A 72,089-nucleotide genomic window follows, 5' to 3' on the forward strand; every position below is an offset into this window, starting at 1 on the left:
TAGAAATTATCAATGATAATATTACCAGGAAGCTCATGAATGGGGCATTTGAGCATTAAAGACTTCAATCTCCCCCATGCTTGGGCAATACTCTCTCCATCATGAGGCCAGAAATTATATATGCGGTTCCGGTCTTTGTGAATTTCACTTGGAGGATAGAATTTAGAATAAAATAGAGGCATAATATCATTCCAATAAAGAGAATCCCCATTCTTCAGTAATTTATACCAATGCGCCGCTTTACCAGACAGCGATATAGAGAATAGTTTCTTCCTAACTTCATCCATAGCAATACCTGCACACTTGAATAAACCGCATAATTCATGTAAGAACAGTAAATGATCTCCAGGATGGACAGTTCCATCCCCTTCATAGCGGTTATCCACAACACGTTCAATAATTTTCATAGGTATTTTGTATGGAACCTCTTTCTCACCTGGCGCCTCATCCACTACCTTTGCAGTAGTAGATTTTCCAAATAAAAATTCAAGAGAAGATCTCTCCATAATGAATTATAGCAGCAGGCAGAAATAAAATCAGCACAAACAGTTAAAGTTTCCCTTACCAATTCCACTTACCAATAGCGCTTCACTCCCCGGCAACGGCGCCAGAAAATAGTCTTGATGACCCACAAGTATAGGGGGTGTATCGTAGTATTTTCGATAAATAAGAGTGTCGAACCCAACGAGGAGCAGAAGGTGTTGACAAGCAGTTTCGATGAAGGATTCACTGTAAATTCTCACAGACAAGTATTCAGGGGGTTTTGATATAGCAGATGAATAAAGTACAAGTAAGTAAAATGCGAGAGAAATAATTGCAGCGAGTGGCCCAATCCTTTTTAGCACAAAGGACAAGCCGGTTTGTTTACTTATAATGACCAAACGTTCTTGAGGATACACGGGAATTTAGTCTAGTGCTTTCGCTTCATATAGCTGATTAATCTTCATTGTTTTGATAAGTGTTGTGTGGGTGAACCTATGCTAATGCACCGCCCTTCCTAGGACTAATACATACTTGTGATTATACCCCTTGCAAGCATCCGCAACTACAAGAAAGTAATTAAGATAAATCTAACCACAACCTTAAACTCTGAGATCCTGCTATCCCTCCTACATCGATATACCAACGGGGATTTAGGTTTCTGTCACTCCGGCAACCCCGCAATTGGCAAACGAGTACAAGATGTATTCCCCTAGGCCCATAAAGGTGAAGTATCATGTAGTCGACGTTCACATGACACCACTAGAAGAATAACACCACAACTTAAATATCAAACCATTGAATATTACCCAACATAATTCACTACTAACATTTAGACTTCACCCATGTCCTCAAGAACTAAACGAACTACTCACGAGACATCATATGGAACATGATCAGAGGTGATATGATGATGAATAACAATCTGAACATAAACCTTGGTTCAATGGTTTCACTCAATAGCATCAATAACAAGTAGAAATCAATACCAGGAGAGTTTCCCCTATCAAACAATCAAGATTCAACCCTAATTGTTACAGCGGTGACGAGGTGCAGCGGTGGAGATGGCGATGATGATGATGGAGATGATGGTGATGATGATCCCAATGATGTCCAGTTCGGTGACGGTGACGATGGTGTCGATTTCCCCCTCCGGGAGGGAATTTCCCCGGCAGATTTCAGCCTGCCGGAGAGCTCTTTTCTCTCTGGTGTTTTCCGCCCCGCAGAGGCGGCTGTGACTCTTCGCGACTATCCTCTGGAGCTTAGGTTTTCGGGACGAAGAAGTACGCGAAGGAGAGGAGGCCAGAGGGGGCTGTGGGCCCCCTCCCCACAAGGCGGCGTGGCCAGGCCTGGGCCCGCGCCGGCCTATGGGGGGGCATGGCGGCCCTCCTCGGCTCCTCCTTTTGGCTATCTCCGTCTTCTGGAAAAATAAGATTTTCCATGTAATTTCCGTCAATTGCTGATCTTCTGAAATATTGCATTCTGACGGTGCTTTTTCCAGCAGAATCCTGACTCCGGTGCGCGATTCTCCAATAATCATGAAACATGCAAAATAGATGAAATAACATAAGTATCATCTCTAAATATGGAATATATCAATGAATAACAGTAAATTATGATATAAAATAGTGATGCAAAATGGACGTATGAATCACTCACTAAATGCACTCTACAATTTGGTAATTTGGATATAAAATTTTACAACATCACATTTGGAGAGTGGGATCAACAACTGAAGCCATATGAAAGAGGAATATAAAGTTTCTAGCAAACTGAATTTAGTTTACAATCAATCAACCTCTTGTTCAGGTGGCATGCACGATCTCTTAACTGTTTTTCCATGGCTGCGGTGATGGGCTTCTTCTAGGCCTCCACTCGTATTACCAAATGGACCTCTATGATCCTTCGCCAGTTCGCCTATTGAACCTTCTCCGTTTGATCTTGATAGTTTAGGTAGATGACGAAGCGTGACATGTTCGTGAGAGCACAACACAATTAGATGATTTGAATCTTCAATCAATAATCTAGAATGTCCTCCACACGTGGCATAAGGTATACATAGAATCTAGACTATACAACTTGGATATGCCACCTTCTATAAATACATTAGATTTAGTTAAGAACATTCACATATACAAATGTCACATATGAAATAGGGAGTCCAATTATTTAGCCCGAAGACAATTAAACCACCCAATTACAATGTTCAACAAAGAAACTACAATATACATCTTAAGATTCGTTGGTGGGTTCACAATGTTTCGGGATGGACATTTAATTAAAGTTAAAAAATATGGTTCAATGTAAAACATATTAGTCCATATGACAACTAAAATATAAAATTTTATCGCTTGAGATATATCAAATATTTAAATATTCTCAAAATGATCAATTAATATTTAGAGTATAACAAAGCAATTATTTGTCTTAAAAGCAATATTAGATTATCAACGTCACATCAATGATTTATTATAATATTTAGGTAAACACTATCTATAGTATTCCGATTGGAAGCAAATCAACGGACCCCTCCAAAACCGTCCATCCCATTTCCATTGAACGGACCCAGATTTTGGTGATTTTTTTTTTCCGCCAGCGACCATCCCCACGTACTACTCCCCTAATTGAGCACCTCCCCTAATCCATCCCAACAATTATGGCTGGAATGCTTCTGCGCCTCCCCAAATCGGCACCTACCACGCTATCTGCTAGCCTCGCCGCCGCCACAATTCTTCTCGCCCGACCGCGCATCAGCTTTCCTCGCCGTGACGCAAACCTCCATCCGCCGGAGATAGTTACGCTTTCCTAGATCGATCCGTGCGCTGATACGCATGTCGTGCCGCCGGTGGTGAACCGTCTTTTGGCATCTCTGGCCACCGGCGCCCGCCGCCTTATGGTCGGCGGCTTAGACGGGTCAACCAGGCAATACTTCGGCCAGAGCAGTCGGCTGGAGTGTGCTTAAACTAGTCCCAACCATCCTTTCGATCCATTCAAGGACTACACAGTGTGGCTGTAGGTAATTTCTTTTGACTTTGATCCCAGTCTGTCTATAATTTCGACACTTTACAAGATTTATAAAATCCATATATTGTCGTAATTATTTGTGAAAGGAATTTTAGTTGCTACTTCATAGATCAGTCACTGGTGGTTGCGGCGATGTAATTTGTGTGCACATGCTGGTTCATAGAACCGGTGGATGCTTTTGTTTGAAACATGCTTCCCAATATAGATTGCTGATCAGGCTATACTACGGCCATATTAGGTGCTTCCGAAAATCGATGCTTCCAATCAGTATCATATATGTTGTAATAATACACAATTTTGCTTCCGAGAATCCATGCTTCCTAATTAAGTATCATATATGTTGTGATAGGATCCTAGTTTTGATTTAGAGTATCCATGCTTCATATGTCTCTTACACACATATATTTGTTTCTACCAGGCGATGATTGCAGGCAGTCGATGAGCCCCCATCATTCTTCATCAACACCGTCGTTGTTCACGGACGTTGATCTGATCTCGTTGACGCTCCTTCTCGAAAACATTTGTCTACACAGTGGTGCCATGTTCAAGAATACATCGTCCTAGCGGGCGGTTTCTAAGTTTTGGGGTCGAGTAGCATGACATCCCAATGTCTCAGTATTGTATATCGAAGCAAAATGTAATTTTAGTAGAAGCTAATACTATTTTCTTTAGATGCAATTCAGTTCTTTTTTCGAAGCAATGATGCTAGAAACATATATTGTTTCATTGGAAGCATACACTTTTTTGTGCAAGCAATATTGATGGAAGAAATATTTGTCAGTATTTGGAAGCAATATACATTTGTTTCATTGGAAGCAAATTGATACACACAAAAACATTCTTTTCTTTGTTCCAAGAATATTTTTTTGAAGGCTGTAAATATGTCTATATGGAAATCATGACTAGTTGTATTGGAAGCAATCTGGTTATCTAAACGAAGCAAAATGTTTCTAGTAGAAATCAAAATTTAGTTGCTCTAAAAATAAAATTCACCACAATTGGATTTTTTTAAAGCGGAAGCAATATTGAAAAACTTTGGAAATACAGTTTGATTGGTAAAGGAAAAGTAAACACTACCTATCATATTTCGATTGAAAACAACACTAACAATTATTATTTTTCCCGAAAAAAAGATGCTTCTATTAATGGAAAATAGTGCTACCATGGCAAAACAAATATGTTTCCGTGTCTGCGAAAATGTAATTATTATTTACTATCTGAAAATAACTCATAATTACCCTTAGAATGTTGAATTAGTAGTACTACCGCGTGGACGTAAATCTGGCTGGAGTAATTAGCGCCAACGGAGTAGTTATTATGGAAGCATGCAATCGCGTCAGGCCATCAGCGGAGTAGTTTCTTTTTTTTGAAATGGTCAGCGGAGTAGTTACAGGAAGCATGCAATCTAGTACTCCCACGGAACGAGTCATTGGGGACGTCCATCCAAGTTTCGATCGTACGGCCAAACGTTGGTCCGATGTAAAGCCTCCTATCGGGAGCCGATCCCTAGCGGTGCCCTAATATTTATCTCCTTATTATTATAATATTAATTATTTACCACATCCTCTCACCCAGAAGCTCCACTTTTTTACTTGATTCGTACTAAGAAATATTTGATAGTGACTCTTTGTTCGTGGGTTGGAACACGGAAGTTAAACTACACAAGACAATTGTAAATATCCAAAATTATAACATGAGAATATTATGTCTACCAAAATGTAGTCACCAATGCCCCACCAGCAAAGCTACATGCGAAACATAAGCTTTCCTAGTTACACCTAAAATAAAAAAGATCTTGCTAAGCGCACATGACAAAACACACATAATAATAGCAAGGCAATCAAAGGTGTTATTCATAGCAAATGTTATTTTGTAAATTAAATTGTTTTTCCTATTCATAACAAAATCCACAAATATGATTCCATGTTTCCATCTAGCACAAGAAGTAGAGGGGAATACGAGAAACGATGTGTCTATCTAGATTGTTCTGGTAATCTGGTCAATCGGTTTGCAAAGATACCAAAAACTCGGAAACAATAGAGGAAAAGACGGGAAACGGTCGATGTCTCTTTATGTATCTCTTTGATGATCTGGTCGATCTGTTTGCAAAGATGGCAAAAACACGCAAGCCACACGATGTAGGAATAATTCTCAAAAAGGAAAAGAGGAAAAAAAAACTTAGTACGAATTTATGCAACAAGATCCCGATGTACTGATGTTATCTGCAAGTATTTTTTTTTGCAAGTTGACGTATACAAAAGAATTGTCTTGTATCATTCCTTTTTTTTTCTGGGTATTTACAATACCATCCATCCTTACAAAATTCAAGGTTTGCTGATTTCGAATCAACACTACACACTACACATACTTGCATCAAAGAACCTCAGTTGGCCATGGCTAGTACATGCGACGCGAATCGGGGGCATCACGGAGCAGAGCCAGCTGCTCTCATGCCACACACACATCGATCGACCCATCCATCGATTTTCGCCGTCACAATTCCTAACCTCAACCCAACCCCAAGTGTAAGGGGCAAAAAAAGCTAGCTCGACTAGATCGAAACACAAACAAAAAAAAACGAATTAATACGCGGTGGACCAGCTCCGGAGGAGGGACGGCCTGGCGAACATCTGCTCGAGCGCCACCACGACGGCCATGGCGAGCGGCACGCCGACGCCAGGCTGCACGACCAGGCGGAACACGTCCGTGCCGACCACCTCCTTGGGGCTGGGCCTCACCTCCGCCACCGCGCGCCTCTCGCCGTCGTACACCACGCAGCACCGCCGCGCGTACGACCCTTCCACCTCGTACGACGGCGAAGCCACTCCGGCGCAAGCCGTGACGTTCGCCATGGTCTTCCCTCTCCCGTTCCGCCGGATGGCGTAGACAGGCCGCCTTGTCTCCTCGCCGGCGAACACGAGCCACTGCTCGCCCTGGATGCTAAACCGCTTGCGGCGGACGGTGAAGGCGGGGCGGCCGGCCGCGTCCATGAGGACGACCTCGTCGCCGTTCTCGGTCGCGTAGCTGTCGACGCGGTAGGACAGGTTGCCCTTGGCGTCGTACACAGTGAACCCCTTGCAGTCGAACAGCAGCGACTTGCGCCACACCGTCAGCGTCGTCGGCGCTTCCTCCGCCCGGTCGACGACGGCGCTGGCCGGCGCGGCGGGAACCAGGTTAGGATGAACCCTCGGCATGTTTGTATGTTTGATGGATGAAGAGAAGTTGGAGAGTGGACAGGTGGTTGCAACTTCGAAGGTAGCTAGCTGAATCAGCTAGGTTTCTTTGGTACCAAGAACGGAGTGTGCGGTAGGCTGTACTTATATGCAAAGTATCGCTCCATGATGGACCGGAGAGACCGTCCACCTTCCAGACTAAAAGGCAAAAGCATGTTGCTTCTGACGTGGGTAGGGACAGGGGTCGACATGGGCTGCTGCTTAACGACCCTGTTCATCCTTGATTAAGTAATGCTTTGTTTCTTATCAAGATTGCTGTTTGGAGCAGCATGAAAAATCAATAACAAAGGCTGCAGACAAAACAGAAGTCACTAGCAAGATGTCTGGAATCATATTTAGTTGCAACTCATGCGCAACTCATAAGCTAGCAAAATGTTGAAGCAAATTTAATGATCTAGATATTTTTCTGAAAGATTGCTACACTAGCCAATTGAACCAAAAGTTTGAACTGATGGAAAGAGACTAGACAAACGTATTTATATTCAACACTTCCCTTCACGTCTAGGCTATTTTAGTCCTTAGCGTGGGTTTGGTGAGGGCCGCAGAATCTTTTTACTTTTGTTTTTAAAACTACGCGAGCAGGGTCTTAAACTTGAGACCTCTTGGTTCTGATATCATGAAAGATTGTTCCACTAGTCAATTAAACCAAAAGTTCAAACTGATAGGCTAAACAATGTATTTATATTCAACATTTCCCCCTTTGTTAAAAAAAAATCAGCTGCGACCAAATTGCAACGAAAGTGGGTTGCGATTCAGATTTCCTAAGTTGAACCAGGGTTGTGAGAGAGAACAAATATCCAGAACGCTGAATTTGCTTCGAGCCTATGAGTTACAACTAGGTTGTAACTAACACATACACACGATATCACCAAGATCTAGTTAAATCTAAGTTGATTAAGATCTAGACACACCCTAAAAATATAGACCATGGCAGATTATTATGATCCATCACAACAACTGCATTCTAGTTTGAAGTTTGTCTACTAGCTTGCCAGCGTCAATGCGATTACACATGGAAACAATCGTATATGTGAATCACATCTGGCAGATTAATTTGGTCAATCTGTCAATAACTTTACAAAGGATAAACATGCGATTACGAATGTAACGTAGACGCATTATATTACCAGTCTGATTTGGACGCATAGTTCTTCATTAATATCCATGAACAGCACTACGAACGCAGCGAGGGCCTGATTTTTACACGCGGCAGGAGGCGAAGCTTTGGGTGGACTGGGGCTACTCCACATGAAGCACACTAGCGGCTGTTCTAGTGCGCGATCGAGTCCTACTGTGTGTTTGGGTCGGCAAAGATCTACTCCACAGTGACAACATTCCATTGGTGTAACACTAAACGACACGCGATCATGCCTGCTGTTATCGGTTAACCGAAGGAAGCAACCTGATTAACAAGAGGATGCTGCTGATGTTAACTTCATCGACGATTAATTAACTAGCTAGTCGCGATCAGTGTGCTACTTACGGTGAATGATGACGAGATAAGATAGCTGCGAGCCGGTGGCTAGTGGCCTAGTATTACCAGACGCTTTCTTCTTTTAGTAGCATTCGAGGTGTCGACGTTGGTCATTGCCGCGATTGATCGCTGCTGAAGAAAGCTAGAGAGCTTGTGGCTGGTTAAGAGCCATCTGTGTGTTGTTGATTGGCCGCATCTTCTTAAACTAGCTGCACTATGTTAGATTACTAGGGACACCTGTACTTGCGAGTTTGGGGTATAATAATTTTCATTATAGAGCCTGGGCTGGGAGTATTATATCCTCGGAAGCCAGCTTACGTACGCAGAACAATGTATATGTTGAGTACACACAGATGGAGTTGAGGAATTGGCTATGGGGTTCGGTCAATGGGCGTATATACGTATTTTAACTAACCATTAGATAATTCTCTCACTAGAACACGTAATTAATGACAGACAAAACTTGCTGAGCGCAACACATGCAGTACAAAGATTGGCTATTGGATTTTTCGGGCAACTTGTTTGACAGACAAGTAATTATATCATGTGCAGTTGAGTCAATTGTCTGTGTGGAGCACACACAAGACTAGCGTGATTTTCATCTTCAACCAACAATCTAGAGTGTCCTTCTCCACACGTGGCATATAATATATTCATACAATCTACTACTCCCTCCGTCCTAGAGTGTAAGTCACATTCTTATTTCCAGGTTGTCCGGCTAATGAGGCAAATAAGGCACAATTTTGTATTAATTAGAGTTAATTAGCACATGCAGCCGGTGGTATGGAGAGTGTGAACATGATCAAAATTCCTGCATGGCCGCATGCAGGATCCCTTTCCTCTCTCTTAACTCACATCCACTATGCATGCAATAATTATGGGGCTGTTTTTATTGGCTGTAGCAGTTACAAAACATCACAGTCCGGCCTAATTAGTCACAATTTCAGCCCCAATCACGTTAAGCCTTGGGCCAAGATATTAGAGGATTGTGACTTACACTTTAGGACGGAGGGAGTACCTCCGGTCTGAATTAATTGACGCCAACACTACCAGGTTGCTGTGTTTTTTGTGCTTGAGCCCGCGTCGATTAATACAGAACAGAGGAGTAGAATATAAGGCGCTCTTGTGCGCGTTGCATACAAAAGTATGAACTAGGAAGAACAACAATTGAGGTATGAAGCCACATAAACTGCCACATACTTGGTCAAAAGATAAACTAGGATATATGGCTGAACATTCGGGGAAAAAATGCCTCTCGCGTCGCTCCCCAGGGCGACACCAGGGGTCCCAACCCTAGCGCCGCCAGCCCCCCTCCCGTGGTCTCTCCTCCTCCACCGCTGCCGTCGGCGCCTGTACCGAATGCTAGTATGATGGCTAGCAAATCGGGATGACCTTCGTGAGGAGGAAGAAAGAGAACAGAGAGAGAGAGAGGAGAGATTTGATATCTTTTTCTCAATTCAGTCATATCTGTTTACGGTTACAGCTGTTGGCATAAGTAGCCAAACACTAACACACGACTAGCACGCAGGCCCACTCTCCTTTTGCACTTACGTCCCCCACCTTGCGCCACTATTGCGATCAAGTACAATGTGGCGCCACTCGTGTGTCTAAGGCGCCTCTGCCTGCGTGACAATACCCCCTGGAGGAACACTTGCTTGTCTCCAAGCTAGAAGCGTTGGAAACTTGTTGGTGATGACTTCCCAATCCTCCCACCTGGCTGAGTCATCTGGTAGGTGTGCCCATTTGATTAAGCCCTGAACAATCGCCGAGTTGCCCTTCTTGACCATGCGTCTGTCGAGGATCGTCTTTGGTTCAGTATCCATCAGGTCTAGCACCGGAAGCTTTGGCAAATCAGTGTACACAGGGTTATAGTCTGAGCGATACTTCTTCAGTTGAGAAACATGGAAGACAGGATGAATGAGACTTCTTGTAGGTAATTCCAATTTGTTTGCAACCTTGCCAATTCTCTTCAGAATCTTGTAGGGTCCGAAATACTTGTAAGCCAGTTTAGGGTAAGGACGGCTCACAACAGATTGCTGAACATATGGTTGAAGTTTGAGTAACACTTGGTCACCTACAGAAAAATCCTTCTCTATTCTATTTCTGTCGGCCTTAAGCTTCATACGGTTGCTGGCAACAGCGAGCTTAGTCTTCAATAGCTCCAGCTGTGCAGTGCGCTCTGTCAGTATTGTAGGAGCTTCAGGATCAGAGGACACAGATGGCATGGCACCCAGAGCTGGTTCGTGACCATAAAGAGCTTTGAAAAGAGACATGCCAATAGAAGAGTGCACTGTAGAGTAGTTGATGAGGACATCCCTACCGAACCACTACCTCTGTCATTACAACATGAAGACGATGCTGCTGTGAAGCTCAAGTCCAATGAAGTTAGGATTGGACCTATGACAAGAGCTCGTGCGAAGCTACTCAAACAACAGGTGAACTTGTTCCTAAATGATACTTTGATCGATGAGAACTTTATACTGCCTAAGTCCTTTTACTTATGTATGATCATGTACGAAGAGGGAGCTAGCATCGCACGAAGAGAAGAGGAGTAGCTGGACGTGAAGCTGGACATGAAGCTGGACATGGAGCTGGACATGGAGATGGACATGAAACTGGACATGAAGACATCCCATGGACGCGCGAAGGAGGAGAGAGAGGCATGCACGATGGAGAAAGATCAAGTCCAGGCCGGTGCACAACCCGGTCAGACCAGCCGCCACGCCGGTCTGCCCAGTCCCAGGCCCGGTCCAATCGGACCCCACGCCGGAAGCGCCCGGCGCCCGCCGGATCCAGCGCCGGTGCCATCCGGGCGGGTGTACTGAGCCACTCGTACCACGCCCGGTCACCACCCGGTCACTGGCCCGGTTCAAACCGTACCACCCGATCCCTGGCCCGGTCGACCGGCCCCCTGACCGGCCGAGTCCGAGTCAGTCTCGACCAGGTCCCGATCTTGGTCGGTTTTTAATGTATTTTCTCGACCCCTGGTCGTCCTGAACCCCTATATAAGTTCCCAGGACGCCCCCAAATTAGGGTTAGACCATGTTTAAGATAAACCCTAGTTCATAGTTGATTGCTTTGCAACTCTGTTGAATCTCTACACCAATCCGCATCGATTTGGTGTTTTGCTACTGAAAGTCTTGTGTGATCTGCTATTTTATTGGGAATTAGACGGTTGCAACTTACCGCTTCGTGGTCGGCGGCTATGTGCGCAAGTGTGTGGAGTTGCGAATATCTTGCAGGGTTGAGAGTTGTTGCATTGGCGATAGGGAACAATCGAGAGATTCGACAACATCATACAAGTTATCATCCACTTCATCATCGTGTATCTCCGTTGTCTTCATCGTGTGTTCATCACCACCACCGTCGCTTACTGAGAAGATCGGGCAACCCCATATCATCTTGGTATCAGATTTTAGTGTTTCCTCGGGAAGCCATCCACAATCCACCTCATAGTTGAGTTGTGAGTGTTTCCTATCCAGAAAAAGCCAAAAATATTAGGGTTAGGGTTTGCCATAGCCTTAGATTGCATCAATTTCGAGTTTTAGTTGCTTTTCGTAGTTGTTTTTGCGTCTCTTTTTCTTCCTACTAGTAGATTGTCTAGGGTTTGTGTTTAGATATCATCTAGTTTTCAGTTTTTGTTGCTCCGAGTACACATATCATACAGTTTGCTTGTTCCCAACCATAGACACAACCTTTCGATATAAGTGACTAGGAACTTCCCCAGAAGAGACTAGTTTTACCGCTCGACAAGCTGATCATTAGGGTTTTGGTGCTTTGCATTATCTGTTGGCCGTGTTATAAGGAGTTGAATCATAAAATAAAAAAATATAGAAAAGAAACAAAAGAGCTACAAGTGATGTGTGTGATAAAAAGAAAATCCAAAAATAAAAAGTGAAGTGCTAGTAAGAGATCAAGTGAAGGCCTAGTTTACTTTTCTGCACCTGTAGTTGAGTAATCTTGTGCCTGTTCCGTTGAGCTTTGCTAGCGTCTCTCGAGTACATTGCAACCTTTTCATCCATATAGTTGCATTGCCACATTTATCGCCTTGTGTGAGTACCTTTGGTTGCTACGGTCAGCGCTAGAGCTTTTTATTGGTTCAAATAGGTAGCCCACCTACAGCCCCACATATATCCTGCTTTGTCGTGTGATTGTTCTTATACCCTTGATATTCGATTTGCTACATCCGTGCACTGGTTGTCACTACAAGTGGTAAGCAATACTAATTCACTTTGGAACGGTAAGATTTCATTTTCTTATCAGTTTTCGAGTGAGTTATGAGAGTACCACCATATATATTTGTTTTACTGCACTAACCTATGATACGTCTCCGACGTATCGATAATTTCTTATGTTCCATGCCACATTATTGATGATATCTACATGTTTTATGCATACTTTACGTCATTATTATGCGTTTTCCGGAACTAACCTATTGACGAGATGCCGAAGGGCCAGTTGCTGTTTTCTGCTGTTTTTGGTTTCAGAAATCCTAGTAAGGAAATATTCTCGAAATTGGACGAAATCAACGCCCAGAGTCTTATAATTGGACGAAGCTTCCAGAACACCCGAGAGCCGCCAGAGGGGAGCCCTAGGGGCCCCACACAACACCCTAGCGCGGCCAGAGGGGGGGCCGCGCCCCCCTAGTGTGTGGGCCCACCAGGCCCCCTCCGAGGCTGCCCTTCCGCCTATTTAAGGTCTCCGTCGCGAAAACCCTATCACGTTGGACGAAACCAGAGAAAACCTTCCAGAGCCACCGCCATCGCGAAGCCAAGATCTGGGGGACAGGAGTCTCTATTCCGGCACGCCGCCGGGACGGGGAAGTGCCCCCGGAAGGCTTCTCCATCAACACCACCGCCATCTTCATCAACACTGCTGTCTCCCATGAGGAGGGAGTAGTTCTCCATCGAGGCTCGGGGCTGTACCGGTAGCTATGTGGTTCATCTCTCTCCTATGTACTTCAATACAATAATCTCATGAGCTGCCTTACATGATTGAGATTCATATGATGATGCTTGTAATCTAGATGCCATTATGCTAGTCAAGTGGATTTTACTTATGTGATCTCCGGAGACTCCTTGTCCCACGTGTGTAAAGGTGACAGTGTGTGCACCGTGTGGGTCTCTTAGGCTATATTTCACAGAATACTTATTCACTGTTATGAATGGCATAATGAAGTGCTTATTTATATCTCTTTATGATTGCAATGTGTTTTGTATCACAATTTATCTGTGTGCTACTCTAGTGATGTTATTAAAGTAGTTTATTCCTCCTGCACGGTGTAATGGTGACAGTGTGTGCATCGTGTAGTACTTGGCGTAGGCTATGATTGTGATCTCTTGTAGATTATGAAGTTAACTATTGCTATGATAGTATTGATGTGATCTATTCCTCCTTTCGTAGTGTGAAGGTGACAGTGTGCATGCTATGTTAGTACTTGGTTTGGTTATGTTGATCTGTTATGCACTCTAAGGTTATTTAAATATGAACATTGAATATTGTGGAGCTTGTTAACTCCGGCATTGAGGGTTCATATAATCCTACACAGTTAGTGGTGTTCATCATCCAACAAGAGGGTGTAGAGTCTAGCATCTATTTATTTATTCTTTTATGTGATCAATGTTGAGAGTGTCCACTAGTGAAAGTATGATCCCTAGGCCTTGTTCCTAAATACTGCTATCGCTGCTTGTTTACTGTTTTACTGCTTGTTTACTTCCTGCAATATTACTACCATCAACTGCACGCCAGCAAGCACTTTTCTGGCACCGTTACTACTGCTCATATTCATTCATACCACTTGTATTTCACTATCTCTTCACCGAACTAGTGCACCTATTAGGTGTGTTGGGGACACAAGAGACTTCTTGCTTTGTGGTTGCAGGGTTGCATGAGAGGGATATCTTTGACCTCTTCCTCCCTGAGTTCGATAAACCTTGGGTGATCCACTTAAGGGAAACTTGCTGCTGTTCTACAAACCTCTGCTCTTGGAGGCCCAACACTGTCTACAAGAATAGAAGCACCCGTAGACATCAAGCACTTTTAAGCGCCGTTGCTTGCGGGAGGAAAGGTAAAAGGCACTCATACTCTGGTCCCAGATAAAGTACTTTTCTGTTGCCGTTGTGTGTGTGCTCGAAGCTATTTCCTTTAGATCCTGCAATTGCATCTTTTTGTTTCTTGTTTACACTAGTTAGGCATAATGGACAACAATGAGCTTCTTATTCTATTTCCTGATTTAAGACATGGATGGTTTGATGCGAAAATTAAAAAACCTTTGGAACATATTAGTATGAACGCTTTGAACACCATTGTTGCTAATGATATGGAAAATTCTAAGCTTGGGGAAGCTGGCTTTGATGAGCATGATATTTTTAGTCCCCCAAGCATTGAGGAGAAAATTTACTTTGATGATACTTTGCCTCCTATTTATGATGATTATAATGATATTGGTCTTTTAGTACACTTTGTTATGGAGGATAAATTTGATTATGATTACAATATGCCTCCTATATTTGATGATGAGAATGATAGCTACTTTGTTGAATTTGCTCCCACTACAACTAATAAAATTGATTATGCTTATGTGGAGAGTAATGATACTTTTATGCATGTGAATAAGAATGCTGTATGTGATACTTATATTGTTGAGTTTGTTCATGATGCCTCTAAAAGTTATTATGAGAGAGGAAAATATGGTTGTAGAAATTTTCATGTTACTAAAACACCTCTCTATGTGCTGAAATTTTTGAAGCTACACTTGTTCTATTTTCCTATGCTTGTTACTTTGCTCTTCATGAACTTGTTTATTTACAAGATTCCTTTTCATAGGAAGCATGTTAGACTTAAATTTGTTTTGAATTTGCTTTTTGATGCTCTCTTTTGCTTCAACTACTATTTCTTGTGAGTGCATCATTAAAACTGCTGATCCCATCTTAATGGCTATAAAGAAAGAACTTCTTGGGAGATAACCCATGTGTTTATTTTGTTACAGTACTTTTATTTTGTATTTGTGTCTTGGAAGTTGTTACTACTGTAGCGACCTCTCCTTATCTTATTTTATTGCATTGTTGTGCCAAGTAAAGTCTTTGATAGTAGGGTTGATACTAGATTTGGATTACTGCGCAGAAACAGATTTCTGTCTGTCACGAATCTGGGCAGAATTCTCTGTAGGTAACTCAGAAAATTATGCCAATTTACGTGAGTGATCCTCAGATACGTACGCAACTTTCATTCAATTTGAGCATTTTCATCTGAGCAATTCTGGTGCCACTTTAAAATTCATCTTTACGGACTGTTCTGTTTTGATAGATTCTGCCTTTTATTTCGCATTGCCTCTTTTGCTGTGTTGGATGGATTTCTTTGTTCCATTACCTTCCAGTAGTTTTGAGCAATGTCCAGAAGTGTTAAGAATGATTGTGTCACCTCTGAACATGTGAATTTTTGATTATGCACTAACCCTCTAATGAGTTTGTTTCGAGTTTGGTGTGGAGGAAGTTTTCAAGGGTCAAGAGAGGAGGATGATATACTATGATCAAGAAGAGTGAAGAGTCTAAGCTTGGGGATGCCCCGGTGGTTCATCCCTGCATATTTCAAGAAGACTCAAGCGTCTAAGCTTGGGGATGCCCAAGGCATCCCCTTCTTCATCGACAATTTATCAGGTTTCTTCTCTTGAAACTATATTTTTATTCGGTCACATCTTATGTACTTTACTTGGAGCGTCTGTTTGTTTTTGTTTTTGTTTTTGTTTGAATAAATGCTTGTGTGGGAGAGAGACACGCTCTGCTGGTTCATATGAACACATGTGTTCTTAGCTTTTAATGTTTATGGCGAAGGTTGAAACTGCTTCGTTCATTGTTATATGGTTGGAAACGAAAAATGCTACATGTAGTAATTGGTAAAATGTCTTGGATAATTTGATACTTGGCAATTGTTGTGCTCGTATTTAAGCTCTTGCATCATATACTTTGCACCTATTAATGAAGAAATACATAGAGCTTGCTAAAATTTGGTTTGCATATTTGGTCTCTCTAAAGTCTAGATAATTTCTAGTATTGAGTTTGAACAACAAGGAAGACGGTGTAGAGTCTTATAATGTTTACAATATGTCTTTTATGTGAGTTTTGCTGCACCGGTTCATCCTTGTGTTTGTTTCAAATAACCTTGCTAGCCTAAACCTTGTATCGAGAGGGAATACTTCTCATGCATCCAAAATCCTTGAGCCAACCACTATGCCATTTGTGTCCTCCATACCTACCTACTACATGCTATTTCTCCGCCATTCCAAAGTAAATTGCTTGAGTGCTACCTTTAAATTACCATCATTCGCCTTTGCAATATATAGCTCATGGGACAAAATAGCCTTAAAAACTATTGTGGTATTGAATATGTACTTATGCACTTTATCTCTTATTAAGTTGCTTGTTGTGCGGTAACCATGTTTTCTGGGGACGCCATCAACTTTTTACCTTTGTTGAATATCATGTGAGTTGCTATGCATGTTCGTCTTGTCTGAAGTAAGGGCGGTTTTCACAATCAAATGGTTTGAGTATGCATACTGTTAGAGAAGAACATTGGGCCGCTAACTAAAGCCATGAATCATGGTGGAAGTTTCAGTTTGGACATAAAACCTCAATCTCTTATGAGAATATTATCTGTTGTTGAATGCTTAAGCATTAAAAGAGGAGTCTATTATCTGTTGTCTATGTTGTCCCGGTATGGGTGTCTAAGTTGAAGAATGATCAAAAGCGAGAAATCCAATGCGAACTTTCTCCTTAGACCCTTGTACAGGCGGCATAGAGGTACCCCTTTGTGACACTTGGTTGAAATATATGTTATGCAATGATAATCTGTGTTAATCCAAGCTAATTAGGACAAGGTGCGGGCACTACTAGTATACTATGCATGAGGCTTGCAACTTGTAAGATATAATTTACATGATACATATGCTTTATTACTACCGTTGACAAAATTGTTTCATGTTTTCAAAATAAAAGCTCTAGCACAAATATAGCAATCGATGCTTTCCTCTTTGAAGGACCTTTCTTTTACTTTTATGTTGAGTCAGTTCACCTATTTCTCTCCACCTCAAGAAGCAAACACTTGTGTGAACTGTGCATTGATTCCTACATACTTGCATATTGCACTTGTTATATTACTTTACATTGACACTATCCATGAGATATACATGTTATAAGTTGAAAGCAACCGCTGAAACTTAATCTTCCTTTGTGTTGCTTCAATACCTTTACTTTGATTTATTGCTTTATGAGTTAACTCTTATGCAAGACTTATTGATGCTTGTCTTGAAAGTACTATTCATGAAAAGTCTTTGCTTTATGATTCATTTGTTTACTCATGTCATTACCATTGTTTTGATCGCTGCATTCATTACATATGCTTACAATAGTATGATCAAGGTTATGATGGCATGTCACTCCAGAAATTATCTTTGTTATCGTTTACCTGCTCGGGACGAGCAGGAACTAAGCTTGGGGATGCTGATACGTCTCCGACGTATCGATAATTTCTTATGTTCCATGCCACATTATTGATGATATCTACATGTTTTATGCATACTTTACGTCATTATTGTGCGTTTTCCGGAACTAACCTATTGACGAGATGCCGAAGGGCCAGTTGCTGTTTTCTGCTGTTTTTTGTTTCAGAAATCCTAGTAAGGAAATATTCTCGGAATTGGACGAAATCAACGCCCGGAGTCTTATAATTGGACGAAGCTTCCAGAACACCTGAGAGCCGCCAGAGGGGAGCCCTGGGGGCCCCACACAACACCCTGGCGCGGCCAGAGGGGGGGCCGTGCCCCCCTAGTGTGTGGGCCCACCAGGCCCCCTCCGAGGCTGCCCTTCCGCCTATTTAAGGTCTCCGTCGCGAAAACCCTATCACGTTGGACGAAACCAGAGAAAACCTTCCAGAGCCGCCGCCATCGCGAAGCCAAGATCTGGGGGACAGGAGTCTCTGTTCCGGCACGCCGCCGGGACGGGGAAGTGCCCCCGGAAGGCTTCTCCATCAACACCACCGCCATCTTCATCAACGCTGCTGTCTCCCATGAGGAGGGAGTAGTTCTCCATCGAGGCTCGGGGCTGTACCGGTAGCTATGTGGTTCATCTCTCTCCTATGTACTTCAATACAATAATCTCATGAGCTGCCTTACATGATTGAGATTCATATGATGATGCTTGTAATCTAGATGCCATTATGCTAGTCAAGTGGATTTTACTTATGTGATCTCCGGAGACTCCTTGTCCCACGTGTGTAAAGGTGACAGTGTGTGCACCGTGTGGGTCTCTTAGGCTATATTTCACAGAATACTTATTCACTGTTATGAATGGCATAGTGAAGTGCTTATTTATATCTCTTTATGATTGTAATGTGTTTTGTATCACAATTTATCTGTGTGCTACTCTAGTGATGTTATTAAAGTAGTTTATTCCTCCTGCACGGTGTAATGGTGACAGTGTGTGCATCGTGTAGTACTTGGCGTAGGCTATGATTGTGATCTCTTGTAGATTATGAAGTTAACTATTGCTATGATAGTATTGATGTGATCTATTCCTCCTTTCGTAGTGTGAAGGTGACAGTGTGCATGCTATGTTAGTACTTGGTTTGGTTATGTTGATCTGTTATGCACTCTAAGGTTATTTAAATATGAACATTGAATATTGTGGAGCTTGTTAACTCCGGCATTGAGGGTTCATGTAATCCTACACAGTTAGTGGTGTTCATCATCTAACAAGAGGGTGTAGAGTCTAGCATCTATTTATTTATTCTTTTATGTGATCAATGTTGAGAGTGTCCACTAGTGAAAGTATGATCCCTAGGCCTTGTTCCTAAATACTGCTATCGCTGCTTGTTTACTGTTTTACTGCTTGTTTACTTCCTGCAATATTACTACCATCAACTGCACGCCAGCAAGCACTTTTCTGGCGCCGTTACTACTGCTCATATTCATTCATACCACTTGTATTTCACTATCTCTTCGCCGAACTAGTGCACCTATTAGGTATGTTGGGGACACAAGAGACTTCTTGCTTTGTGGTTGCAGGGTTGCATGAGAGGGATATCTTTGACATCTTCCTCCCTGAGTTCGATAAACCTTGGGTGATCCACTTAAGGGAAACTTGCTGCTGTTCTACAAACCTCTGCTCTTGGAGGCCCAACACTGTCTACAAGAATAGAAGCACCCGTAGACATCAACCTACTAATCATGTCTTCTAGTGATGCTAAAATTGTTAACCAGAAAAATAAGGATGGAGCTGATGTTATGACTTGGAGGGAGTATGAAGCTCTTCGCAATGAGATGCGACGAGAACTCAGCGACCAAGGCCAAGGACTTACTGCTGAAATTAACAAGGTCACAGAGAAGCTTGATACCACTACTAAGACCGTCAATACAATGCAAGTACAAGTGACGGATATTCAGAGATCTATTCAAGCGTTGCAGTTATCTATTGAGAACCTGACCCAACAACAACAACAACAACAACAACATGAAGATGAAGATGCTAATCTTGATGAACAATCTGCTGCTGCTGGTCGTGGTGTTGGACGTGGTAACCGTGCTCGTGGATTTGTTGAACTTGGAGCCCACCGTGTCCCTCCACAACAACAAGACGATGGTTTGGGTAAGTCAAAGTTCTCAATACCAAAATTTGAAGGAGGTCCTGATGTTGAAGAATACCTCACTTGGGAGCTGAAAAATGAGAAGTTGTGGCACCTACATGACTATACTGAAGATAGGAAGATTAAGCTTGCTTCCTCAGAATTTAATGGCTATGCATTGTGTTGGTGGGATGGGATTACACGTGCTCGTCAAGAAGATGATGAATTGCCAATTGTTACTTGGCGCGAGATGAAGGCAATTATGCAAGATCTTTTTGTTCCCACTAATTATTTGTGATTGATATATGATAAGTTGACCCTCTTGAGACAAGGTGTTATGACAGTTGATGCTTATTACATGGAGATGGAGATGCTTATGCAGCGTGGCCGTGTCCGTGAGTAACTTGAGATGACAATGCAACGTTTTCTACATGGTTTGAAGTATAATATCAAAGGCATTTTTCGTTATCAAAGTTACACTACTATGAATCAGTTGTTACATCATGCAAGAGAAGCTGAAGCACAGTTGGCTGACGAGGCGCAAGTCAAAGGACGTGCTACCGGAGCTGGGCGCTTTACATCTAGGTTGCCACCCTCTATGGCACCGACGCCATCATCGCGACCCACAACGTTCCCTACTTCCTCTAGCAAGCCGGTCTCCAATGTGTCCAACACAAAGAAGCCCGAACCTGCTGCAAGTACAAGTGGTTCTAGCATGTCTACGGCGCGCAACCGTGATATGAATTGTCATACATGTGGAGGAAAGGGTCACTTCAAGAGAGATTGTCCTAACCGAAAAGTGATGATCGTTAATGACCATGATGAGTATGAGACTGGAGATGATGCTGATCCATATGCTCCGGAAGATGATGATTATGAGAGTGATGGTGTAGATGCTTTTTCCTCTAAAACTCGCACTATTGTTGTGTCCCAGCGTGCTCTTAATGTGCAGCCGAGTGCATCTACTCAACGCTGTAATTTGTTCCAAACAAAGTCACTAGTTGGTCCTGATAAAGCTTGCAAGGTCATTATTGATGGCGGGAGTTGTCGCAATCTAGCAAGTAAGGAGTTGTGTGCCAAGCTGAAATTGAAGTATCTACCGCACCCGCATCCATACTATATTCTGTGGTTAAGTGACAATGGTGAGATGTAGGTAAACCACATGGTGCGTGTTGATTTTGAGATTTGACCGTATAAGGATTCCATTGATTTTGATGTGGTTCCTATGACGGTGTGTCACCTACTAATGGGTCGGCCATGGCTCTATGACTGTTCTGTGCAACACAATGGTTGTGCCAATACATATCACTTGGAGTTCAAGGGCAAGAAAATTAACTTGCAGCCTATGTCACCACAACAAATTGTCAATGAATCTCGTCAGAAACTGAAGTACACTTGGAGGATGCACCCATAGATAGGCGAGAGAATTGTAATACCGTGAGTGATATAACGAAAAGTGCTATTAGCCACCAAAGAAGATATGATAGAATTTAGTGAGGATCCTACAGCCATGCCTCTTGTGCTCATGTAAAAGGGTGAGGTTTTGGTTTCTAACAACATGACCCCTATTTCTCTTGGTGTTTCTAATGTTTTGCAGGAATTCATCGATGTGTTTCCGGAGGAGGTGCTCGCAGGATTGCCACCATTGCGTGGCATTGAGCATCAAATTGATTCGATCCCGGCGCTTCGCTACCCAACAGGGCCCCATATAGGACGAACCCCGAAGAGACGAAGGAAATTCAGAAACAAGTACAAGCGCTACTCGACAAAGGTTATATCCGCATAAGCCTTAGTCCTTGTGTTGTTCCTGTTATTCTAGTTCCTAAGAAAGATGGTACTTGGCGCATGTGTGTCGATTGTAGAGCGATAAACAACATTACTATTCGATATTGTCACCCTATTCCCCGCTTAGAGGATATGCTAGATGAATTGAGTGGTGCTGCTGTTTTTCTAAAATTGATTTGCGTAGTGGTTATCATCAAATTAGGATGAAAGAGGGGGATGAATGGAAAACATCCTTTAAACAAAATTTGGTCTATATGACTAGTTAGTAATGCCTTTTGGTTTGACTAATTCACCTAGCACTTTCATGAGACTGATGAACCATGTTTTGCGTGATTTTATTTGCAAGTTTGTGTTTGTGTACTTTGATGACATATCAATCTACAGCCGCAATGAATCTGATCATACTATACATATTCGACATGTTTTGCAAGTGTTGCGTGATAATAAACTCTATGGTAATCTTGAGAAGTGCACATTTTGCAAAGATAAGGTCATATTTCTGGGTTATGTTGTCTCTAAGCATGGAGTAGAAGTAGATGTGTCTAAAATTGAAGCAATTCAAAATTGGCCTACTCCCATGAAGGTGAGTCAAGTAAGAAGTTTTGATGGTCTAGCTGGGTTTTATCGACGTTTTGTGCTCAATTTTAGTACTATTGCTGCACCTTTGAATGAATTAACTAAAAAGGGTGTTGCTTTTGAGTGGGGCGTCGCTCAAGATCAAGAAATGATTGTTAACTTCTGCACCTTTGCTTGCACTTTCTGATTTCAATAAGCAATTTGAGATTGAATGTGATGCTAGTGGTATTGGAATTGGTGGTGTGTTGATGCAAGAGGGTCACCCAATTGCATATTTTTCTGAAAAACTTTCTGGTGCTAAGTTGAACTATCTTATATATGATAAAGAATTGTATGCTTTAATTGGAGTTCTTGCGGTTTGACAATATTATTTGTGGCCAAAAAATTTATCATACATTCTAATCATGAAGTTTTGAAATATCTGAAAGCTCAATCTACCTTGCATAGGCGTCTTGCTAAGTGGGTTGAGTTCATTGAGTCTTTTCCATACATTATGAAGCATAAGAAGGGAAAAGATAATATTGTTGCTGATGCTTTATAGGAAAAATATGCTATTAACTCAACTTGATGTTAAAATTCCTGGATTCGAGGTACTATGTGATTTGTATGCCACTGATCATGATTTTGCTGAACCATATTGCTTGTGTGCTATTGGTAAAGCATGGGAAAATATCACATACATGATGGGTTCTTGTTTAGAGCTAACAAACTATGTGTTCCAGAATCGTCCGTGTGTTTGCTCTTATTGCAGGAATCTCATGCTGGAGGTTTGATGAGTCACTTTGGGCGTGAGAAGATGCTGCTCATGCTTGCTGATCATTTTTATTGGACAAATATGAGGTGGGATGTGGACATGTATGTGAAGAGGTGCATTACTTGCAACAAGTCCAAGTCCAAGCTGAAGCCTCACGTTTTGTATACTCCCTTACCGGTACCTACTACACCATGGGAAGATATTCGTATGGATTTTGTGTTGGGTTTGCCACGTACTAAGAGAGGCCATGATTCTATATTTGTGGTAGTGGATAGATTCTCTAAGATGTCACACTTTATTGCCTACCACAAAAGCGATGATGCGTCGCATATTGCTAACCTGTTTTTCAGGGAAATTGTAAGTCTACATGGAGTCCCGAAGACTATTTTCTGATCGTGACGTGAAGTTTATGAGCTACTTCTGGAAGACACTTTGGGGAAAGATGGGGACGAAGCTACTTTTCAACACTACTTGTCATCCTCAAACTGATGGTCAAACTGAGGTGGTGAATAGAACATTGTCACAACTGTTGAGATCTATGATCAAGAAGAACTTGAAGGAGTGGGAAGATTGTTTGCCGCATGTGGAGTTTGCTTACAATAGGGCGGTACATTCTACCACAGAGCTGTGTCCGTTTGAGGTGGTGTATGGTTTCAAACCCATTACTCCACTTGACTTGTTTCCTCTACCCATACATGAGAGAGTCAATATGGAGGCATCAAAGAGGGGCAGATTTTGTACGAAAAATTCATGATAAGACTAAAGAGTTGATTGAGAAGAAAGGCAAGAACAATGCTGCACGGGTGAACAAGAAGCGCAAGGAGATGTTGTTCAAGCCTGGTGATATGGTCTGGGTTCATTTTTGCAAGGACAGGTTTCCAAAGCTACGAAAGTCCAAGTTGCTTTCTCGTGGTGCTGGTCCTTAATAAGTGCTTGGCAAGAACAGTGACAATGCATATTCTATAGATCTTCCAACTGATGAGTTTGGTGTCAGTAATTCTTTCAATGTTGCTGATTTGACAACATATGACGGAGAAGACCTTGGAGCGTCGAGGTCGACGCCTTTTGAAGGGGGGGGGGAGATGATGAGGACAAACCTACCGAACCACTACCTCCGTCATTACAACATGAAGACGATGCTGCTGTGAAGCTCAAGTCCAATGAAGTTATGATTGCACCTATGACAAGAGCTCGTGCGAAGCTACTCAAACAACAGGTGAACTTGTTCCTAAATGATACTTTGATCGATGAGAACTTTATACTGCCTAAGTCCTTTTACTTATGTATGATCAGGTACAAAGAGTGATCTAGCATCGCACGAGGAGAAGAGGAGCAGTTGGACGTGAAGCTGGACATGAAGCTGGACATGGAGCTGGACATGAAGCTGGACATGGAGCTGGACATGAAGACATCTCATGGACGCGCGAGGGAGGAGAGGAAGGGATGCGCGAGGGAGGAAGATCAAGTCCAGGCCATTGCACAGCCCGGTCAGACCGGCCGCCACGCCGGCCTGCCCGGTCCCAGGCCCGGTCCAACCGGACCCCACGCCGGAAGCGCCCGGCGCCCGCCGGATCCAGCGCCGGTGCCATCCGGGCGGGTGTACTGAGCCACCCGTCCCACGCCCGGTCACCACCCGGTCCCTGGTCCGGTTCTAAACGGACCACCCGGTCCCTGGCCCGGTCGACTGGCCCCCTGACCGGCCGAGTCCGAGTCAGTCTCGACCAGATCTCGATCTGGGTCGGTTTTAATGTATTTTCTCGACCCCTGGTCGTCCTGAATCCCTATATAAGTGCCCAGGACGCCCTCAAATTAGGGTTAGACCATGTTTAAGATAAACCGTAGTTCATAGTTGATTGCTTTGCAACTCTATTGAATCTCTACACCAATCCGCATCGATTTGGTGTTTTGCTACTGAAAGTCTTGTGTGATATGCTGTTCCATTGAGAATTAGACGGTTGCAACTTACCGCTTCGTTGTCGGTGGCTACGTGCGAAGTGTGTGGGGTTTCGAATATCATGCAGGGTTGGGAGCTGTTGCATTGGCGACAGGGAACAATCGAGAGACTCGACAACATCATACAAGTTATCATCCACTTCATCATCGTGTATCTCCGTTGTGTTCATCGTGTGTTCATCACCACCACCTTCGCTTACTGAGAAGATCGGACAACCACATATCATTTGTACCAGAATTCAGCAAATGAAATCCACTGCTTCCAATTCTTTGAATTTTCTTGAATACTACAACGAAGGTACATCTCCAGACTTTGATTCACACGTTCTGTCTGGCCGTCCGTTTGCGGTTGGTAAGCAGTAGTGAACTTGAGTTTCGTGCGAATTTTGCAGAATAGTTGGCACCAAAACAGACCGGTGAAGATGGCACCACGGTCAGAGACAATTTAGCGTGGCATCCCGTGTAACTTCACCACAGAATCAATGAAGACACGAGCCACTTGGGGAGCTGAAAATGGGTGTTTCATTGGAATGAAATGGGCATAGTTGGTGAAACGGTCAATGATGATGAGAATTGTGTTCGCGCCCTCCGAGAGTGGCAGCCCTTCCACGAAATCCATTGTTACGTGTTGCCAAGTGCCAGCTGGGATCAGCAATGGTTGGAGCAAACCTTGAGGGTGCTGGCTGAGGTGTTTAGCACGTTGACACACGTCACATTGTCTGACAAACTCTTGCACCGCTACTTTCATGTCTGTCCATGCAAAGAGTTGCTTGAGTCATTGGTATGTGGCTTCCACTCCAGAATGACCACCAACTGCATTAGCATGGAACATTGTTATCTACTTTATCCGCAACGCTGCATTAGCTCCCACCGAGACCCGACCTCAGAGACGGATGAGCCCTTGATGAAGTGAATAACCATGCTCATCTGGAATGTGCAACGCCAGTTCTGTTAGTCGCCTCTATGCGTCTTGTTCTGTAACATATGTATTGACCACTTCTTGGAGCCAGGCCGGCTGAACTTCAGAGCAAACTTGTATTCTCATTAGATGACCAATGCGAGACAGAGCATCTGATGCCAAATTCTCTGCTCCCTTGCGGTATTTTTTTTTAAATTGGAGACCCATGAGCTTTGCCATTGCTTTTCTTTGTAGTGGTGATTAGCTGCTGGTCATCTAAATAGCATAAACTGTGATGATCAGTACGGATCATGAATTCTCCTTTCTGCAAGTATGGCCGCCAATGCTCAACTTCCATCAGTAATGCCAGAAACTCCTTATCATAAATTTATAATTGTTGGTGAGTGACACTGAGAGGTTTGCTTAAAAATGCTAGGGGGTGTTGGTCCTGCATCAAGACTGCCCCTATTCCCAAGTCACAAGTGTCTATTTCTACAATGAATTGTTTCTAGAAATTTGGGAGCTGTAGCACTGGAGTAGATACCATAGTTTCCTTCAGTGCTTGGAATGGTGATGTAGCTGCTTCTGTCCACTGAAATGCTTTCTTCTTGAGAAAACTGGTTAGAGGACGAGCGATAATTGCATAGTTTCTCACAAATTTTCTGTAGTACCCAGTTAACCCGAGGAAACCCCTGAGCTCAGTCACAGTGTTAGGCTGAGGCCAATGTACCATTGCTTCAGTTTTCCTAGGGTCAGTGGCGACTCCATCAGCGGAAATAATATGTCCCAAATATTCCAGGCTTGTGCAGGAAAAAGAGCACTTGCTCTCTTTGACATAGAGCTCATGTTGTTTCAGTAGCTCCAAAACTATTGTCAGGTGTTGGACATGCTCAGATATAGAGGGCCTATACACCAAAATGTCATCCATGAAAACTAACATTGAGTTGCGCAAACAAGGACTGAGCACTTCATTCATGACACACTGAAAAGTAGCTGGCGCATTTGCAGGACCAAACGGCATGACTCGAAACTGATAGTGATAGTGTCCCTGGTGAGTCTTAAATGGTGTTTTATGCTCATCAGAAGGCAAAATTCTGATCTGCTGGTAGCCTGCCCTCAGATGCAACTTAGAGAATATTTGTGCTCCAGACAGTTCATCAAGTAACTCATCAATGACCAACATGGGAAAAATATTCTTCACAGTTAGCTCATTGAGTCTCCTGTAATCCACACAGAACCTCCATGATCCATCCTTCTTCTGTACCAACAACATTGGAGAAGCATAAGGTGACATGCTATGCACAATGGTCCCAGCTTTTAACATTTCTTTTACCTGCTTCTCGATCTCATCCTTGTGTGCATGTGAGTATCTATAGGGCCTATTGTTGAAAGGTTTTGCTTCCGACTTTAGTGGAATGGCATGATCATACCGTCTCTCTGGTGGCAAGTCTGTTGGAGTTGCGAACACCTCAGGAAATTGATTCAACATTGTTTGGATTTCGGCCGGTATTGGTGCTGCTTCATTTGGGTTATCAGGTTTGACTATTGCCATTGCCCATACTTCATTGCCTTTGTACCATTTGAGAAGCTGTTCCGCTGGTAGTTCTCTGAGAGTTGTACTTTGAGGTGCTAACACTCCTCTTAATTTCACAAATTTGTTGTTATATGGAAAAGCGAGACAATGATTTTCCCAATCAGTGACAATGGGAATGTGTTGTTTCAGCCAATCCATCCCAAGTATCACATCATAAGCCCCAAGCTCCTGCACTCTCATGGATGTGGTGAAAGTCTCTCCTTGACACCACCAAGACAAGGCCGGAATTATCTTGTCACACTGCATGTATTCACCGTTTGCAAGTTTGATAGGGATCGGTTTGGTGTCCTGAATAGAGCAGTCCACCCGAGCAAGCATGTTTGCATTAATGAAACTATTGCTGCAACCAGAGTCAACTTAAATGAGAAACACCTGGTTGCCTACCGATGCTCTTAACTTCATTGTTTCAGCTCCTTCTGTGCCTGCCATGGTATGAATGGATAAGCTAAGTTGCTCTGTCTGTGCTATCCCATGCAGTTCCATTAGATTTAGGACTTCTTCTGAGAGAAGCTCAGTTTGTTCATCGAGTTCTACGGCATGTACCTCTGCTCCAAGCTTCTTTGCACATTGGTGAGTGGGGTCATACTTTTCACCACACCGTAAACACATGTTGTTGGCCCTGCGATAATCCCTCAATTGACGATAACGCCACAAATCACCACCCAATTTCACAGCTTGCTTGGCTGCCTCCGGCTTCGGCGCTGCTTGCTCCAACCTCTGAAAGGCTGGTGGTTTATGTGCCCAAGGCTTTGATCGGCCAAAACCTCTTCCTGCACATGAGCCAGGAGAATCGCTCTCCCTACCGCTTCTGGCACTTGAGCCTCTACTGCTCCTCATAACTCTGGTTTCAATCCTTTAATGAACCGTGCTACAAAAAACTGCTCATCATAGTGAGGGTTCTGGATTGAGACTTGATAAGAAAGTGCTTCGAACTACAGTTGGTACTCTTCGGCTGAACCTCTCTGTTTCAGTGCTATGAATTGCTTCAGATACCGGCGATGATCATATGCCCCGAATTTCTCGATGACCGCAGACATGAGCATAGGCCAGGTAGAAATATCATGACCCAATCGATAAGCCTTCAACCACAGTGTTGCATTGCCATCCATGTGTAAAGTAGCAGAGACTAACCAGAGCGAGGGATTCACATTAAACAAGCGAAAATAATCCAGGCACTTGTCCTTCCATATGCGAGGTTGATCACCGTCAAATCTGGGAAACGTCATTTTTAGGTTGTGCTTGGAAGCAGAATCACCAGATGCTCATGGCCTGCCGCCGCCAGCGCCACCCAGATCTCCGCCGCCAGCGCCACCCAGACCTCCGCCTCCAGTGCCACCCAGACCTCCGCCACCAGCGCCACCCAGTCTATCACCGCCAACGCCACCCAGACCCCCGCCGCCAGCGCCACCAACACCACTGCCGCCAACGCCACCAAAACCACCACCGCCTGCACCACGAGATTTGTCGCCGAGGAGGCCATCCCCATCGCCATGCAGGGACGCGCCAGCCTACACCGCTGAGGACACTCCTGCGCCTACTGTATTTCCCATCCATGAGACGTTGGTAGCGGTTACCTTGCCATGGCCCGTGATGGTGACGGCGTCCGGATCACCATCATCCTCCTCTAGGAAAGGCGGGCGCGTATGGAGCCGTGCGAGGGTAGCAATTGCCTCCTCCAGGCGGTGCTCCATCACGGCGACCTGCCGCGTGTTCGCCGCTTGCGCAAGCACGCCGTCCTTGACCAATTCCACGATGATGGCCATCTGTGCGATGAGGGATTGCTGCGGGGTGTCGGTCACAGCCATACGCCCGTGTAGCAGATGGACAACCGAGCACACCTCCTTGAGCTCTCCCGCCAAGGAAGCAGCCACCTCTCCCATGGTATCTAGGACGAGCTGCGTATGGGGAGAAGGCTTCAACAGCTTGGCCCTCTCCGTGGTGGCTCCTCACCGGCGGATCCGACAGATCGCACAACAAATTGAGAGCACTCTGCCCGATCCCTTGGATCGAGATCTGAATCTGATACCAATTGTACCAAATGCTAGTGTGATGGCTATCAAATCGAGATGACCTTCGTGAGGAGGAAGAAAGAGAACACAGAGAGAGAGAGGAGAGATTCAATATCTTTTTCTCAATTCAGTCATATCTGTTTATGGTTACATCTGTTGGCATAAGTAGCCAAACACTATCACACGACTGGCACGCATGCCCACTCTCCTTTTGCACTTACGTCCCCCACCTTGCGCCACTATTGTGATCAAGTACAATGTGGTGCCTCTCGTGTGTCTAAGGCGCCTCTGCCCGCGTGACAGCGTCGCCACGACGACGGTGGGCCTCGGCGCCAAACGTGCCCGGGGGGTTGGTGGTGGTGGCGACCCGCGGTGGCGGCTGGGGCGGCGGCTGCTGGATTCGACACGCACGGCATTTAGGGTGGAGACCTTGGATGAGCGGAGGTGGCTTCTCTCTCCACGGCCGCGCCAACAATGGATGGTGGCGGTGGCTGTTGGATCTAGTGCTCCCTAGATTCATCGTCGGTTTTAGCTGGCAGCGCGAGGAGGGGGCGACGATCTTGCGGGGCGAGGATGGTGTGGTAGCGGCAGCCACCGTCCACCGAGTCCTCTTTGTTGTCGTTGGCCAGCGGATGGCGGCGTGAGGGCCTGCTCGTCTGCTTCGGAGAATAAAGGTGGTGGTACTAGGGTCCTTCTTGTGCGAAGATGGAGACCTCCATGTGGCCGGTCCGTCTTCATCTGGCCGGAGTGGTGTGTTCCGGAAGGCTCCGCCGGTGGATGTAACATTGCACTTATGCATGGAGTTCACTGGATCGGGTGGTATTCGGTTGTGCGCACCCATGTTTTTATTCCGACCGTTTTGGTCTGGAGGGAGCGGCACGAAGCTCTACTCTTTGTTACCATCAAGTGACATTTTGATCCATGGTGAAGACAAAGAGGCGAAGAATATCATGAAGGTTGGGTTGGAGGACTACCAATGGAGTTGAGTCTCTGCTCTGTTAAGGGACTTGCTTGGTGTTTTGGGTTTCGCAGCAACAATATGGAAGTGGGGGCGGCAACAAAGGTGAAGTTCCGAGTCCCACCTTTAGGGTGAAAATCCAAGGTCTGACCTTAATTGGTTGTGCCTGACAATGACCTTGTTGAAGGCATTGCTTTGAGAGCGGGGACTATCTTGAAGGTAAAAACCTAAGATCTTTGATCAGGTAACGACGGTGCTTATGCTTTGTTCCCTTCTTGAAGGTGTCTCTTTTGAAGAGTCTGGAGTTCAGGTCTTGTCTTGGTGGTGGTTATATTGTTGCTGTCAGGACCGAAATACCGTAGCGGGACTTTTTTGTTTCTTAGTTTTTTTCTTTCTTGGTTGTGTGCATCTGTACTGCCATTAGGGTGTTGCGTTGTTGCAGAGGCTGGATGTAATTGGTATCTCTTGATATTAACCCCTTATCGAAAAATATGGCTGAACATTCAGTGGTGGGTCAATAATGTATAGGGATGAGCATTTGAAGTTGCAATAATATCGTCCAATGTTAAACTTACAAATTTATAGGATAATCAAAGTACAAAATGTTCACACTAGATATAAATCAAATAATTAGAATTCCTCAAATTGATTGATAAAAGATTAAAGATTAAAATACAACATGAAAGTTATTTTTTTCTTAAAAATAATACCTTATTGTCCTATAGTCATAGCCATGATTCAATAAAGTTGTATGGTATGGTTATTCTATCATGTGAGATCATATTTTATTATTTAAACCCATATTAGTAAGGCTCGGAGCACTATAAAACATGATGTAACCTTAGATAACACATATTGTACATGGACATGAAAGTAGTAACTGTTAAGATTCATGCACTAGCCACTTGAACCAAAAGTCCGAACTGATGGAAAGGGCTAGGCAATCTATTTGTACACGTCACGGCAGGAGGCTGCGGGGAATTTAGAATAAATTGTGAAAGCCAGGACTTGAACTTAAGACCCTGGACTCTGATACCATGTTAATCTTCATGCACTAGCCACTTGAACCAAAAGTCCGAACTGATGGAAAGGGCTAGGAAATTTACTTGTACACGTCAACGGTAACAAGTCCCAACCGTATTTTTCTTACCCTTGTCATCCCTCAGAATCGTTTAGTTCAACAGGCGCCTCTCGTCCTCTTGATTCTGTCGACGCCTGCCTTCCTCGTGCTTTTCAATTTCATCGTAGACTGTTTTTTCCCTTTATTAAAACTTACAATAGAACATCAAAAGAACTTTTTAAAATAAAAATGAGATCTAATTTTGAGATGTATAACTTATTAGTAAATCCAACTAATACAAAGATTTTTTTATTAATAATCCTATGTTATAACTGTTAGCTTATTTGATCCTATGTTATAACTGTTAGGTTATTTGTCACATGATAATTAAATAAAATTTGACTCATCACACTAACATTCCGATGAAAACAAATCTTTCCGATAAAACAACACTTACTAATTTCATAAGTTAGCATCACGTTGATACAATTCATATGAGTTCACACCCGGCTTTTGCATATGTAGGATACATACAGCTGGAAGCAATAAAAACAAAAATAGAAAATGGCATAGTACAAAGGACCATGTAGGTCTCAAAGGACATATAGACCTCGGAAAATGCTTAAGGCGACGGAGGGTCAATCTGTAGATTACGCTGCTATCGATGGGGAAAAAATCCTCACCACCCACTACAATCCAATTGTGGAACCTGCTAACCCAAGCCAATTGTTTTTTATTGAAATGAGAGTACATAATATAACAAAAATGCAGAAATTAAAGTTTGTTCATTTCAGAGGAGAAAGTACAATGTAACAAGCAAGAAGAACAAACATTTTATTAACAAGAAAAATCAAAGAAAAATGATAAAAAATGGAATAAAAGATGTATCATGCTGTTTGCACACTTGACTTTTTATGTGCCTCCTCCTCTCACCTTCAAATTTGTTGCTGATAGAGGCAACATGTTCTTTTTACCTTATTTATTATCATCATAGAGGACGTGGGCATAGCCCAGTGGTTGGGGTCGCAGTGGCGCACCCCAACGACCAGAGTTCAAATCATGTCAGGAACAAATATCTGGAATTCTCAGGCCGAGGTCCCGCTTCTACTATATCATTTAGTGTCTAGTTCCTCCTAGCACTAATTCATCATTTATTATCATCATATCATTATATATATAAGGGAATTGGCTACTCTTATTTAACATGACTATCCAATCTGGGTCCGATTCTACATTGTTGGTCATGACATTCAAGGTTTAAATGCCTCGCCCTCCCCACACAAAATATCCAATTCCAAAAATTTACCAGGCAAAAAGAGAGGAACGGTGCTCAAGAGATAACTAGAGTTTATGCCCCCTTCGCCAGAGATGCCGATGATATGTACCACCTCTAGTGCACCTTTGTACGTTAGAGGTGCGTCAGGGTTCCCGCATTTTTATGGTATTCCGAGTGTCTTCTTCAGAATGGTGATGCGGGGGCTCTAGAAGTTAGAATAAGGTGTTCCCCTCCATATTCACATTTTGATGGTGCACCTAGTGCTGAAAGAGAGCATGATCTCCTAGGATTTGGTCGACGTTTTTCTTCATTTGTGTGGTTGCAGGTATGACCTTTTAGCATGACCCTTTGGGGGTTTAGCACGACGACTTTGTTTCCGCACTATCTTCTACAACAAGGTTAGCCCGGATATAGTGAGAACCGGTGACGGCGTCACACCTTTAGATCGCTCCATTTCTTGTAGACATCGCATCGCTAGGTGGTCCAGCGACTTCATTGTAATATTTGTTACTTCTACGGACCGTTGTAATGTTGTTGATTATGATTAATAGATTGGAGGATCTTTTTGCAAAAAAGGAACTTTTGGATGCAGGTTTCAATCAACATCTCAAGAAATACAAACAATAATTCGGCTATGATATCTTTAATGGACCCAATTCACATCCAATTTTGGGATGTTACCTTGCATTCGTGGTACCTTTTTCGAAAAAATGCATTCATGGTACGATTTACATGTTTTTCCAGAGTTATGGAATTGAACCGGAAATAAACATTCTGACATGCTAAAATGTATTGTATCGCTATGCTCAATCCTTTTTAGATTTATTAAACTTGTGGTTTTTACTTTTTAACCTTGGGTGCACCTAATCCACCAGAAGAACGGGCGCACCGCATCACCACCTCAACCAGAGAACGTCCTCATTATACACAAGTTCAGCTCTTCGATCGTCCGCTTGCATTATAGGGGTATCTATAGATGATCCGCCATTCCTGTATACTGTATTATTAGTTACGAACAACTCGGTCGTCATGTTTTTCGGTGGGACATCAGAGCTTGCTGCAGTACGTATGCTGTCGATGAGACATCCACTGATCCACGTATTGAACGGCCGGGGGCGAGCTACCAATATACTATCTGTGGGTGCTTCAGCTGGCCTCCTACATCGTCCGTTGGTTGAGGAGATGCTCCTCGATCAGGATTTATTGGGGAAAATATTGGACTGTTGGTGGAGACCGCTGCCCATAGCGAAATAATTTTGTCCATAATCTTCGGCCTAATTATCAATCAATTTATGAGCGACTGCCGTGTGATGAAGGGTTGTGTGTTGGGAGAAGAAGCCAATCAGCTGAACTATCTTGCATTTCACATCAAGGCTGGTGGCGCTGCAACGAATTAGGTTGGGCGTCAAACTGCAAGCAGTACTATCAATTATATTTTCTTTCACAGAATAATATTTATTCAAAAATTATTTTATTCCCGTTAATAAAAGACTAACAAAAGATTTGTCTTAACAAAGATCTTGTCGAACCACCTCGGCGAACTTTTCAGAACTTCAGCAATTTTGTATTTGTAGACCGATGTTTGTGCTAACATGATGATTGTATAGATGATTAGCATTGTTTAAATAGGGTCATGACTCATGATTAGAAATACATTACAAAACGAGAGCACCCTGCTGGCCACTATCCCTACTGGTAGACCCTTTGTTCGACAAGGTCATCACTCGCAGCACTCCCTTTTCAATCTTTGTGTTTTATAAAGACTTTACAAACTAACACCTAGCCTTTTCTGGATGCATTACTCTATCATGTGCACTCTGCACGCATTATCCCACTAAGCAAGCTTTTGCGCGATACCAACGCATGCATGTATCTGCTGCTAGATCCTAAAACAGCCCCCTACACTAAAGTATACAGCTGAGGATAGCATCCCTATGCTGAAATTTTGACAAAAGAGACCACCTGCCCCAATTCATTGACAAAAAGGACCACCTCTGAGCAAAATTGACAAAAAAGACCACGTTGTGTGTGGCGGCAGAGCCCCCAAGCGACACGTGGAGGATGCCGCCGGGGTGTGTGGCGGCAGGGGCCCACCGCCGCTGTGCGTGGCGGCACGTTAGCGTCAGCCGTGCGCCGTCAGCTGCCCATCTTCGCTGGTGGGCCATGCCGCCCCACGGTGCGGCGGCAGGTCGACGTGGAGGCTGCCTCCAACCCATCCGGCTGCAGGCCCCGCCATGTACATGGCCGACGACCGCGACGACGCCATGCAGGGCCGGGATGGGAATCGGCCGACCGCGCATGCGCGGGAGAGGCAGGCCGGCAGCATCTGGCTGTGCAGCACTGATTTCCATTGGTGTGATTTCGCAGTGACGAGACGTAAAGCTGTCGGGGATTCTCGCTCGATACAGCAAATTAACCACCGAAAGCAGCTTATTTGCGTAGGAGTTCTATGCTGATACAGCAATTAGACATTCTGCACTAACTTTTTGGTACTGCTCACACTAATTGAAGGCTATATAAGCCGGCTTCCCCGCATAGAAATCGAAGCAGCAGGATCGAGTTTGCCTTCTCCGCGTCTCTGCTTCGTGCGCAAAATATTGGAGTGAGTATGAGTGTGCCTTGCTCGGACCAGGATTTTAGGCCGATGAAGGGGAAGAATGCAAGCTTGCCACCGGGGGTGAGAGCAGAGAGGTGTTGGTGCGGCCGCCTTGCAAAGGTGAAGGAGGTGGTTGATTTTTCAGATAAGTTCGGCATGAAATATTTCATGTGCGCGAGCTATGATCATGATCCACCCAGACAAACAAGTTCATCGTCCTCGAGGCCTGCGGTATGTTGTAACATCACGATTAAAAAAATTATTTGTATGTCATTAATTTTCGTTGATTAACCGTACTATTTGTGTTGCAGTTTCCCCCGCCCCTTTGCATGTGGTTTCATTGGATAGACCAGGAGCAGCCGGATTGGGCACGCCGTGAGGTGGAGGAAAAATAGCGGCGTGCATGGGCAATGTTCCATGAGGAAGAGCGTTTCGAAAAGGCTATTGCTAATGATAAAGCAGAAAGAGAGAGATAGATACAAAAATTAAGGGCGGAGCAAGCTCGAAATCGTGAGGTGAATCAGAAGAGGATTGATGATGAGGCTGCACGTAGGTATGCAGAGGAAGAGGTGCGCAGAGAGGCCCGTGAAGCGGAGAGGAAGAGATTAAGGGAAAGAGCTGCCGAGGCGCAAGCGGCAGAAGAACACGGCGACAAGTCCGGAAAATGGCCACGGTGGACACAGGGCAAATAGAGTGATCTGTTGTACTAGCTATGTATGTTAATTTCAGTTTTACTTTCGCGTTGTATCTTAAAATTCGTTGCAGTTATTATGTTGTATCTTAAACGTTTTTACTTATGTTGCATCTTCATTATTGGAGTTAATTTAGAAATTAAACTTATTGGAAGTAATATTAATATGTCTCCGAGATACATAGAAAAATGTCTCATACATAGATTAAATGCCTGTCGCGCGCATAGATAAATATATGATACATAGAAGTAAGGTCCATTTGTATCATTCCTCTCGATGACGACGACGTTGCTGCCGTGGCCTTGGACCGGAAGGCGACAACCGGGGACGAGGGGGATGAGGTGGACGCAAACCTCGGCCGTACTGATTTTCCTCATCCTCTGTACGTGTCTCATCTGCTGGCGATGGAGTCTGAAATATGTATGGAGATTCCTGATTTGGGGGAATCAAACTGGCATCTGTGCCGAAAATAGCACCTCCAAAGAATTCTTCAACTATCCCGGTAACATCATCGCGAGGTTGTTGGGAAGTGTTGCCGTAGTATTGTGGTTGCTACGTCATATCGGGCCATGTCGGGACTAAAGATTCCTGCGTATTGAATGGCTCCGTCAGAAACATGCACGCAATAATCATGTATGTAATTAACATGAATTAACCTGAGTTGGGTATTGCGATTGCATGTGGTCACGACCACGCAGTGGAGGCATACTGTGGCCTAAACCAGCTCCCATGTTTGACCACGTAGGGTCAACAGATTCCTGCGAACGTGAACGACATGTTATTAGTACGCATGTAAATAATCACGTGTTGGTAGGTAATTATTAAATATGAGCATACCTGAGTGTTGAATCTTTGCGAGTACTCGCCTTCTGTGTACGAGTATCGTTGTCCAGATGGATATGACGGAAAATGATCGTTATCCTAATACAATTGGGAAAAAAATGTATCATTGTTGTAAGTTCAGACGGAATGTATGTACGCAAGTTGATTACCTGTGTGGCGCCATGGCGTTGAGATATGTGTGCGGACTGTGATCGTTCAAGTAGTGATGAGTCGCGTCGTGGATTAGATGTATGCGAGGTAGAGGGAACTGGTACGGTCGGTGTGGCCGATGGCTGGCTAACACGTACCATACTCAGTCTGTTCGACGGTGCCTCCGGCATGTCGAATGCTCGGCTGACAACATCATCGTGACGGCTGCAACCAAGACGCCTAAGCCCTTTCATGGCAGTATTAAAAATACGTTTTACCATGGATTTTCCCTCCGAACTATCCATGCTGCGCAACTGCAAAGTGTTCTGGGCATCCTCTGCGATCTGCCTAAACTCGTCAATCTGAATGAAATAAAAAAAATTAATATTGCCTATGAACACAAGTTTTCTGAATTATATTTATATAGAAAGTACTGAAGTGTCACGGTGGTAAGCTGAGGCCCATGTGAGGTGTGCCGGACTCGATGGTGGGGGACCGGTGAGCAGAGTCCGTGTGCTAGCGCGGTACCATTCATTATACGCTGCCAATATCTCACCGTGGTACCGTCTGCATTAGTGATAAATTACGTTAGCACGTACATGATGATAAGAAGAATTAAAATATATAATTACCTATTTTCGCGTATTCCATTGGACTCTGCTTCATCATTCCATTTCGTAATCCATGTTTGATTACGCTGACTCCAGTCGAAACAACTCATGCCTTTATTATCTTGTCTACAATCCAATAAGTTTCGTTAAATAATGAAATAGAGTAATACAAATGCAATTCATTGTTTCTATTAGAGTGAGTGAACTTACGTATGAACATCAGCAACAAGTCGTCTTGGTGATGGTGGAGGAACATCCTGATGCAGACCAAACTGCCGCATGACACGCTCTGGGTTGTATGGCTCAACCATCCAAATAAACAGTAGGTTGCATCGTGTGAACCACCATCGTCCATCTCGCATGTCTCGTAGCATTTGTGGGTGTGGTTTAAGAAGACCCCAGACAATGTACACATCGTGTTCCGTAAATGGGTCCCATTTAACCATGGTCTCCTGCAGCTCCTCAAACTGTTGGTGGTATTCTGTGTAGCAACCATGTGCCACATTATTGGACCACCGTTTTTTAGCATGTACCCATCGACTTCCAAAAGTAAGAGGGGCATATTGTTCGGTGTGACCACCGTAGGGATGAATTGGGTTCATTATCTGGGGACGCCCAACGGGGAGGTACTCCCACGACCATAACTGAAGAAACTCTGCGCTTACAGCAAGTATATGCCCCTTTGAAGATGCATTGGTTTTCTTTGTTGCATCACACAACCCCCTATAGGTATACGCGAGCATTGCAGAACCAAAGCTGTATATAGGGATGGGAGGTGGAGGCGAATCTACTATATTCTCGGCTATCTTAATTAGAGCCGGGAGAACAATGTCACCATGGGACGAAGGAAACATTATACCAAATAGGTACAGTAAATACGCAAAAAGATGTCGCATCATGGTCGCATTATCTGCATCAGCTGGTAACTCTTGAAAATTATTGACCAACCAGCTTAGAGGGACCCCCCTAGGACGTGACCCTCCGTGGCTCGTAGCAGGCATTGCCACGCCAAGACGGTCCTATACCTCAGTCGGCCAAGTACTAGAATAAGAGACCGGGACCAAAGGAGTACCCTTGATTGGCAAACAAGTGATCATGGAAACATCTCTGAGCGTAGGTGTCAGCTCCCCACAACTTAAGTGGAAGGTGTGGGTTTCAGGTCTCCATCGATCAACAAGGGCCGATAGAAGAGATGGGTCTAACGTGAACTTCTCCTTGCTCGATGTCAGCTTAGAAAATGGTAGAAGTCCATGGGCCCTGAGATGTTCCTCATAAACATTGTTAACAAGAAACCTGTTCTTAATGGTTCGTACCCTGAAGACCGGAGGTGGGTTTGAGTGCGCATCCGGGTTCAACAAGAGGTGGCAACGGTGTCCAGCATCGCAGGATCTTCGCAACAGGTCTGTCAAATCCGACATCATAACCTGCATCCATCGATGGTATAATCATACATTAATACATTAATCAGACATTCGTAAAAATTTAATTAAAATATGTATGCATTCAGCGATACGATAATCATATAATAATACATTAATACATGTCTCTTTATTACAGCACACCAAACATACAAATATTTGAAAACAAAAAAATACATCATGTAGGGTTATTGTTGGTGCGGTAAGGGCATTCCCTTCGCGCATGACCGGGGCATCTGCAAAGGCGACAACGGCGAGGTTCTCCTGCCTGGCTATGATCCATGTCATTCCTATGACGACGAGATTGGCATCGTCCCGTCGCGGTTCTCTTCAATGTCGGGTCCGGAACCCATTTGGTAGTTCTTACTGGAAACTCGATCGTACCTATAGTGTCTGTTGAGTCCCCAGGTCCAGAACTCACCGTTCCAAGTTCCGAGTAGGTTCTGGATGTTGAAGTAGGGAGATATGTAGTTCTCCACGCTGATGTTCTGTGCTGCAGCCGCCCTAAGGACATGACTACATGGGTATCCTAAAAGCTTGGGCTTGTTGCAACTGCATTCACACGTGTTGGGGCCGAGTTGAACAGCTTTCTTTCTCGATCCTCTATGGTGGCCTTTCACATACTTGGCTCGTACGTGGATTTCCCACTTATTATTATGTGCATCAATTTGACGAAACCCATGACTTTTGGATTTTTCAGCTTTCTCATCCAAATGCCGTTGCATCTTTTCAGACCATTGCTTGTTCATCACATACCGTGTGTTTGCGACCTGCACTCTGTCTGCAAAGTATGACAGAGTCCGGTTCCAAGTTTCAGTAATCAGGGCTGTGATAGGGAGGGCTCGCACACCTTTCAGCACGCCATTGTAAACCTCTGACATGTTGCTGGTCATTATGCCGTACCGAGCCCCTGAGTCGTGAGCTTGGGCCCACTTATGTAAATCGGGGCAGTTCTGATTAATCCATGTACTCAAATTTATTTCAGTCCTCCGGCCCCTCCGGTCTTCTCTCGGCGGCAAGGCAGCACTCTCGATTTCTTTGTTGATTCCAGCCCAAATAGCATTCATCTTCGCCTCAGTCTTCTGCATGCACATCCTCTTAAATAGCTTGAACCAGTCCTTGTTCTTGAACTTTGAGTAAAAATTGGCAACCAGGTGCCTCATGCACCACCTTGTCTCTAGGTCGGGCCACCCCCAGAGAGGGTCCGATGAATTCTTGATTATTTCGAGAGCGCTCAAAAGGCATGTGTTGCGATCTGATATGATGCAAACATCGGGCCGATCTATCACGACTCCCATCTTCAAGCAGCTGAGGAACCATAACCAGCTATCTTTGTTTTCACTCTCGACAAGTGCATAGGCAATAGGCAAGAGCTGATTATTTGCGTCAGCTGCGATCGCCACCAAGAGTGTGCCCTTGTACTTTCCTGTGAGAAAGGTACCATCTATTGACAGCACCGGGCGGCAGTGATGGAATGCACGTATAGTCTGGGGGAATGCCCAGAATAAACGATCAAGGATTTCTTGCTTTTCCTCCAGAGGGTGTTGACGAACTCTCCTGACCACTTGAGTCCCCTGGTTAGTTGCTGCTATCTGATGGAGTAGTCTCGGGGCAAGATCATATGCCTCCTCATAGGTGCCATACAATCTTTGGAAAATCTCCTCCTTCGCCCGCCTTGCCTTACTAAAGCTGACCGGGAAGCCAATCAGATCTTCCGCGGTTTTTTGCAGCTTCTTTGTACCAAGGGTTATATCTTCTTCCACCGCCACTTGCATGATATGTGATACATATTTTGCAGTGACGTTGCGGTGGTTGTCGAGAGCCCCCAATTGCTCGCAGCTATGGGGTTCTATTTTTGAGATATGCCATGGCTGACATACCCCAGGGCTCACCCGAGCGATAACTCTCCCCCTGCAACCCTCATTCAATTTGACGCATATGACTTTCAGCTGCCTTCGATCAGACTGCTTCACTCTGTGTTGCTGAGATATGGCCAACGCATACCTCTTGATTGCTTGGTCAGCCGAGTCCTTGTCTGGGAAAGTTTGCCCAACCTGCAGACTCGCCTCCCCTAGGCCTGGAATAGAGCGGAATTCATTGCTGATGGTCATTGTTTTTAAGAACTCAGGGTCCATTGGTGCCGCAACCGCCTTCCGGGAAGGACCGACGCCTTCTTCGTCCGAGGAGGATTCAGACGAAGAAGAACGAGCGTCATCGTCCAACGCCTCTGGCAGTCCCTCCACACGCTCGCTAATGTCAACGAATGCGGACCAGTAGGGGACTAGCATGCAGCTAGATCTGCATCGCTTGGCCTGGCAGCACCGTGCAAGGCAACGCATCAGGGGCCTGAGGGAGCTCTCTGTCGACCAGGGTGGCAATGGCGCGCAGGATGTCAATGGGGATTGGCATCGCAAACACTTTGTCGTAGACCTTCATCGTCTCGGGAGTTATCTTCTCGTGGAGGTCAAGCAGCCCCAGCGTGCGCAGGACCTGGACGTGGGCGCGTCTCTCCACCGTTGGCGGCGCGGTGGCTACCGTTGCCGAGGCAGACCTGGCGGCCGATTGGCCACGTCTCGGAGAGAACACTAGTGGCCTCCGCGGGCGTTTCCCAGGAGTGGGCAGCGCAGCACCCATGCTGCTGGTGGCCGCGGTCAGGAACTCTCCCAACGTAAAGGACGGTGGTTGTGGCTGCGCCTGCTGCATGCGCGCGCGCTGTCGGAGACGGCGCATGACCACCGGTGGCGACCTGAACTTGCTTGGTGTCGTGGTGGCTGCGTCGTTTGTTTCCCGTGGGCCAGAAGCCTGTAGTTGGGCTGGCGGGTCTTGGGCCTGCGTAGCTTGGGCCTGCGTCTCTTCCACTTGCGAGACGAGATCGGTCTGGGCGGTGACAGGCGAGGCCAGCTCAGCCCTAGGTGTCGTTTCCTCCCGCCCAAGTTCCGTGGACCGGTCCACACTAGCGTCCATAGCCACGGCAGATGCTGACGGTGGCGTTGCACAGGAGTTGCCCGACAACCGATCCTCCTCGGTTACTGGCGAGGGGATGGGGACCTCGCCCCCTTCGAAAGAAGGAGTTGTTGGCGCCGTCTCCTGGTTCCGACAAACCGGGTGGGCCTCCTGGCTAGGCGTGGGCGCAGCTGGATTGGCGCCAGAGGCGGTAGACGACGATGGAGTGGAAGCCGTGGTGGGGTCCGGTGCAGTGGTGGTCGGGGGAGTGGCCACAGAGGAGGCGCCATCTGTCCCTTCCCTTGTCTCGTTCTGGACTTGGTCAGATCCTGGTGGTATAGCGTGTACAGAACTCGCATCTCTTACAGCATCGAATAATAATGTAGCAAACTTCAGTCAGCCTCGTACTCAACGCAGTCACGAAAATCAGCTCGCTTAAGCACGAAATCGAATCAATCAGCTAAAAGTCACCGCACTGTCTGCATGCACAGAAATATTCGAGCGGGAAAGCAGCCTCGGAATCAACGCCGTCAGTCTCGGGAATCAGCGTGTCTCCTTGTCTCCTGCGTCGTCTGGTGCCGACGATTCCAGGCCGGGCCCTGCCTCCACCGTGTGTGGCGGCAAGTGCCACGGCGGCCTGCCGCCACCGGCGCCGGCGGCATGGCCCACCACGGGGTAACGGCGACGGACAGCGCCGACGTAGGCTAACGTGCCGCCACGTCCTTCGACGGCGGGCCCCTGCCGCCACCCAGTCCGGCGGCACCCTCCACGTGTCGCCTGGGGGCTCTGCCGCCACGCATGACGTGGTCCTTTTTGTCATTTTGCCTCAGAGGTGGTCCTTTTTGTCAATGAATTGGGGCAGGTGGTCTCTTTTGGCAAAATTTCTCCCTATGCTATGCTGATATCAGGGTTTAAGGTGGATTTTAATCAGGAGAGAAACTAGGAAGAAAATCATGTAGATATATGTCTGAACATGGCTCGAGACCAAATAAATATCTTGTGTAATTCTTCAAGTGAACATGTTCCTCTACTTTGTAGATCCCCGCTGTTGTCATTGTCTTCAAGCTGCTGGAAATAGCTAGACAACATATTTTTAACATTTCCTCTCATCTAGGTTTTGGACGTACATGAAGACCTTAGGCAGAGGATCAATGTTAGATCAGAACTATTTACATTAGTAGTGCATTTGACACAAATCTTGAAACCTTAGGCTCTGATGATAATGTATTAGACAAATGTGATAGTCAACTCAACCAAAAGTACAAACTATTAAAAAGGGTTATACAACGTATTTGAACAGTTGACAAATTCGACGAGGTTTGCTCCAGTATAATCCCTTTTCCCCTATCTCAAACACATGAAGGAAGGACCCGTGGAATTGCATGCACTAACCAGTTCAACCAAAAGACCGATCTGGCGGAGGAAGGCTAGGGAATTATATTCTCACACGGGCCTTAGACGTGTATCCTTGTTTTTTTTAGAAAAGCTGCAAATATTTATTTTAAATAATGCGTTGGCTAGGATTTGAATCCAAAACCTTGTGGTCTGATACCATGAAATTGCTTGCACTAACCAGCTGAACTAAAAGACCAATCTGATGAAGAAAGGCTAGGCAGTTATATTCAACAGGATCCCGTACCCTTTGTAAGTTTAATTATGAAGGAGAACGGAACAATCTCGGCTATGGGCAGTGCAAAACAAACTATACGATCAGCTGGTTAAGTTCTCAACGGCAAAGCCGCAACGGAAAAGCACACATGTTTCCGTTCCATGCCCTTGAAACCATGTTGGTCTTACGGTGGGAGATGGGCGTCTAATCTATTTTTGGAGGGACAGATGGATCAGCGGATACACAGCGGAGGAGTTGGCGCCGGAGGTTTTTGCCATGGTTTCCACCAGGAGGAGGAACAACCGCCTAGTGGCGGAGGCATTGCAGGAGGACGGATGGATAGATGACATACAAGGGGAGATGACCGTTGAGCTTTGGATGCAATGCTTGAACCTGTGGGAGGCGGTCGAAGAGGTGGAGAAAGACGGCACGAGACCCGATAGCATTACCTGGGAAGATGTGGAATCGGGAACCTACACGGTGAAGGGCACGTATAAGATGTTGTGTCAGGGAAGCGTCCGATGGAGCATGAGTGAGCCAGTGTGGAGTTCTTTCTCCCCCATGAAATGCAAGGTGTTCGCATGGTTGGCCCTGAGATATCGGTTGTGGACTTCCGATAAGAGAGCGAGGCATGGGCTCCAGGAGCATCCAAATACGTGTTATACATCTCTACAAGAGGAGGACAACGTCGATCATATCTTAACCCTATGCCCATATGCGAGACAGGTGTGGTGCAGGGTCATACGGAGTGCGGACCTACGGATTGTAGATCCTGGGTACACGGGGAACCTTCAACGTTGGTGGACGGAGGCCCGCAAGGGAGTGCGAAGGATCGACATGAAGCGCTTTGACTCCATGGTCATCAACACGGCGTGGACGCTTTGAAAGCAGAGGAACGCGAGGGCTTTTGGGAATGAGAGGGAACAGAAAACGGTAGACCAAATGTTAGTGCAAATAAGAGAGGAGTTCCACCTCTGGGAGAGGGCCAAGAGAGGAGGGAGGCTAGGTATAGCGAGAGAGTAGGCCTAGACGGAGGAAGGTGGTGTGCGTGTGTCTCAGCACTCGTGTGCTTTTTTGTAATGTTATTCTTCTTCTATAATAAAGATAAGGCACGTATTTCGTGTGCTCTCGAAAAAAGAAAAATAAAAAAGAAACCATGATAATCCAAACAGCACAGCTTCCGTCAATCTCAGGCTACCAAAGTGCACTATATACTTGAGTACGTTCCAATCTGGCTAGGGCTAAGCAGGGGACAAGGCGATTAATACCTACAACGTAACTGCGCCTTCACAACTAAGCAGCCCTAATCATGGTGTTTCTTCATGTCGTTACGCTAATTATTCAACTCGCCACCTACCCAATCATCTCATCACCCGCGTATCGCCTTTCACCCTAGCTGTGCAGCTCGTCCCCAGCGGCACAGTCCGCCGACCCCGGCCGACACCGTCGCTCTCCGGCTGATCGTTCCACGTGGCACGTCTCGCGAACCGGACGGCGCTCCCCAGCTCACCGCCGGCTGGCCGTGCTCCCATGCATGCGACGATGTCTTGCCGTCTCGGATGCCGTAGCGCGCTAGAGGCTTCCTTTGCGGTTGTGTGCAGCTGTGATGCGTGGGTCGCTATGCGGCGCACTGTAACTGTAGTAGAGTGGCAGGAGCAGGTGATGGACATCGATCGATCGTATACAGTAGTGCTATACCGGTGATCCCAGGGTGCGTGATTGGCCTCGGTGGCGCGACGCTCGTCACAGGATTCGGATACGTGCTGCCGGCACCAGGGCGCGGCGATCGGTCGATGGATCAGGTCCGAGGGATGGAGCTGGCTCGGCAGCTTGCAGAGACGTTGGAAAAGGCACAAGATCCATGCGAGTGGAACAGGCCATGTGGAGCCGATATAAAAAATGAGTCAATGGTGATAAGATCGAGGAGGGTGGAGGAGGTAGTTGGCGATCCAACAGAATTTCTGGTATTAGTGCGGCCGGATAGTCAGATGGGCTGCAATCTCCGCTTTTGGGATTGATTGCTCCTAGATGCTTGGGATCCAGGATAGCTAGCACTGCTTCCTATATATTTTTCTTAAATTTGACCTTTTGTTTTTGATTTTCAGTCGCCATGCACAAGCATGGTAAGCTAGGTGCTGATCCCTTGAGTGGCTCGATGCAAAACGAGCTCATGGCTTCATGTAGGCACCGAGATGAACTACATTTCCAAACGGAAGCAACGACTAGATAATTCCGTACTGTCCAATCAAGACTTGTATCATGGACGTCCTTCCGTCTCACTTTGGTGTAAGGTCCGACGGCGAGTAGCCGCAAAAATATACTTTATGCTAAGTTAATTATGCAAAAACCAGCCCCGGGAACCAAATGGATGGTCAACGACGACTTCTATTGTGGGTATACTTCATGAGTGTACCATCGACAATGCCTAGATCCGGCAAGGCCGGGTGGCCCATAGACGGTGATGGTGGCATGAGGCCCATCGGGCGGCCCAGTTGTTGTAGATCGAGATGGATGAAGTCCAGCCCAGGAACAAAGAGCCGGATCCACCGGACCGACGTTGGAAGTCGGATCCAGCCTGGCCCTGTTATCACCAGAATTTGACCACGTCGGAGGTGGGCCACGATCAGGATAAGCTTGAAGGTTATATATGGAGAGAATACGAAGATCGGCCTTTTATACCAAGTTGGGCTTAATTGCCCGTGTATCTATAAAATATTAGATCGCATCTTAGTTTAGAAGTTAGAATCTTACTCGTGCACGGTTTGGTGCACGACCACATTAGAAAGTCCGCTGGACTATAAATATGTATCTAGGGTTTATGGAATAAACAACAACACAACGTTCACCCCAAAACAAACCAATCTCGGCGCATCGCCAACTCCTTCGTCTCGAGGGTTTCAATCAGGTAAGCGACATGCTGCCTAGATCGCATCTTGCGATCTAGGCAGCACAAGCCCCGCGTTGTTCATGCGTTGCCCGTACTGAAGCGTCTTTGATGGCGGGCAACGTAGTTATCATAGATGTGTTAGGGTTAGCATAGTTCTCCGTATAACATGCTTATGTAGTGCAACCCTTGCATGTCTAGCCGCCCTCACACCTATCTCAGGTGTGGGGGCGGCACCCTGCTTGTTCTTTATTTAGTAGATCTGATCCGTTACGATTGCTCCTTGCTCTGCAAGGATTAGTTTAACATCTGCAATAGTTAGGCCTTACAAAGGGGGGGAGGATCCAGCGGCACGTAGGGTGGCGTTCGCAAGTCCTAAACAGGATGTTCCGAGGATCAACGCCATGTTGGTTTTTTGGCCTTGTTTAGGATCGGCTTACGAGCACCGTGCGTGGCCGCGAGGCCCAACCTGGAGTAGGATGATCCGATTATGCGGTGAAAACCCTAAATCGTCGTAGATCTCATTAGCTTTATCTTGATCAAGCAGGATCACCAAGTATTCGTGCACCCCGTACGAATCATGGGTGGATCGGCTCTTTGAGCCGATTCACAGGATAACCTGAGAGCCGATCGAGGCTCTTATTTAATGTTTACGTGTATGCCATGCAGGAACTAAGCGATGCATCCCCATCACCTTCCTGACCAGGTATAGGTCAGGTGGCACGCCCTTGCACTTCGCATCGCCGCGTGTGACCAGAAGAGCATTGCGGGCCGTCGCTCGGAGGGGTCTCAGCCAGCCGCAGCTCTAGGCTCTTCCCGGCTCTACACTGTGTTGACAGGCCGCTGCCCGCCGGTGGGTTTTGGCAGTCAACACATTCTGGCACGCCCGGTGGGACTATCGTCTACATCAACCACATCGCCATCTGCATCTGAGATGGCGGCGGACGGCACGCCAGTCACCTACGAGGAACTGCCTGACGAGCTCAAGAAGCGATATGACGAAACCAAGGCCACCCTCGAAGCCGACCTCATCGGCTCATATCACAGAACTCGTTCACATGGCGTCAGGCGGAAGGGGTTCTCACCGGAAGGCGCACTTGATGAAGTGGATCTATCTGTCCCGTTAGAGGAACGTACCAGGGCCGTGCGCCAGGAAATTGGTGGCATGGTGGCTCACTCGTTGCGTCTCCATTCTGAGAGCCTGGTGAATACTTTGGAGCACGTCGCCGTTCGGATGGTCAAGGAAGTCATGAAGAATCAGCACTCTCTATCAGAGCCAGCTCTCAGGACCTACCGAGGAAAAGTGCCACTCCAGCCCCGTCTGCCGTTGTCGTGCACATCGGCGGCACCGGGAGTGCCTCATTCACCGTCGCGCACCGTTGGCAGGACCAACGGTACTTACCCTGGGAGGTGCCAACCAGGACACTCGTTCAACGTCAATATGATAGAACTGGGACACCCCCTTGATGGAGATAAAGGCGAGGGCAGCTGCTCTCGTGGCAAGGATAAGGAAGAGGCTGCTCCATGCGATCGGCCCCAACACCGCCAAAACATCTTGGTGATGATCAAGGTAGAAGCCGATGCTAGCGATCGGCCCGTAGTATCCGTATCACATGCTCTCCCGGTATGTGCCGTCGACCTCACAGGTGACGGAAAGCTAGGGTACGGGTTTACATCAGCTGATGAGCTAGAAGAAGTCGACATCGGTCCTGGGGATAAGCCTCGACCTACTTTTATCAGCAAGAAGTTAGATCCACAGCTCAGGGGACAGATGATAGCCCTGTTGAAGGAATACCCAGATTGCTTTGCATGGGATTACACGGAGATGCCTGGGTTGGACAGGAGCATCATTGAGCATCGGCTCCCCCTTAAGAAAGGATTTCGGCCGTTCCAACAGCGAGCACGTCAGATGAAGGCCGAGATCCTGGAAGAAGTCAAGAAGGAGATCGAGAAAATGTTGGCCGCTGGATTCATCAGGCCATGCAGGTATGCTGAGTGGATCTCCAGTATCGTTCCGGTGGAGAAGAAGGACGGCCGATGGCGCGTGGCCATCGATTTCCGAGATCTCAACAGAGCCACCCCAAAGGACGAATATCCAATGCCCGTGGCAGAAACATTGATAAACGCTGCTGCTGGCCACAAGGTGTTGAGCTTCATGGATGGCAACGCCGGTTATAACCAGATTTTCATGGCTCCGGAAGATATACACAAGACCGCATTCAGAGTACCAGGGGCAGTAGGCTTGTTTGAATACGTGGTCATGACCTTTGGACTGAAGAATGATGGTGCGACATACCAACGAGCCATGAATTATATATTTCATGATCTGATCGGCAAGTTGGTGGAGATCTATATCGACGACGTGGTGGTCAAATCGGTCTCCATGGAGGGGCATTTGGACGATCTACGGCACGTCCTAGACCGAACTCGGAAATTCGGGCTGAGAATGAATCCGAAGAAGTGCGCCTTTGGCGTGACGGCTGGTCAATTCCTAGGTTTTCTGGTTCATGAGCGGGGAATTGAGATCGGCCTGAAAAGTCAGGAGGCGGTGCGTACCATGCAGCCGCCCACCACGAAAAAGGAGCTCCAACGCCTCATCGGCAAGATCAATTTCGTCCGGCGGTTCATCTCTAATTTGTCAGGACGAATTGAGCCGTTCATGGCGTTGGTGAAGACTAAATCTGACGACGAGTTTCACTGGGGGGCAGAACAGCAACAGGCATTTGATGAAATTAAGCGATATCTGACAACACCGCACGTATTAGTTCCGCCCAGCAAGACAGGCCATTCTACATCTACTGTCGCAGGCCGACACGTCCATTGCTTCGGTAGTGGTGCAACTCTACGAGGGCGTTGAGAGAGTCGTTTTCTACCTCAGCAGAAGGATGCTGGACGCGGAGACAAGATATCCTGAGGTCGAGAAACTTTGCCTCTGCCTGTTCTTTACCTGCACCAAGCTTCATCACATCCTTCTGACGGCAGAAATCATCGTCATCTGTAAATCGGACGTTGTCAAGCACATGTTGTCGGCTCCTGTTTTGAAAGGCCGACTCGGTAAGTGGATGTTGGCACTGTCAGAATTTGATCTCCGGTACCAGCCGGCGAAGGCCGTCAAGGGCCAAGCGTTGGCCGATCTCATCGCTGAACGAATCAGTACCAATATAGCAGCACTATCTATACGAGCATGGGCTATGTTCTTCGATGGATCGGTTTGTGACGGTGGTTGTGGCATCGGCATTCTGCTTGTGTCGCCTCGGGGGGCAGAATACTCCTTCTCCATCAGATTATCTACCCCTTGCACCAACAACGTAGCAGAATATGAGGCAATGCGCAAGGGAATGGAATTGTTATTGGAAGCTGGGGCGGAAGCTGTGGAGCTCTTTGGAGACTCAAAGTTGGTGATTAACCAGCTCACGGATGAATATAATTGCGAAAGTGAATCGCTTTTCCCATATTGGATGGAATGCCGTGAGTTGATGACACAGTTTCGGTACATCAACTTTAATTGGATCCCAAGATCCCAGAATACCGATGCCAACAATCTTGCACAAATGGCGTCAGGCTACATAGATATAGCCGACGGACCGGAAGTTCAGATACAATTCCTGGAACAGAATGATTGGAGAGCCGAGATCTTCGATTATTTAAAAGATTCGGCTCGGGGGGCACCTAAACGGGTTAGATACAAAGCCATGAAGTATGTCCTTATAGGAGACGACATGTTTTACAGGACATTGGAGGGGTTGCTACTCAAGTGCCTAGGACCGACTGAATCTAATCGGCTTTTACATGAGGTGCATGAAGGCGCCTGGAGCGCATCGATCGGCTCATAAGATGAAGTGGTTGATCAGGCGATCAGGGTTTTATTGGCCCACTATGCTTGAAGATTGCTTCAATTATTACAAGGGGTGCCAAGCGTGTCAGATGTTTGGAAAGATTCAGATGGTGCCGGCATCAGCGATGAACCCAATCATCAAACCTTGGCCGTTTCGGGGGTGGGGCATGGATATGATCGGCAAAATCCATCCGGCGTCAGGTAAAAAACATGAATGGATTTTGGTTATCACAGATTACTTCACTAAGTGGGTGGAGGCCGTCCCTATGAAAAAGGTGAAATCAGAAGATGTGATCAAGTTTGTGAAAGAACACGTCATTCATAGATTTGGGATTCCCCAAACTATCACGACCGATGGAGGTTCGGTCTTTACTTCTAAAGAATTCAGGAAGTTCTGTGATGACTTAGGGATTAAATTGATCCGATCATCCCCGTACTATGCTCAAGCTAACGGGCAGGCTGAGGCGTCCAATCAGAGTCTGATCAAGTTGATCAAGAGAAAAATCGACGAGAACCCTCGGGATTGGCATGAGAAGTTATCAGAAGCATTATGGGCCTACCGCATGTCGTGCCATGGAGCCATAAAGACTTCGCCGTACCAGCTTGTCTATGGACAGGAAGCTGTATTGCCTTGGGAAATTACGGCTGGGTCAAGACGTGTCACGTTTCAGAATGATCTGACAGCTGGAGAATATGCAGCTTTGATGAGCGACACTATTGAAGACGCAACGGAACTCAGGCTTTGGTCGTTGGAGAAGATTAAGGAGAACAAAGCCAGGGTGGCTCGTGCTTACAACAAAAAGGTTAGGCCAAAGGAGTTCCGAGTTGGCGATCTTGTCTGGGAAGCTGTGTTGCCATTGGGAACCAGGGATAAGGCATATGGCAAATGGTCTCCTAATTGGCACGGTCCGTACAAAGTTGTCCAGGCCTTGAAGGGTAATGCATACATGCTGGAAGAGTTGAGCGGCGAAAAATTCCCAGTGGCTGTAAATGGTCAACACCTCAAGAAATATTTCCCAAGCATGTGGGATGATGGACAGTAAGATGTGGGGGCCGATTTCAGAATCGGCCAGTAACAAAAAAAAATAATAAGAAAAATCACAGCCGATGCACAGACATCGACTTGAGAAGACATATGGAGATTAACAGTATGCAAGTACAGCCGATGCGCGGGCATCGACTTCAGAAAACAAAGCCGATACGCTGATATCGACTTTAGCGAAATAAGTTTATACAACAGCTTGGCCTCAGGCAGCGATATGAGCCGATGTTCTGCTATCGGCTCCCTGTACGACGACTCCATTCGACAATCGGCAAGGGAGCGAAATTAATTAAGAGATTTTCTTCATTGATAAGAAGATTTCTTACAAAGAAAGAGCCGATTTCTTAGGAAGGAAGAACAAAAGAAGGGTCTATTGACCAATCTACTACTGCTAGGCCTACACTAGTAGATCCTAATCTATGGGCCGTCGCTTCCTTCGTCGTCATCCTCGGAACTCTCATCGGCACTGCTGCCGATGGGTTCCTCGTCGCTGCTCCCATAGCCTTCTACGGGAGCTTCATCTTCGTCTTCATCATCGCTGCTGTCGTTGTCCCACCACATGCGGAGGCGCTTCGCTGGCGGGTAGCCCTCGAGGGAGTCGTCGTCGTCATCGTCGTCTTCCTCTTCCTCTTCTTCAGAGGTGGGGCAGCCGTCCCAGGGGAACTGATCGTCCTCGCTCTCCGACTCCAGTTCCCCGACGGCAAGGAACTGAAGATCTTCGTCCCCGCTGGTCAGGGACTGGTCGTCTTCGGACCAAACCGAGGAGGCGTGGTCTTCCAGGTCCCATGCTTCTGGGGCGCGGATGTCCGGCGGCGTCTCACGGGAGGAGGAGGACCCGTAGGAAAGCTCGGAGGAGGAGTCGTGGAAGGCCGACGACGAAGAGGAAGAAGAGGAAGACATGGCTGTGGGAGATTGGGGTTTTTTGGTGCCGATGGCCAGGACAGAGCAGGATGGTGAAGTGGCAAATTGTTCAGAGCGGTTAAATAAAAGGGGGCCACGGTGAAAAAATTCAATGCCACAGCAGTTTTCGAGGAGGCAGTGCCCAAATACAACGGTCAAATCACGCGAAGCAGTCGAGAAGACAGGGCATCATGACGAAAAATACTGCAATGGTTCTGCTCTGCCACGACATGACCCGACGGACAAAGCATAATGATTTTGGAAATGTCATTTCCAAAACCAGGGGGGCATGTGTTATCACCAGAATTTGACCACGTCGGAGGTGGGCCACGATCAGGATAAGCTTGAAGGTTATATATGGAGAGAATACGAAGATCGGCCTTTTATACCAAGTTGGGCTTAATTGCCCGTGTATCTGTAAAATATTAGATCGCATCTTAGTTTAGAAGTTAGAATCTTACTCGTGCACGGTTTGGTGCACGACCACATTAGAAAGTCCGCTGGACTATAAATATGTATCTAGGGTTTATGGAATAAACAACAACACAACGTTCACCCCAAAACAAACCAATCTCGGCGCATCGCCAACTCCTTCGTCTCGAGGGTTTCAATCAGGTAAGCGACATGCTGCCTAGATCGCATCTTGCGATCTAGGCAGCACAAGCCCCGCGTTGTTCATGCGTTGCCCGTACTGAAGCGTCTTTGATGGCGGGCAACGTAGTTATCATAGATGTGTTAGGGTTAGCATAGTTCTCCGTATAACATGCTTATGTAGTGCAACCCTTGCATGTCTAGCCGCCCTCACACCTATCTCAGGTGTGGGGGCGGCACCCTGCTTGTTCTTTATTTAGTAGATCTGATCCGTTACGATTGCTCCTTGCTCTGCAAGGATTAGTTTAACATCTGCAATAGTTAGGCCTTACAAAGGGGGGGAGGATCCAGCGGCACGTAGGGTGGCGTTCGCAAGTCCTAAACAGGATGTTCCGAGGATCAACGCCATGTTGGTTTTTTGGCCTTGTTTAGGATCGGCTTACGAGCACCGTGCGTGGCCGCGAGGCCCAACCTGGAGTAGGATGATCCGATTATGCGGTGAAAACCCTAAATCGTCGTAGATCTCATTAGCTTTATCTTGATCAAGCAGGATCACCAAGTATTCGTGCACCCCGTACGAATCATGGGTGGATCGGCTCTTTGAGCCGATTCACAGGATAACCTGAGAGCCGATCGAGGCTCTTATTTAATGTTTACGTGTATGCCATGCAGGAACTAAGCGAGGCATCCCCATCACCTTCCTGACCAGGTATAGGTCAGGTGGCACGCCCTTGCACTTCGCATCGCCGCGTGTGACCAGAAGAGCATTGCGGGCCGTCGCTCGGAGGGGTCTCAGCCAGCCGCAGCTCTAGGCTCTTCCCGGCTCTACACTGTGTTGACAGGCCGCTGCCCGCCGGTGGGTTTTGGCAGTCAACAGGCCCATTAGGGGAAGCCGGATCTGTTACGACATACAAGGGAAGGGGGATCCTTGACGTGCACGGCAAGATATTGTACCGTAGTTAGGTGACTTGTATTCCGGCTAGGACTCTCCGTTTAAACCCTAGATCCGTGCGCCTTTATAAGCCGGATCCTGAGAGCCCTAGAGGCACAATCACAACTCATTGTAACAACGCGAAAGCGCCCATATAATTCCAGATAAGCAGCAGTAGGCCCTGTCGTCGAGCAGGTGTTCCGAAGCTGGGTAAATCGCGTACCACCGTCCCGAGGACACTCCGCCCTATGGCCCCTACTTCTTCTCCCCCTCGTGAGGATCCCTCCTCCGAGGTACCGTCGAATAGGCAACGACAGTTGGCGCCCACCGTGGGGCCTGCGGCGTTTGGAGGCCGGAACCGGGAGGGTTCTACCTTCGGAGGCATCGACGACACCATCGCCGTGGGGCGCGTCATGTACGCCGGGAACCTTCCGATCGTCCCTGAGGACGAGTGCTGGATTCCGGCTAAGACAAACCCCGTCAAGCTCTCCATCATCCCGATTGGCAGGATACACATCTTCATCGGCGAGACCGTCGATTCCTACGGAAACGCACTGGTAAGTAACGCTGACGTGACCGCCGCTGAGCTGGACGCAGTTGCAAAGATCCGATGTGAGATGCAGGAACTTCCTAAGGAAGATTCCGCCTTAGATCTGGAAAATTTAAAACCCACCCAATCCGCTCATGAGCAGGAAACAACGGTGGAAGACCAATGCAGATCCGCATGGGTCTCCCAGGTGTTAGAGAAGCAAAGGTGCCACTTTGTGCACTTCCTCGCACATACCGCTGGAACCGTTCTTCCTCAGGAAGAAGCCGGAACCATGCAGGATAAGGCTGCCGGACCCGGCGTCGCCCCGGAACAGCAAGAGGTTGTCGGAGAAAGCAACGCACCGGATCAGCAAGAGGATGCCGGAGACAAATAAGAATCGATCTTGGGCAACCTAAGCCCAATCTCCGGCGACGCCTCCACTATGGACACGAAAGAGTACAACCGCGCCATGAAGGAGCTGGAGGATGAAGAGCAAGCTGAGGCGGAATCCGCTCCGCCCAAGGAGATCTTCGCAACCATTGTTGGGCTAGAGCAAGGAACCGACGAAGAAGCAACTCCCTCCGACCCCATGGAGGCAGGACCTTCCGAATCCGAGAGCAAGGACTACCTAACCTCGGACGAGCTCGTGGAGCAAGCAGGCATAGGAGCCTTAATTCACACAGAAGTCCTCAACAAGCCTATAACTCCGGAGGAAGCCGCAGATCCGGTAGCTCTAGAAGCTGCAAGGAAGGAAATGCTGGCTACCGCCAAGAGAATTTCCACCACCGCAGCGGCGATGTTGGAAGAAAGGCAAGAGGCTCGAGAAGTAATGGATGGTTTCCTCAAAAGAGATCGCGAAGCTGTAGACTCCTTGCAGAAGGCCAAAAACCTCCGAGAACATTGGGAATCCATGATAAAGGACGCTCACAAGGAAGCAGACAAGATCCGACGGGATGCCATCGGCCCCCGCAAGATCACCTTTGCGACTCCCTCTGATTAGCAGCCGCTCAAAACTCCAAAGGAAAACATGCATAAGGCTGCGGAGATTTTGACCCGGAAGAATGAGGAAATCGACATCAACCACCTCCGAACGCTCGTCGCCTCAGCAGTACAGCAGCAGAGCAAGGCAGACACTTCGCGCAAGTTGGAATCAAACCCGGAGTTATGCATGTCCACTGCGCAGAAGGACGCCTCCGGAAGCAAGCATCGCGACGATGAATCGCGCATCGGATCCACGGAGCGCAGAAGGAGAACCAGAGAACACCCAAATCCGATCCCCGTACCGTCAAAGACGCCTCCGTCGGACCCGAAGAAGGGAAAGGATGCGATGTACACTGGCAGGGACAAGTACCGAAACGCGTCACCTCCGCCCAATGGGTACCTGCGTCCTCCATCTCCTCGCCGTCGTAGTCCAGTTGGAAACACTAGGCCCCATGGGCCGGGTGGAATCAACATCGGCGACAACGTGGTCCCTCAGAGGAACAGGAACACGGAGCGCATGCCAGAACCTCGCTGGAGCCGGAACGAGGAGCGCGAGCCGGAGCCTCGCAGAAGCCGGAACGATGGAGGCGGCCGTCACCATGGTGAAGGCAGCCACCGAAGCCGGAGTTAGCAGCGCGAGGGACGAGGAGAATCTGAAGGCGGAAGCAAGAGCTCGCATCACCCCCCTCGCAGATCTCCCTCCCCACCACCTAGCGGTGGAGGCGGAGGTGAAGGCGGAGGCGGAGGCCGGAGATCTCGCTCATGCACAAAATCCCCCCGCAATGGCTCGCGTGACACGCGGGAACGTCTCAACGAATACATATCTGACTACATTGGCCCAAAATGCTTTGGGAGGATGATCCGAGAGGAACCAAAGCCAAGGATGAACCTGAAGCTACCCGGAAACCTAAAGCATTATGATGGCAGCGAAAGGCCGGATACCTGGATCAAGGATTACTACAATGCAGTAACCTTCGCCGGAGGAACCCCTGACATAGCCTGCCGCATGCTCCAGCTGTACCTTGTGGGTCCAGCCGGATCTGGCTCAGCGACCTCGAGGAAAACTCCATCTTTTGCTGGTTCGACCTGAAGAACGCCTTCGAGAAGCACTTCAGGGGCACCTACAAAAGGCCTGCCACGACAAGCGATCTACATGCATGTATCCAGAACACGGGTGAAACATCAAGGAGCTTCCTCACCCGATGGTTGCAAACCAGAAACGAGTGCGAGAACGTTGATAATCGCACAGCTATGCACGCCTTCATAGGTGGATTGCAGAGGGGAGGCCTGCTCCGGCACAAACTGACTTGCTTGGTCAATGAGAATAATCTGACTTTGGATGACATGATCAACATCGCCAGCAATCACACCGCCGCCGATGACGACGCAGGCGGAGACCTCGCAGCCACAGCCATACCCCTGCATCAGCAGAAGAAGAACCGCGACAGCGGCGGCAGCATCAACAACAAGTGGAAAAATCCCCCTGATGACCAGAAGAGCGGCGGATCCGACATGGTTGCCATGGAGTTCCAACGCGGAGATCAAGGAGGAGGAAGAGGCCGCGGTCGCGGAGGCGGTGCCGGCAGGGGCCAGCAACGTGCTGACGAGCTCACTGTTGCCGGAACCCGCGCCCCCAAACCTACGAGGAATACAGGGATATGCCATGCTTAGCCCACATAGATCCGGCTACTAGCAAATTCTTTCACACAAACCGCAACTGCAAGTGGGTCAATGATCTCAAGACTGACCCGGAAGCAGGTTACAAGCGAGCCCGGAAGCACCGCCCACGCGACAAAGGAGGCAAGGGCAAAAAACAAGGACAAAGCGGAGGACAGTTCCGAGGCGATGGATGAGGACGACGCTTCACCGGATCCCCAAGAGGCTTCCGCAGCCAACAAGTCCAACCCCTTCATCAAAAAGAGTGTCGGTGCATATCACACCTTCCTCGGAACTCCGACGGTCCGGGCCAAAAAATCGGCCCTCCGGATCCTCAACGCAACGGTTCCGCCCGTACCTCAGTATGGCAAGTGGTCGGAAAAACCCTGCACATTTGACAGGGCGGATCACCCGGCCATCATCCCAAAAGAGTGCTACGCCCTGATTGCGAGTCCCCGCATAGACGGGTATGACTTCTCCAAGTGCCTTATGGATGGCGGAGCTAGCCTAAACATCATGTACCTCGAGACTCTTGAGAGAATGAACCTTACCAAGGAAAAGCTCAAACACGTCACCACTGAGTTTCACGGTGTAGTTCCGGGTAAAAAGGAGAACTCCCTCGGCAGCATCAAACTTCCCGTGGCCTTCGGCGATGTTAATAATTACCGCGAAGAGATGATCACGTTTGAGGTTGTGCCGTTCAAAATCTCCTACCATGTAATCTTCGGCACGCCCAACTACCACAAGTTTCACACAAGGGCATGATACATCTACAACAAGCTCAAGATTCCGGGTTCTAATGGCATGATAACCGTATCCGGAGACTACAAGAAAGCTCAGGACTGCGAGGAGGGCGAAGCCGCCTTTGCAGAATCTGTCATCACTTGAGAGGAGTTGTGAGGCTACAGAGCCGCGGTGGATCCGAAAGAGATGCATACCACCAAGAAGCAGATCTCCAAACATAAGAACTCGTTCAAGGCTGCGATAGAAACCAAGCAGGTCGACCTCAAGGTAGGCGACAGCTCCAAGCAGGTTTCAGTCGGAGCCGATATGGACCCCAAATAGGAAAGCGCGCTGATGTCTACGCCCCCTCCTTTTCCTGTAGACAGTGTTGGGCCTCCAAGAGCAGAGGTTTGTAGAACAGCAGCAAGTTTCCCTTAAGTGGATCACCCAAGGTTTATCGAACTCAGGGAGGAAGAGGTCAAAGATATGCCTCTCATGCAACCCTGCAACCACAAAGCAAGAAGTCTCTTGTGTCCCCAACACACCTAATAGGTGCACTAGTTCGGCGAAGAGATAGTGAAATACAGGTGGTATGAATATATATGAGCAGTGGCAACGGAACCAGAAAAGTGCTTTGCCCAGGACAATAAACAAGCAGTAGTAACGCAGCAGTAGTAACGCAGTAAAACAGTAAACAAGCAGCGATAGCAGTATTTAGGAACAAGGCCTAGGGATCAGACTTTCACTAGTGGACACTCTCAACATTGATCACATAACAGAATAGATAAATGCATACTCTACACTCTTGTTGGATGATGAACACCATTGCGTAGGATTACACGAACCCTCAATGCCGGAGTTAACAAGCTCCACAATTCAATGTTCATATTTAAATAACCTTAGAGTGCATGAAAGATCAATACGACTAAACCAAGTACTAACATAGCATGCACACTGTCACCTTCACACTATGTAGGAGGAATAGATCACATCAATACCATCATTGCAATAGTTAACTTCATAATCTACAAGAGATCATAATCATAGCCTACGCCAAGTACTAACACGGATGCACACACTGTCACCATTACACCGTGCAGGAGGAATAAAACTACTTTAATAACATCACTAGAGTAGCACATAGATAAATTGTGATACAAAACATATTGCAATCATAAAGAGATATAAATAAGCACTTCACTATGCCATTCATAACAGTGAATAAGTATTCTGTGAAATATAGCCTAAGAGACCCACACGGTGCATACACTGTCACCTTTACACACGTGGGACAAGGAGTCTCCGGAGATCACATAAGTAAAATTCACTTGACTAGCATAACGACATCTTGATTACAAGCATCATCATATGAATCTCAATCATGTAAGGCAGCTCATGAGATTATTGTATTGAAGTACATAAGAGAGAGATTAACCACATAGCTACCGGTACAGCCCCGAGCCTCGATGGAGAACTACTCCCTCCTCATGGGAGACAGCAGCGTTGATGGAGATGGCGGTGGTGTCGATGGAGGAGCCTTCCGGGGGCACTTCCCCGTCCCGGCGGCGTGCCGGAACAGAGACTCCTGTCCCCCAGATCTTGGCTTCGCGATGACGGCGGCTCTGGAAGGTTTCTCGTACCGTGGCTTTTCCGTATCGAGGTTTTAGGTCGAGGGGCTTTATATAGGCGAAGAGGTGGCGTCAGAAGGTCGAAGGGGCGCCGACACTATAGGGGGGCGCGGGCCACCCCTAGGCCGTGCCGGCCTATGGTTTGGTGGGCCTGTGCCCCCTCTCTGGCGGTTCTCATGTGTTCTGGATGCTTCCGGGCAAAATAGGAACCTGGGCGTTGATTTCGTCCAATTCTGAGAATATTTCTTTACTAGGATTTCTGAAACCAAAAACAGCAGAAAACAACAACTGGCACTTCGGCATCTTGTTAATAGGTTAGTTCCAGAAAATGCACGAATATGACATAAAGTGTGCATAAAACATGTAGATATCATCAATAATGTGGCATGGAACATAAGAAATTATCGATACGTCGGAGACGTGTCAGCATCCCCAAGCTTAGTTTCTGCTCGTCCCGAGCAGGTAAACGATAACAAAGATAATTTCTGGAGTGACATGCCATCATAAACTTGATCATATTGTAAACATATGTAATGAATGCAGCGATCAAAACAATGTATATGACATGAGTAAACAAGTGAATCATACAGCAAAGACTTTTCATGAATAGTACTTAAAGACAAGCATCAATAAGTCTTGCATAAGAGTTAACTCATAAAGCAATAATTCATAGTAAAGCATTGAAGCAACACAATGGAAGATTAAGTTTCAGCGGTTGCTTTCAACTTGTAACAAGTATATCTCATGGATAGTTGTCAACATAGAGTAATATAACAAATGCAATATGCAAGTATGTAGGAATCAATGCACAGTTCACACACGTGTTTGCTTCTTGAGATGGAGAGAAATAGGTGAACTGACTCAACATAAAAGTAAAAGAATGGTCCTTCAAAGAGGAAAGCATCGATTGCTTTATTTTTGCTAGAGCTTTGATTTTGAAAACAAGAAACAATTTTGTCAACGGTAGTAATAAAGCTTATGTATCATGTAAATTATATCCTACAAGTTGCAAGCCTCATGCATAGTATACTAATAGTGCCCGCACCTTATCCTAATTAGCTTGGATTACCGGGATTATCGCAATGCACATATTTTAACCAAGTGTCACAAAGGGGTACCTCTATGCCGCCTGTACAAAGGTCTAAGGAGAAAGCTCGCATTGGATTTCTCGCTATTGATTATTCTCAACTTAGACATCCATACCGGGACAACATAGACAACAGATAATGGACTCCTCTTTTATGCATAAGCATGTAGCAACAATTAATTTTCTCATATGAGATTGAGGATATATGTCCAAAATTGAAACTTCCACCATGGATCATGGCTTTAGTTAGCGGCCCAATGTTCTTCTCTAACAATATGCATGCTCCAACCATAAGGTGGTAGATCGCTCTTACTTCAGACAAGACGAACATGCATAGCAACTCACATGATATTCAACAAAGAGTAGTTGATGGCGTCCCCAGGAACATGGTTATCACACAACGAGCAACTTAATAAGAGATAAAGTGCATAAGTACATATTCAATACCACAATAGTTTTTAGGCTATTTGTCCCATGAGCTATATATTGCAAAGGTAGAGGATAGAAATTTAAAGGTAGCACTCAAGCAATTTACTTTGGAATGGCAGAGAAATACCATGTAATAGGTAGATATGGTGGACACAAATGGCATAGTGGTTGGCTCAAGGATTTTGGATGCATGAGAAGTAATCCCTCTCGATACAAGGTTTAGGCTAGCAAGGCTATTTGAAACAAACACAAGGATGAAGCGGTGCAGCAAAACTCACATAAAAGACATATTGAAAACATTATAAGACTCTACACCGTCTTCCTTGTTGTTCAAACTCAATACTAGAAATTATCTAGACTTTAGAGAGACCAAATATGCAAACCAAATTTTAGCATGCTCTATGTATTTCTTCATTAATGGGTGCAAAGTATATGATGCAAGAGCTTAAACATGAGCACAACAATTGCCAAGTATCACATTATCCAAGACATTATAGCAATTACTACATGTATCATTTTCCAATTCCAACCATATAACAATTTAACGAAGAAGATTCAACCTTCGCCATGAATACTATGAGTAAAGCCTAAGGACATATTTGTCCATATGCAACAGCGGAGCGTGTCTCTCCCACACAATGAATGCTAGGATCCATTTATTCAAACAAAAACAAAAACAAAAACAAACCGACGCTCCAAGCAAAGCACATAAGATGTGACGGAATAAAAATATAGTTTCAGGGGAGGAACCTGATAATGTTGTCGATGAAGAAGGGGATGCCTTGGGCATCCTGATACGTCTCCGACGTATCGATAATTTCTTATGTTCCATGCCACATTATTGATGTTATCTACATGTTTTATGCACACTTTATGTCATATTCGTGCATTTTCTGGAACTAACCTATTAACAAGATGCCGAAGTGCCAGTTGCTGTTTTCTGCTGTTTTTGGTTTCAGAAATCCTAGTAAGGAAATATTCTCGGAATTGGACGAAATCAAAGCCCAGGGGCCTATTTTTCCACGAAGCTTCCAGAAGTCCGAAGGAGAGACGAAGAGGGGCCACGAGGGGGCCACACCCTAGGCGGCGCGGCCCCCTTGGCCGCGCGGCCCTGTGGTGTGGGGCCCCGTGCCGCCTCTTGACCTGCCCTTCCGCCTACAAATAGCCTCCGTGACGAAACCCCCGCACCGAGAGCCACGATACGGAAAACCTTCGAGAGACGCCGCCAACGCCGATCCCATCTCGGGGATCCGAGAGATCGCCTCCGGCACCTGCCGGAGAGGGGAATCATCTCCCGGAGGACTCTACGCCGCCATGGTCGCCTCCGGTGTGATGTGTGAGTAGTCTACCCTCGGACTATGGGTCCATAGCAGTAGCTAGATGGTTGTCTTCTCCCCATTGTGCTATCATTGTCGGATCTTGTGAGCTGCCTAACATGATCAAGATCATCTATCTTTAATTCTATATGTTGCGTTTGTTGGGATCCGATGAATAGAGAATACTTGTTATGTTGATTATCAAAGTTATATCTATGTGTTGTTTATGATCTTGCATGCTCTCCGTTATTAGTAGATGCTCGGCCAAGTTGATGCTAGTAACTCCAAGAGGGAGTATTTATGCTCGATAGTGGGTTCATGTCTCCGTGAATGCGGAGGGGTGACAAGAACCTCTAAGGTTATGGATGTGCTGTTGCCACTAGGGATAAAACATTAGTGCTATGTTCAAGGATGTAGTCACTAGTTACATTACGCGCAATACTTAATGCAATTGTCTCGTTGTTAGCAACTTAATACGGAGGGGTTCGGATGATAACCTGAAGGTGGACTTTTTAGGCATAGATGCAGTTGGATGGCGGTCTATGTACTTTGTCGTAATGCCCAATTAAATCTCACTATACTCATCATGATATGTATGTGCATGGTCATGCTCTCTTTATTTGTCAATTGCCCAACTGTAATTTGTTCACCCAACATGCTGTTTGTCTTATGGGAGAGACACCTCTAGTGAACTGTGGACCCCGGTCCAATTCTCTTTACTGAAATACAATCTACTGCAATACTTGTTCTACTGTTCTCTGCAAACAATCATCTTCCACACAATACGGTTAATCCTTTGTTACAGCAAGCCGGTGAGATTGACAACCTCACTGTTTCGTTGGGGCAAAGTACTTTGGTTGTGTTGTGCAGGTTCCACGTTGGCGCCGGAATCCCTGGTGTTGCGCCGCACTACATCCCGCCGCCATCAACCTTCAACGTGCTTCTTGGCTCCTCCTGGTTCGATAAACCTTGGTTTCTTTCTGAGGGAAAACTTGCTGCTGTGCGCATCATACCTTCCTCTTGGGGTTCCCAACGAACGTGTGAGTTACACGCCATCAAGCTCTTTTTCTGGCGCCGTTGCCGGGGAGATCAAGACACGCTGCAAGGGGAGTCTCCACTTCTCAATCTCTTTACTTTGTTTTTGTCTTGCTTAGTTTTATTTACTACTTTGTTTGCTGCACTAAATCAAAATACAAAAAATTAGTTGCTAGTTTTACTTTATTTGCTATCTTGTTTGCTATATCAAAAACACAAAAAAAAATTAGTTTACTGGCATTTACTTTATCTAGTTTGCTTTATTTATTGTCTTGCACTCTATATTAAAAACACAAAAAAAAATTAGTTACTTTTGTTACCATGTCTAGCTCTAAACCTGTTAATTCTTCGCCTGAAGAATTAGTCTTCACTTTTAAACAAGGGGATGAGGAGAGTTTTAAGGATGCCTGGTCTAGAATTTTTACTTCTTATCGTAAAACTGAACCTCAAATGACTCTAAGTTTGCTCCTTAGTAATTTTTATTTTGGTCTTATGGTTCGTTATAGATATGCTTTGGATACTTTAGTGGGAGGAGATTTCCTTCATTGCAATGGGGATCAAGCTTTTAATGCCATAAATAAGTTGGTTGCATCACATGATTCAGCTAATAACTTTGATTCAGCCCTCACTAGCATATATAGTAGATTAAACAATCTCGAGATAAGTACATCTCGCTTGGATGATAACTATTACCACGTTCGTAATCGTCTTGAACAAGTTTTAGTGAACTCTAAACTCTCATTGTGGGATCCTGCTGTTAAAATTGTTATCGGTGATCGAACTCTCCATGCCTACTGCGATATTATGTATGAATTTTGCCTTATGCCTGAAAGTATTTATAAATCTTTGAAACTTTGGGGAGTTGATGAAGGAGGAGAAGAAATAACTCTCATTGATAACTCTACTATAATTCCTAAAGGAGTAGCCGCAGGTGTGCATACAACCATTCTTGGAAGAACAATATCCATTGATTATCTTGTTGTTGAAACAGGAAAACTTACACTCGGAAGATCCCTGCTGAAACTATTGGGAGCAGTCATTGATGTTGGAGAAGGCACTCTGAAATTCACCTCTATACCGGGGGGAAATCATATATTTCCTAAACCAAAGGGAAAGAAAAACAATAAGAAAGGTAAGGGTAAAGCCCAAGGTAAGGTTGACACACCGTCTCTTGATAATACTTGATACACACTTTCTGCGCCTAGCTGAAAGGCGTTAAAGAAAAGCGCTTATGGGAGACAACCCATGTTTTTACCTACAGTACTTTGTTTTTATTTTGTATCTTGGAAGTTGTTTACTACTGTAGCAACCTCTCCTTATCTTAGTTTTGTGTTTTGTTGTGCCAAGTTAAGCCGTTGATAGAAAAGTAAGTACTAGATTTGGATTACTGCACAGTTCCAGATTTCTTTGCTGTCACGAATCTGGGTCCACCTCCCTGTAGGTAGCTCAGAAAATTAAGCCAATTTACGTGCATGATCCTTAGATATGTACGCAACTTTCATTCAATTTGAGCATTTTCATTTGAGCAAGTCTGGTGCCATTTTAAAATTCGTCAATACGAACTGTTCTGTTTTGATAGATTCTGCCTTTTATTTCGCATTGCCTCTTTTGCTATGTTGGATGAATTTCTTTGATCCACTAATGTCCAGTAGCATTATACAATGTCCAGAAGTGTTAAGAATGATTGTGTCACCTCTGAATATGATAATTTATATTGTGCACTAACCCTCTAATGAGTTGTTTCGAGTTTGGTGTGGAGGAAGTTTTCAAGGATCAAGAGAGGAGTATGATGCAACATGATCAAGGAGAGTGAAAGCTCTAAGCTTGGGGATGCCCCGGTGGTTCACCCCTGCATATATCAAGAAGACTCAAGTGTCTAAGCTTGGGGATGCCCAAGGCATCCCCTTCTTCATCGACAACATTATCAGGTTCCTCCCCTGAAACTATATTTTTATTCCATCACATCTTATGTGCTTTTTCTTGGAGCGTCGGTTTGTTTTTGTTTTTTGTTTTGTTTGAATAAAATGGATCCTAGCATTCACTTTATGGGAGAGAGACACGCTCCGCTGTAGCATATGGACAAGTATGTCTTTGGTTTCTACTCATAGTATTCATGGCGAAGTTTCTCCTTCGTTAAATTGTTATATGGTTGGAATTGGAAAATGATACATGTAGTAATTGCTATTAATGTCTTGGGTAATGTGATACTTGGCAATTGTTGTGCTCATGATTAAGCTCTTGCATCATATGCTTTGCACCCATTAATGAAGAAATACATAGAGCATGCTAAAATTTGGTTTGCATATTTGGTTTCTCTAAGGTCTAGATAATTTCTAGTATTGAGTTTGAACAACAAGGAAGACGGTGTAGAGTCTTATAATGTTTTCAATATGTCTTTTATGTGAGTTTTGCTGCACCGGTTCATCCTTGTGTTTGTTTCAAATAAGCCTTGCTAGCCTAAACCTTGTATCGAGAGGGAATACTTCTCATGCATCCAAAATACTTGAGCCAACCACTATGCCATTTGTGTCCACTATACCTGCCTACTACATGGTATTTTCCGCCATTCCAAAGTAAATTGCTTGAGTGCTACCTTTAAAATTCCATCATTCACCTTTGCAATATATAGCTCATGGGACAAATAGCTTAAAAACTATTGTGGTATTGAATATGTAATTATGCACTTTATCTCTTATTAAGTTGCTTGTTGTGCGATAACCATGTTTCTTTGGGGACGCCATCAACTTTTCATTGTTGAATTTCATGTGAGTTGCTATGCATGTTCGTCTTGTCTGAAGTAAGGGCGATCTACACTGAGTTGAATGGTTTGAGCATGCATATTGTTAGAGAAGAACATTGGGCCGCTAACTAAAGCCATGATCCATGGTGGAAGTTTCAGTTTTGGACAAATATCCTCAAATCTCTAATGAGAAAAGAATTGATTGTTGTTGAATGCTTAAGCATTAAAAGAGGAGTCCATTATCTGTTGTCTATGTTGTCCCGGTATGGATGTCTAAGTTGAGAATAATCAAAAGCGAGAAATCCAAATGCGAGCTTTCTCCTTAGACCTTTGTACAGGCGGCATAGAGGTACCCCTTTGTGATACTTGGTTAAAGCATATGTATTGCGGTGATAATCCAGGTAGTCCAAGCTAATTAGGACAAGGTGCGGGCACTATTGGTACACTATGCATGAGGCTTGCAACTTATAAGATATAATTTACATGATGCATATGCTTTATTACTACCGTTGACAAAATTGTTTCATGTTTTCAAAATCAAAGCTCTAGCACAAATATAGCAATCGATGCTTTTCCTCTATGGAGGACCATTCTTTTACTTTCAATGTTGAGTCAGTTCACCTATTTCTCTCCACCTCAAGAAGCAAACACTTGTGTGAACTGTACATTGATTCCTACATACTTGCTTATTGCACTTATTATATTACTCTATGTTGACAATATCCATGAGATATACATGTTACAAGTTGAAAGCAACCGCTGAAACTTAATCTTCTTTTGTGTTGCTTCAATACGTTTACTTTGAATTATTGCTTTATGAGTTAACTCTTATGCAAGACTTATTGATGCTTGTCTTGAAGTGCTATTCATGAAAAGTCTTTGCTTTATGATTCACTTGTTTACTCATGGCATATACATTGTTTTGATCGCTGCATTCACTACATATGCTTTACAAATAGTATGATCAAGATTATGATGGCATGTCACTCCAGAAATTATCTGTGTTATCGTTTTACCTGCTCGGGACGAGCAGAACTAAGCTTGGGGATGCTGATACGTCTCCGACGTATCGATAATTTCTTATGTTCCATGCCACATTATTGATGTTATCTACATGTTTTATGCACACTTTATGTCATATTCGTGCATTTTCTGGAACTAACCTATTAACAAGATGCCGAAGTGCCAGTTGCTGTTTTCTGCTGTTTTTGGTTTCAGAAATCCTAGTAAGGAAATATTCTCGGAATTGGACGAAATCAAAGCCCAGGGGCCTATTTTTCCACGAAGCTTCCAGAAGTCCGAAGGAGAGATGAAGAGGGGCCACGAGGGGGCCACACCCTAGGGCGGCGCGGCCCCCCCTTGGCCGCGCGGCCCTGTGGTGTGGGGCCCCCGTGCCGCCTCTTGACCTGCCCTTCCGCCTACAAATAGCCTCCGTGACGAAACCCCGATGCACGAGAGCCACGATACGGAAAACCTTCCAGAGACGCCGCCAACGCCGATCCCATCTCGGCGGATCCAGGAGATCGCCTCCGGCACCCCGCCGGAGAGGGGAATCATCTCCCGGAGGACTCTACGCCGCCATGGTCGCCTCCGGTGTGATGTGTGAGTAGTCTACCCCTGGACTATGGGTCCATAGCAGTAGCTAGATGGTTGTCTTCTCCCCATTGTGCTATCATTGTCGGATCTTGTGAGCTGCCTAACATGATCAAGATCATCTATCTGTAATTCTATATGTTGCGTTTGTTGGGATCCGATGAATAGAGAATACTTGTTATGTTGATTATCAAAGTTATATCTATGTGTTGTTTATGATCTTGCATGCTCTCCGTTATTAGTAGATGCTCTGGCCAAGTTGATGCTAGTAACTCCAAGAGGGAGTATTTATGCTCGATAGTGGGTTCATGTCTCCGTGAATCTGGAGGGGTGACAAGAACCTCTAAGGTTATGGATGTGCTGTTGCCACTAGGGATAAAACATTAGTGCTATGTTCAAGGATGTAGTCACTAGTTACATTACGCGCAATACTTAATGCAATTGTCTGTTGTTAGCAACTTAATACTGGAGGGGGTTCGGATGATAACCTGAAGGTGGACTTTTTAGGCATAGATGCAGTTGGATGGCGGTCTATGTACTTTGTCGTAATGCCCAATTAAATCTCACTATACTCATCATGATATGTATGTGCATGGTCATGCTCTCTTTATTTGTCAATTGCCCAACTGTAATTTGTTCACCCAACATGCTGTTTGTCTTATGGGAGAGACACCTCTAGTGAACTGTGGACCCCGGTCCAATTCTCTTTACTGAAATACAATCTACTGCAATACTTGTTCTACTGTTCTCTGCAAACAATCATCTTCCACACAATACGGTTAATCCTTTGTTACAGCAAGCCGGTGAGATTGACAACCTCACTGTTTCGTTGGGGCAAAGTACTTTGGTTGTGTTGTGCAGGTTCCACGTTGGCGCCGGAATCCCTGGTGTTACGCCGCACTACATCCCGCCGCCATCAACCTTCAACGTGCTTCTTGGCTCCTCCTGGTTAGATAAACCTTGGTTTCTTTCTGAGGGAAAACTTGTTGTTGTGTGCATCATACCTTCCTCTTGGGGTTCCCAACGAACGTGTGAGTTACACGCCATCACATCCCCAAGCTTAGATGCTTGAGTCTTCTTGAAATATGCAGGGATGAACCACCGGGGCATCCCCAAGCTTAGACTTTTCACTCTTCTTGATCGTAGTATATCATCCTCCTCTCTTGACCCTTGAAAACTTCCTCCACACCAAACTTAGAACAACTCATTAGAGGGTTAGTGCACAATCAAAATATACATGTTCAGAGGTGACATAATCATTCTTAACACTTCTGAACATTGCACAAAGCTACTAAAAGTCAATGGAATCGAAATATCCATCGAACATGACAAAACTGGCAATGCGAAATAAAAGGCAGAATCTGTCAAAAACAGAACAGTTCGTATTGACGAATTTTATTGGGGCACCAGACTTGCTCAAATGAAAATGCTCAAATTGAATGAAAGTTGCGTAAATATCTGAGGATTACTCACGTAAATTGGCATAATTTTATGAGTTACCTACAGAGAATTTTGCCCAGATTCGTGACAGCAAAGAAATCTGTTTCTGCGCAGTAATCCAAATCTAGTATGAACCCTACTATCAACGACTTTACTTGGCACAACAAAACACTAAACTAAGATAAGGAGAGGTTGCTACAGTAGTAAACAACTTCCAAGACACAAATATAAAACAAAGTACTGTAGCAAAATAACACATGGGTTATCTCCCAAGAAGTTCTTTCTTTATAGCCATTAAGATGGGCTCAGCAATTTTAATGATGCACTCGCAAGAAATAGTAGTTGAAGCAAAAGAGAGCATCAAGAGGCAAATTCAAAACAAATTTAAGTCTAACATGCTTCCTATGAAAAGGAATCTTGTACACAAATGAATTCATGAAGAACAAAGTGACAAGCATAAGAGGATAAAACACGAGTAACTTCAAGATTCTCAACATAAAGAGGGGAAACTTAATATTATTAAGATGCATATAACCATGTTTCCCTCTCTCATAATAACTTTCAGAGGCATCATGAACAAACTCAACAATATAAGTATCACATAAAGCATTCTTATTCACATGCATAAAAGTATCATTACTCTCCACATAAGCATAATCAATTTTATTAGTTGTAGTGGGAGCAAATTCAACAAAGTAGCTATCATTATTATTCTCATTATCAAATATAGGAGGCATATTGTAATCATAATTAAACTTATCCTCCATAGTAGGCGGCACCAAAAGACCAATATCATTATAATTATCATAAATAGGAGGCAAAGTATCATCAAAGTAAATTTTCTCCTCAATGCTTGGGGGACTAAAAATATCATGCTCATCAAAGCCAGCTTCCCCAAGCTTAGAATTTTCCATATCATTAGCAACAATGGTGTTCAAAGCGTTCATACTAATATGTTCCATAGGTTTTTTAATTTTCGCATCAAACCATCCATGTCTTAAATCAGGAAATAGAATAAGAAGCTCATTGTTGTCCATTATGCCAAACTAGTGTAAAACAAGAAACAAAAAGATGCAATTGCAGGATCTAAAGGAAATAGCTTCGAGCACAAACACAATGGCGCCAGAAAAGTACTGTTACCTGGAACCGAAGTGCGAGTGCCGTTTACCTTTCCTCCCCGGCAACGGCGCCAGAAAATAGCTTGATGTCTACGCCCCCTCCTTTTCCTGTAGACAGTGTTGGGCCTCCAAGAGCAGAGGTTTGTAGAACAGCAGCAAGTTTCCCTTAAGTGGATCACCCAAGGTTTATCGAACTCAGGGAGGAAGAGGTCAAAGATATCCCTCTCGTGCAACCCTGCAACCACAAAGCAAGAAGTCTCTTGTGTCCCCAACACACCTAATAGGTGCACTAGTTCGGCGAAGAGATAGTGAAATACAGGTGGTATGAATATATATGAGCAGTGGCAACGGCACCAGAAAAGTGCTTTGCCCAGGACAGTAAACAAGCAGTAGTAACGCAGCAGTAGTAACGCAGTAAAACAGTAAACAAGCAGTGATAGCAGTATTTAGGAACAAGGCCTAGGGATCAGACTTTCACTAGTGGACACTCTCAATATTGATCACATAACAGAATAGACAAATGCATACTCTACACTCTTGTTGGATGATGAACACCATTGCGTAGGATTACACGAACCCTCAATGCCGGAGTTAACAAGCTCCACAATTCAATGTTCATATTTAAATAACCTTAGAGTGCATGAAAGATCAATACGACTAAACCAAGTACTAACATAGCATGCACACTGTCGCCTTCACACTATGTAGGAGGAATAGATCACATCAATACCATCATAGCAATAGTTAACTTCATAATCTACAAGAGATCATAATCATAGCCTACGCCAAGTACTAACACGGATGCACACACTGTCACCATTACACCGTGCAGGAGGAATAAAACTACTTTAATAACATCACTAGACTAGCACATAGATAAATTGTGATACAAAACACATTGCAATCATAAAGAGATATAAATAAGCACTTCACTATGCCATTCATAACAGTGAATAAGTATTCTGTGAAATATATCCTAAGAGACCCACACGGTGCACACACTGTCACCTTTACACACGTGGGACAAGGAGTCTCCGGAGATCACATAAGTAAAATTCACTTGACTAGCATAACGACATCTAGATTACAAGCATCATCATATGAATCTCAATCATGTAAGGCAGCTCATGAGATTATTGTATTGAAGTACATAAGAGAGAGATTAACCACATAGCTACCGGTACAGCCCCGAGCCTCGATGGAGAACTACTCCCTCCTCATGGGAGACAGCAGCGTTGATGGAGATGGCGGTGGTGTCGATGGAGGAGCCTTCCGGGGGCACTTCCCCGTCCCGGCGGCGTGCCGGAACAGAGACTCCTGTCCCCCAGATCTTGGCTTTGCGATGGCGGCGGCTCTGGAAGGTTTCTCGTACCGTGGCTTTTCCGTATCGAGGTTTTAGGTCGAGGGGCTTTATATAGGCGAAGAGGCGGCGTCAGAAGGTCGAAGGGGCGCCGACACTATAGGGGGGTGCGGGCCACCCCTAGGCCGCGCCGGCCTATGGTTTGGTGGGCCCGTGCCCCCTCTCTGGCGGTTCTCGTGTGTTCTGGATGCTTCCGGGCAAAATAGGAACCTGGGCGTTGATTTCGTCCAATTCCGAGAATATTTCTTTACTAGGATTTCTGAAACCAAAAACAGCAGAAAACAAAGAATCGGCACTTCGGCATCTTGTTAATAGGTTAGTTCCAGAAAATGCACGAATATGACATAAAGTGTGCATAAAACATGTAAATATCATCAATAATGTGGCATGGAACATAAGAAATTATCGATACGTCGGAGACGTATCACGCGCTCATCGAGTTCCTCCGTGCTAACATGGATATCTTCGCATGGCAACCTTCTGACATGTCCGGAGTACCAAGGGAACTCGCCGAGCACTACCTCAACATAAATCCGGGAGCAAAACTGGTGAAGCAAGCTATGCGACGCTTTGGAGATAAGAAGCGCCGCGCCATAGGGATGGAATTAGCAAAGTTACTAGAGGCAGTTTTGTAGTAGAAGTTATCCATACTGATTGGGTCGCAAACCCCGTCCTTGTACCCAAAAAGAATTCTGAAATACTAAGAATGTGCATCGATTACTCCGGCTTGAATAAGCATTGTC

General features: G+C 45.6%; 3 protein-coding genes and 1 long non-coding RNA gene across 4 annotated transcripts; all 4 read right to left on the bottom strand.

Moving 5' to 3' along the window:
- Positions 1–5,772: 5,772 nt before the first annotated feature.
- On the bottom strand, positions 5,773–6,795 carry LOC127344819 (protein LURP-one-related 8). The gene has a single exon (XM_051371153.2). It carries the CDS (start codon positions 6,696–6,698, stop codon positions 6,087–6,089), a length of 612 nt encoding a protein of 203 aa, XP_051227113.1. The 5' UTR covers positions 6,699–6,795; the 3' UTR covers positions 5,773–6,086.
- Positions 6,796–9,818: 3,023 nt separating this feature from the next.
- On the bottom strand, positions 9,819–10,436 carry LOC139838149 (uncharacterized). Its single transcript, XM_071827511.1, has one exon. It carries the CDS (start codon positions 10,434–10,436, stop codon positions 9,819–9,821), a length of 618 nt encoding a protein of 205 aa, XP_071683612.1.
- Positions 10,437–36,893: 26,457 nt separating this feature from the next.
- Positions 36,894–37,898, bottom strand: LOC139837649 (uncharacterized). Its single transcript, XR_011754241.1, has 4 exons — positions 37,769–37,898; positions 37,580–37,684; positions 37,382–37,514; positions 36,894–37,309 (listed from the first exon to the last, which is right to left on the bottom strand). It is a non-coding gene; the product is annotated as an uncharacterized lncRNA (long non-coding RNA).
- A 1,368-nt stretch (positions 37,899–39,266) lies between these two features.
- LOC139838150 (uncharacterized) lies at positions 39,267–41,111 on the bottom strand. The gene has a single exon (XM_071827512.1). It carries the CDS (start codon positions 41,109–41,111, stop codon positions 39,267–39,269), a length of 1,845 nt encoding a protein of 614 aa, XP_071683613.1.
- Between the last annotated feature and the right edge of the window lie 30,978 nt (positions 41,112–72,089).

Source organism: Lolium perenne, chromosome 3, assembly GCF_019359855.2.
Source record: "Lolium perenne isolate Kyuss_39 chromosome 3, Kyuss_2.0, whole genome shotgun sequence".
In the NCBI taxonomy this organism is placed as follows: domain Eukaryota; kingdom Viridiplantae; phylum Streptophyta; class Magnoliopsida; order Poales; family Poaceae; genus Lolium; species Lolium perenne.

What these genes read in the sequence shown, in the direction of transcription:
- LOC139838150 (XM_071827512.1), bottom strand. Translation starts at nt 41,111, where the DNA reads ATGGACCCTGAGTTCTTAAAAACAATGACCATCAGCAATGAATTCCGC.
- LOC139838149 (XM_071827511.1), bottom strand. Translation starts at nt 10,436, where the DNA reads ATGCCATCTGTGTCCTCTGATCCTGAAGCTCCTACAATACTGACAGAG.
- LOC127344819 (XM_051371153.2), bottom strand. Translation starts at nt 6,698, where the DNA reads ATGCCGAGGGTTCATCCTAACCTGGTTCCCGCCGCGCCGGCCAGCGCC.